At 41.2% G+C, this 72089-nt stretch overlaps 1 protein-coding gene and 1 pseudogene across 3 annotated transcripts in view; both read right to left on the minus strand.

Annotated features, from left to right (window-relative positions):
* Window positions 1-5079: 5079 nt before the first annotated feature.
* Window positions 5080-46986, minus strand: LOC307100361 (keratin, type I cytoskeletal 18-like; annotated as a pseudogene). Its single transcript has 4 exons — window positions 46824-46986; window positions 32806-32896; window positions 23639-24801; window positions 5080-5183 (listed from the first exon to the last, which is right to left on the minus strand). The product of its transcript is annotated as a keratin, type I cytoskeletal 18-like (transcript).
* A 6351-nt stretch (window positions 46987-53337) lies between these two features.
* Window positions 53338-72089, minus strand: part of LPL (lipoprotein lipase) — a gene marked incomplete at its 3' end in the record, with an annotated part of 24217 nt that continues 5465 nt past the window's right edge. The window contains exons 2-10 of one of the 2 annotated variants that reach the window (XM_079772284.1): window positions 71138-71307; window positions 67135-67314; window positions 65477-65588; window positions 64498-64731; window positions 62934-63176; window positions 60786-60906; window positions 59881-60063; window positions 57939-58043; window positions 53338-55258 (exon numbers count right to left, since the gene is read on the minus strand). In XM_079772284.1, the coding sequence (XP_079628410.1) occupies window position 55258; window positions 57939-58043; window positions 59881-60063; window positions 60786-60906; window positions 62934-63176; window positions 64498-64731; window positions 65477-65588; window positions 67135-67314; window positions 71138-71307 (1349 nt within the window). Of the gene's footprint in view, window positions 55259-57934; window positions 58044-59880; window positions 60064-60785; window positions 60907-62933; window positions 63177-64497; window positions 64732-65476; window positions 65589-67134; window positions 67315-71137; window positions 71308-72089 lie in introns of those variants that run through there. The other variant, XM_079772283.1, reaches the window with a different exon arrangement.

A 72089-nucleotide genomic window follows, 5' to 3' on the forward strand; every position in this document is an offset into this window, starting at 1 on the left:
TTAAAAATGAGGAAACTGAGGCCCAGAGGAAACAAAGTGATTTGTCTGAGAGCACAGGATGGAGGGGAGTCTAAGGGGAGTCTCCTGATTTCCAGTCCAGTGTTTGTTTTTACAATATATTATCTTTCCATTTAATTAAACGTAGAAAAATAAAGTCAAAAAATGTTTATGAGTTGCTTATTTCTTCTCAAAAAATGAAATCAAATTATAGTCATTTCAAGGCAAAACAAATAAGATGGGTAAATTCTGATTCTTCTTACATAGTTTTTAAAAATGCATACAGATGTAGACAATGTTGTTGAAATAAAGTTCCTTTAAACTTTATTAATGGAACTGGGAAGTTCCATTACTAATTTGTAGACTCTTAATGCCTATTACAAATTCCTCCTTGGACAAATCATTCTGAGAGCCCATGACCCTGATCAAGTTTTTGCCTTGATGACACCTTTATTTGGTGTGTGTTTTTTATTGATTTCAGAGAGAGGAAGGGAGAGAGAGATATAAACATCAATGATGAGAGAGTCATTGATCAGCTGCCTCCTGCACACCCCCTACTGGGGTTCAGGCCTGCAACCCAGGCATGTGTCCTGACCAGGAATCTGGGAATTGAACCATGACCTCCTGTTTCATGGGTCGGTGCTCAACCACTGAGCCACACCAGCTGAGCTGACACCTCTATTTTAAATAGGCAAGAGTCCTGCTTTCCAAAAATCCTTAAAGATTTAAGTTAGTGAATAAATAAGAATGTTTTAAATTAGTGCATCAGTTCGGTTTTGGAAAATCAATTTGAAGAAGTTATAAGTATCATACTTCAAAATAGTTTAAACAACTTCCTTGAGATGTTAAAGTTCTTTAAAAAGTCTTTATATATTTAAATCATGGACTTCAATTCATGTCACACCTGCCTGTTGAGTCACAAAATCTCAAAAGTTGCCGGGGGGGGGGGGGGGGCGGTGTTTAAATTAATGAGCTTTTATAGTCTTTTCAATATGTGGTCTATATCATCCCTGGTCTTGTTAAAGAAGCAAAATCTAATATGCCAAGTACTACATGTGCTGTTGGCATTTAATAAATATCTAAGAGAATAAGATCATTTGTCACTAAAAGAATAATTTGGATTTTAAAGGATTGCTCTCTTCCCAAAATGAACTCTTAAAAGTCCAAGGTCCTGTAGGAGAGCTCATTCTTAAAACTCTTAACAAAACAAGAAATTCAAATTTTAGTTTATACAGTTGTATGCTTTAAACTCTGGATCATAATATATATCTTCTTAAAAACATAGTCCAAACAGTTAGTATCTCTTGAGCATTGACTCTCTACAAAGCACTGTCTTAGGCTAGGCAGAGAGAGAAGCTTAAAGTCCACTAGAAGAGATAAGACACATAAAGAAATATCTTTAGTGCATAGTAATTGTGATGTGTCCAAGGCCAGGCAGAAACACAAGAATATGGCATTTCAGAAATAAATAACGGGAATGCAGAAGCAAACAAAATCAAATTCCTATCTTTAAGGAGATTGCGTTTTATTGGGAGAGACAAGTTTTATACAAATAAACAATCTACTCCACATCTACATTCATATGTATCTATGTGTCATTCCCGGAAGTCCCTCCTAGGATGATGATGTCAGGTGCAGAATGAGAAGAGAGAGAATGACACTATTTTATTTTACTTTTTAAATATATTTGTATTGATTTCAGAGAGGAAGGGAGAGGGAGAGGGAGAGAGAAACATCAGTGATGAGAGAGAATCATTGATCAGCTGCCTGGCAGCCCCATACTGGGGATGGAGCCTGCAACCTAGGCATGTGCCATTGACTGGACTTGAACCAAACCGCTAGGGCAGAATGACACTATTTTAGATAGGGTGTTCTGAGATGGCCTCTTCTGATACTGTGATATTTGAAACTTGATAGAGGTAAGGAAATGAGCCAAGAGGAATATATCTAGGAGAAGACCATTCAGGCAGGTGGAAAACAAGTTCCAGGAACATTTCAGTGTGGCTAGAACTCCGTGTTCGGGGGGGGGGGGGGGGGGGAACAAGGGGAGTGGGAGACATTGGCAGGGGTCACAAGAGAGTGGTTAAAAGATGTGGCTGGAAAGGTAAAGGGTCAGATCATCACTCCCCAATGCCAAGGATTTTGAAGGTCCTTGAAAGTGAGGCAAGATAGTAAGTAGCTAGGAAAATTCCTGGCAAGTGGAATGGAGAAACTGAGACAAGATAAGCAAACAAGGCCAAACAATTTGACCAATTTACAGATAATCAGGGTTATATGAGGTCTATCCCTTCTCTAACCTCATACAACCCTGCTTATCTATTCTCAAGTGAGCGCTTATGTCATTAGTTAAATTCTCTGCAGAAGGTCGTTATCCCAAGCCTCTGACCAATTTATCAACTCCCTGCAGAGAGCAAGTTGCATTTCCTGTCTTTGCATTCAGCAAAAACAAAAACCGTTAACATCCTGTGGCTATAATCCCTCCACAATTGGATTGAGCAAGTGTTGATTGTCTGAATGACTCAAACCAGCATAGGAAACTAGGGATCTTTGACTTTCATAACTGCCCTTGTAGCTAGGAGGGGGGGCCTGTCTACCACTCATAAATAGCTGTGTCTAATAATACGATTCCAGTTGCAATCTGTGCTGCAGGACCTGTCCCTCTCATTGTGGCTGCTTTGAGTTGGGGAAAGAGCCCATTCCATCAGGAGCCTATGAGTTGGATTCAGTATCACCATTCCTGGAAGTCTCTCTTAGGACGATGGTTCTCAGACTTGGTTGCAATAGGAATCACCTGGGAGAATTCTAACAAATACGGATGCCAGGGTCCCATCCTTAGAGATTTTTATTTCAATTATATGGGATGTGACTGGGCACTTGCAGCTGCCAAATATACCCAGATGATTCTAATATGCAGTAAAGTTTGTTCAGCTGATATCAATTATTGATTTCGGTGGGGCCTTCTGTCTCTTTGCACTTTGTGTGTGTGAAAACAACAACCAGTAAATGAGATAATTCTACAGGGAAGTTCCCAATGCCAAACCCACATGTTGCTTCAGAGCTGGCTGTAGTCACATGTAAATCACAGTCAGGGATTATGAGAAGGAATTTGCCCTAAAGTAACTTTCCCTGCCCACCCCACCCCCCAACTTGGAATTTTACTATTTTAACACTATTCCTCATGCTTAGTCTACAACAAGTTACTGTTTTCAGGAGAGACAGCCAATGCAAGCACAGCAATATTTTCCCTTCACAAACCTTAGAGAGTTCTTCTTAATTATTGTGTGTTTGTTAGGTCTGGGAATAGCTGACTCCTCTGACCATGGTCATTTCTATTTCTCCTCAAACACTTAATTATAGTGGTTTCCGGTGGTGCACTAGGAACTTGGTGCTTTAGCACAACTTCAGACTTTGTTGGGGGGCGGGGGGAAAGGAGGGAGGGGAGGGTCTGACCTGAGTCTACCTGGGGAATCTTGAGATCCAGAAGCAGTGTGTGGGGCTAACATTGGGGCTTCAAGGCTTCAAGATTCCCAGGGATGAAAAACAATCCTATCAATGCTGCTTTCTGTTCATAATTCTACTTAGATACAAATACATACAAATTAACTAAGTGAGGTCTACTTTAGCAATTTTAAATTGTTCTGTACAATTTTAATTATTCAAGAAATCATTCAGCACCCATTTCCAGTCTCTCCCTCCTCTCTTTCTCTCTCTCTCCATCTCCCCCCCCCCCCCCACACACACACACATCTCTCCCCCTGTCTCCTCTCTCTTTCTCCTCTTCCCCTTCCCACCCCCTACTTCCTTCTCCTCTTGTTATTGCTAGGGAGCTCTCCATGTCCCAACCTGTTGCTGATAGAAGTGGGGTTCTTGTGATGTCACAGGAAAAGGAAGTCCCTTATTTGTGTGAAATTATATCCCTAAGTTCCCAAGGTCCCATTTCCCTTCATTCCTCCAAGAAAGAGGTGCATCTGTGTCTTTAGCTCAGAGTACAGCTGTTGCCCAGAGTTTCCATTCCATATTTGTGTTGTCTAATCCAGCATCAGGCTAGCTTAGCTTGTGTTCCCAGATGTAGTCCATCAGTCCATTGTGTGTGGGGTCTGCATGGCCCTGGGCCATGCAGCTTCTAGGAACACAGGCGAATGCAAGGAAACGGAGCAAAGCCAGAGGAACAAGAGAGCCAAGAGAGAGAGAATTCCTTTGTCTGGGACTATGTATTCCCAAATCTTCATAGGCTTGCATCCCCTCTAGCCAATGATCTCTGTTCTTGGTTAGACTGATAGGTATCCTCTCTATGTCACCCTGACTTTACCGCACATGTGCCCATCTCCCCCTTCTTGGACCCCTTTCCCCAGTGACCTGTGTGGGGAATGGGCCAGTGGTTCCCTGGGTAGTGTAAAATTGTAGCTTTTCTGGTGAAGCTGCCCAGATGGCCAGGCTTATAGTGTCTGGCCTTTCCTTTGCTCCTTTTCTATCCTATATAATAAAAGCCTAATATGCTAAGTGTCCGGTCGTCTGGTTGGCCATTCAATCAAAGGGTAATATGCTAATGATATGATAAGGCCACTCAACTGCTCGCTATGATGTGCACTAACCACCAGGGGGCAGACAGTTGACCAGTCGCTGTGATGTGCACTGACCAACAGGGGGAAGACACTCCAACCGGCAGGTTAGCTTGCTGCTGGGGTCCAGCCCATTGGGACTGAGCAAGAAGGGCTGGACACGCCCTGGAGACCTCCCACAGTACCTCCCCAGCTGGCCAACCTCCCGCGTTCCTCCCTGGCCCCGATCATGCACCAGTGGGATCCCTCGGCCTGGCCTGTGCTTTCTCGCAATCTGGGCTGAGGGAATACCACCCCCCAAGTGCATGAATTTTGTGCACCAGGCCTCTAGTTATTAATAATAGCTAATTACAATGGTATCAATCCCCCCCCTTAAGAGAAATACGGGCCTCTTTTATTCTTATAAAGGGTAAATGAATGAAGGTCTCCATCTTCTTGTAACTGCTTCATGCTGTCAGAGGGGCATAGTCCTGCCTATCCCAAGGCTCTGAAGAGGAAGAAAGAGCAAAAGGGAAGGGAGTCTTCATACAGAGAAGAGGGATTTTGCAACGTCCAGGTCAATCTGGTGTCCTTGGGAGGTGGCATAGGCAATGTCCAGAGAATGCAAGCTGGCATCCCTCTTGTATTCTAGAAATGACAAACTTGATAAGAAGGTAAAAAAGGCATAATTCAAAAGTGAGGAGACTTATAGCAACCAAAGGTCTACTGAGAGGTTAAAAACCCATGTGATAAAGGGAAGAACTAACTTTATAGTATTACTAGAGGCCCAGTGCATGGATTCGTGCACCGGTGGGGTCCCTCAACCTGGCCTGTGGGGATTGGGCAAAAACTGGCTCTCTGACATCCCCTGAGGGGTCTCGAATTGTGAGAGGGCGCAGGCCAGGCCAAGGGATCCCACCAGTGCACGATCAGGGCTGGGGAGGGACCGTGGGAGGGCTCCAGGGTGTGTCTGGCCCATCTCACCCAGTCCCGATCAGCCGGACCCCAGCAGCAAGCTAACCTACCGGTGGGAGCGTCTGCCCCCTAGTGCTCAATGTGCATCATAGCAACTGGTCGACGGTCGAACGAACGGTAGGACACTTAGCATATTAGGCTTTTATTATATAGGATAGATTAGGTTAGGGAATGGCTACCCTGGAGGCAAGTGTGTCACACCTGTCTGAAGCCCTCCTGTTCAACATGCTTAACTCAAAAATGAGGTCTATACTGTATGAACATGCAATCAGGCACATAAGGTCATAGGCATATAGTCTATGAAAACAGAAGGAAGAATATAAAGCACAAAGGTTAATGCACACAGCAAATCATAAACCAGCTGAGAAGACTTCCAGGCTTTTGCTGGAATGAAAGCAAGCATTGACAATCTGATGGGTCTGGTGAACTGATAGCCTTACAGACCCTCTGTGTCTACAGTCAGAACATCTCTGGTGATGTCATCTGGAGCAGAAGTCTGTAGGGCATACACAGACATAGTCTTAAAAACAAAACTTTGAAGACAGTTAACTGCACTGGAATCCAATATCCACAATTGGGCATTGTGATTTTCATCGGAACACAATTTTTCTCCCTAAGATTACCCTTATTTTCAAAGAGATTGCATTAAGTTCAGTTTGAATTTGCCTGATTATGTGCATAAACATAACAAGAATAAAATGTAATCAAATAGATCACACAGGTTTTTTCAAATTTGCTTTGCTGGAATTTTCACAAGGAATCTTCAAATTGAGCTATGGTGAGCCTCTCAGGGCAAAGAAGCCAAGCCACAGTTACCATCAGGCATTGCCTGTAATACCTATAGGTATTGGTCAATTTCTAAAGTCTTTGAGGTCCCCAGGATGTCTTAAGGTTCCTTCTTTGCCATCTTTCAGGAAAGCAACCTTGCTCTTTACCTGGGAAGACTGCTATGAATCATGTGACCAAGCAAAGTATTAGAGCATATCTGCAGTGGACTTTGATTGGCTTTGGAAGTCAATCTGAATTCCTTAAGTCTTTCTGGTGACATCCAGAATCCAGGCATGTCTTTCTTAGACATGGCATTCCAGTCAAAGTCTTAATTAATAAGACCACAAGTGAAGACTAGTCTTACTAAATGTATGCAAAGAAACATATTGCCATTGACTTGCTTATTAAGAACTGACAAATTTTGGAGGGATCATGTAGGGAGAAAAAGCTAAAAGTAAGCAATTAGCACTTCCCAAGATTGGCAAACACTCTCCATAACTTTTAGACACATAGGCTCTTTACTGACAAATACACTTATACTTTAAGAGACATACTTCCATGAGACAAGTATACAGCAAAACCCATTGATAATTCAGTCATAAGTGAACTAAGTTGAACTCATTGGCTCAGGTAATTTAGGCTCAGATAAGATCTATTTTTCAGAATATGCATTCCAACAGATGGCTCAGATAACAGTTCTTGGAGACCAGGAATTGGCACTTTAGAAACAGACAGTTCTTTCCCAGAGTTAAATTCCTTGCCAGAGTATGTACTTTATTTTTTAATATGTTTTTATTGATATTAGAGGGGAAGGGAGAAGGATAGAGAGAAACATCAATTGTCTGCCTCCTGCACGCCCCTTACTGGGGATTGAGCCCACAACCCAGGCATGTGCCCTGACCAGGAATCGAACCAGTGACCTTCTTAGTTCATGGGTCGAACTAAGAAAAAAAAAAAATCTGGCTTTTAACTGGCCTCTAACAGCTGGGCTAGCAATCTGTTTCTGTCTCTTACATTCCTAACATCTCAGTCCCTTACTCAACCACTGAGCAACCCCAGCTGGGCCAGAGTATGTACTTTAAAAGAGTCCCTTGAGGCACTGTGAATTGAGACTTGTATTGCCTATTGACTTCAGGGAGAAAAACCTTCATCCTCATAAGAGAGGGAGAAAAACCTTTCATCCTCTTGAGAGGGAGATTTAGTAGCTGAGGGAGGCATGAATGTCTTCTATGCTCCCTAGCTCCGCTGTCACAGACCAAAATCCGGAATGACCTGTGACCCCTTGTCCGTCATGGTGTCCCATGGCCCATTCTGCCTAAGACGGCTGGGGGATTGGCTCCTCAGCCCAAAGTCTCCTCCATCCCCGGAGCCGAAGACTCTTCCCAAAGTGGCCAAAAGCAGCAACACAATTGTCCAGGTGTGGAGCCTTTAACTCCACATGAGAGATTCTGATGGCCTCTGACCTTACTGGAGGTTTCCACCCTTTGCTGTCTTGGGTAAAAAAAAAAATCTGGCTTTTAACTGGCCTCTAACAGCTGGGCTAGCAATCTGTTGCTGTCTCTTACATTCCTAACATCTTAGTCCCTTATGAGGCTTGGCTGAGTGAGGCAGCCTCCGCTAAGACGGGAGGGAGTATTCCCTGTTAATCTGGCTGGACAGAGGTTTAACACCAGACCAGGGGGCAAATTCTGTTAGTAGTCAGTCTCCAAGGTTAGTTAACAAAAGCCTTTCGTTTTTCCCTTTTTTTTCTATTAGCTCTACCTGTGGGCTCAGCCTCACCTCAGCTCTCCCAGCTGTGGCCTGTCCTCTGGGTCTCAGCTTTGTCTAGTGCAGGCCTCCACACCACTATGCCTATTGGAGATCAGAATATGCCACCCCAAAATGTGCCACTTTGGCATAAGGATTATTTTGTGCTGAAAGCAATAGATGCAGGAAAAATTCTCTGCTCTCCCCTAACCCACCTAAAAAGTATGTAACCGCAGGACCAACCCCAAATGGTCCTATCTAGTTTCTAACAAGATATTGAGTTGCCTTTCAGAGTCAACAGACCAAAACTGCAAGTCATGCAGCCAAAGCACACACAGAGGAGAGAACTTTGACTTCCAGCTGCTTGAGGAACCAAAGTTTTACCCAACTCATGGAACTGAAAGACTAGGACATGACCGGGACTTGAACTCCAGAACTCTTTCAGGAGTGACGGGTCCACTGTGCAGGAAGATCCGGTGCTGAAGTCCCTTGTCACCTCTTACCATACACGGCCAAGTTCCAAAGCTTTCCAATCAAAACCAACCCTGCCAGCACTTCCACATGCCAGCCTTTCTCCCTAACCCCTAACCCTCAATCTTTGCCCTAAAAAACCTCGATTAAAAGCCACTGGGGACTCCAGGTTTTTAAGTGATAGTTTTCCATTCTCTTTTCTTAAGAATATTGGTATTGATTTCAGAGATGAAGGGAGAGAGAGAGAGAGAGAGGAAGAGAGAGAGAGAGAGAAGCATCAATTATGAGAGAGAATCATTCTCCTTGCTTGACACCCAGAAAAATAGATGGCTTTCATTTCTCCATTGCAAATCTTGATGTTTGGTGCCTGACTTTGCTGCTCATCAGGTGGGCAGAGCCTCATTCGGTTCGGTAACAGTATATATTTCTCTTTGAGGAACATGCCCAACTTCCCCATGCCAGGGAAAGAAGAGAAACTTGTCATTAAAGATGGAGAATTAATACCAAGCTAAGTTTGCATGAACAGATCTTGCTAAAATAGCCCTTATCTTCCATTAGTTACTCTACATATTTTCTAGTCACTTTCCCACAATGCATCATCCCTTGAAGCCCAAACTCTCTTTACCTTGTCAAAAGGGTATTAGACCGCCCAGTCTAATTGCTTCTTTGGGTTTGACTTCTTTTTGTGAACTCTGGTACACATCAATATTAATTTAAAAAATTGTGTACCATTTGTCCCATTAATCACCTCTTGTTAATTTAATTCACCGGCCCCCTGCTATGAAATCTAAGAGTACAGTGGAAAAGTTTTCCTCACCAACACTATTCTGTATTAGACATCTTATGTTGATACAAGAGCAGCCTACATGGTCATCTCCCAGAATTCCTAACAGGAATTGGGACACAAGTTTCCTTGTCTTTAACTTCTGTCTCAACCAATGTGGACATCGTTCTGAAGGTCTTGTGTCCCAACCACCATCCCAGATCAAAGCCCAGGCCAAAGGGGCTGGGCCACTTTCAATTATCTATCTTTTCTCTTTAAAGGGGATTTCAATTCTGCTTTCTAACCTGCCTCTTTTTCACCTGTTGCTTCATTATAAGCAGTGAAGGGAAGCAGAGTTTGCCACCTCAAAATGTGCCTTTTGGGACATTGATTATTTTAAGCTGGTTATTTTTTAAAATATATTTTTACTGATTTTAGAGAGGAAGGGAGAGGGAGAGACAGATAGAAACATCAATGATGAGAGAGACTCATCAATTGGCTGCCTCCTGCATGCCCCCTACTGGATGGAGATCGAGCCCACAACCCAGGCATGTGCCCTAACTGGGAATCAGACTGTGACCTCCTGGTTCATAGGTTGACTCTCAACCACGGAGCCACACCAGCCAGGCTTAACCTGGTTATTTTAAGAAACGAAAGACTGGAAAACTCTTTGACCTTCCTCCTAACTGCCTACAAGGTATTTCAATAGAGGACTTGCTCCAGGAAGGGAGATATCATCACAGATAACTATCGTTTAATATAAACTACTGATAGAGAGGAACCTTGCAAGGCCCATTGTTCAAAGTCCTCTCCACATCCCATTGTTAAAGGTGGCCCAGCAAACATGTATTTAGCAACATTTGCTTTTCTATCTCCATGTGAATTGCCCTTTGAAGTCCCAAACCACACACCCCTTCTCCTTAGCTCCAGAATTGCATCTAAGCCTCAACTGCCCAATGTGTGTTTGGGTCTCTCATGGCACCACGTTATGTACACTGCTAATAAATTTTGGACATTTTCTCCTGTTAATCTGTCTCATGTTAATGTGATTACTGGCCCAGACAGAACTAAGAAAGAGAGGAGGAAAGTTACTTGTTGTGCCCCCTCACCCCCAGCAGTATTCACCTTCCTCCCTGAGAGCAATTAGCCTTACAATGTAAACTTAATGACAGAAAGGCAGCTCTGCATTAGAAAATACAGGAAATATTTTGAATATTCCTTGTACATGTATGTTCTTTAGCGCTAGGATATGAACGAAGCCATTCAGTGGTGTGGGATTTAATCAAGGAAGATAGTATATCCACACATTTGAAAACAAGAAGCAGAAGTGTCTTTGGGAATTCTAGGACAATGGCAGCAGTGATGAAAACATACATTTCAGATATTGCAAAATACCAACGAAAAATAGAGCAAATAGATAGCAAAACCAAAAGTCCATGGACAATATTTGCAACAAAAGTATGTGAAGAGGTATTCTACCTGAACCCCTCAAAAGCAAGTGAATAGGGGCATACTACCAAAGCTCATACAACATGGCATTGGTACCTGTGTACAAAAAAAAAAAAATCAGAGAAAGCCATGGGGAAACTCAAGAGCCTTGGAATAGGAAGATCCTACAATAACCAACGCTATTCACTGGCAAGTGATGCTGGTGGATGTGAGAAGAACAGCTAAACCAGGCAGAGGCGTTGCCCTCTTCAATAGAAGTAAGGGTAAGAAGTCCATGGTAAGGTCTTCAAGACTGGAGCAGCCCATGAATTTTTGAAACAGATAAGTAAGGCTATCTTCCAAAATAGGAACACAATGAGGGAAAACTGCTGAATTAAATATAATAGGAAATATATAAGAAAAAGAGAACATCCAAGTGAAAGTGGGGAAGAAAAACAGACCCAGAAAATCTTGAAAATAAACAGCCCAATTTTGTGTGATTTTTAAATTGAAAATGTTATTGAGATCATGGGAGATTCACATGCAATTTTAAAATATGATGCAGAGGAATCCTTTGCATACTTTACTTAGTTTCCTCCAATAGTAACATGTTGCAAAAATATAATATCAGAACCAAGATGTTTTAGGCAATACAATCTACCAATCTAATTTAGATCTTCTCAGTTTCACTTCTATGCATTTGTGTGCATATTTAGTTCTTCATAATTTTATCACATGTGTAGGTTAATGTATCCACCACCCCACTCAATGCTACTGAACAGTTTCAAAACCGCAAGGATCTTTCAAGTTGCCTTTTTATAACCACACTAGAGGCCCGGTGCACAAAATTCGTGCACGGAGGGGGGTTGTCCCTCAGCCCAGCCTGTACCCTCTCCAATCTAGGATCCCTCTCACAATCCAGGACTGCTGGCTCCCAACTGCTTGCCTGCCTGCCTTCCTGATTGCCCCTAACCGCTTCTGCCTGCCAGCCTGATCACCCCCTAACCACTCTGCTGCCAGCCTGTTTGCCCCCAACTTCCCTCCTCTGCCAGCCTGGTCACCCCTAACTGCCCTCTCCTGCAGGGTTGATCACCTCCAATTGCCCTCCCTTGCAGGCTTGGTCCCTCTCAACTGCCCTCCCTTGCAGGCCGGGTGCCTCCCAACTGCCCTCTCCTGCTGGCCATCTTGTGGTGGCCATCTTGTGTCCACATGGGGGCAGGATCTTTGACCACATGGGGGCAGCTATATTGTGTGTTGCAGTGATGATCAATCTGCATATTACTCTTTTATTAGATAGGATAGAGGCCTGGTACAGGGGTGGGGGCCAGCTGGTTTGCCCTGAAGGATATCCCGGATCAGGGTGGGGGTTCCCTTGGGGTGTGGGGCGGCCTGAGCGAGGGGCCTGTGGTGGTTTGCAGGCCGGCCACGCCCCCTGGCAACCCAAGCGGAGGCCCTGGTATCTGGAATTTATTTTCCTTCTACAACTGAAACTTTGTAGCCTGGAGCGGAGCCAAGCCTGGGGCTCCCTCCGAGGCAGGCAGCCATTTCTGTTGGGGTTATAATTGAAACTTTGTTGCCTTAAGCGGGTGGGCCCGGCCAGGGTGTGCGGAAAGCTTTGCTTCCCCTGTTGCCGGCGGCAACCCTGGCCTGCTCTCTCAAGCTCCATTCTGCTGCCATTTGTTTGAATTTGTTTACCTTCTATAATTAAAACTTTGTAGCTTGAGTGGAGGCTTAGGCCTGGCAAGGGCAGGCGGAAAGCTTGGCTTCCTCTGTTACCTAGGAAACCTTGCTCTCTGTGGCTGTAGCCATCTTGGTTTGGGTTAATTTGCATACTCGCTCTGATTGGATGATGGGCATGGCTTGTGGGTGTGTCGGAGGTATGGTCAATTTGCATATTTGCCTATTATTAGATAGGATCTGCCTACCTCCCCTCTCTCTACACCTTCCACCCTCCTTGCAACCACAGATCTGCTTTTCATCTCTCTGATGTGACCATGTTAAGATCATTATATAAATGAAATCTTTATATAAATGGAATCATACAGTCACTTTTTATGACTGGATTTTTTTCACTCAGCGTAATTTCTTGTAGATTCAGCTAGGTTATTATGTGTGTTAAAAGAGCCTTTATTTTTATTACCGAGTAGTATTTCATGGTATGGATACTATATTTTGTTTAACCACTTACCTGTTTAAGGATATCTGGGCTGTTTACAGTTATTACAAATAAAGATGCTATAAACATTCATGTGTAGGATTTTGTCTTTAGTTCTCTGAGACAAAATCCCCAGAGTGTAATTCCTGGATTATATTATAGTTGCAGTAGAGGCCAGGTGCACAAAATTCATGCATTCCGGAGGGGGGGGGACCGAGAGGGGGTCCCTCAGCCCGGCCTGTGCCCTCTCACAGTCCGGGAGCCCTCAGGGGATGTCCAACTGATGGTGGGGAGCGGGCCTAAGCCGGCAGTCAGACATCCTTAGCACTGCGCTCGCCAGCCGTGAGCCCAGCTTCTGGCACACTGACCACCAGGGGGCAGCTCCTGTGCTGAGCATCTGCCTCCTCGTGGTCAGTGCACATCATAGCCCGGTCGTTCTGCTGTTTGGTCAATTTGCCTATTGGCCTTTTATTATATAGGATGTTTAGTTAGTTAAGGAACTGCCACACTATTATCCAGATGGGCTGTACCATTTTATATTCCCACCAGCAGTGTATCAGTGATGTCATTTCTCTACATCCTTGCCAGCATTTGGTGTTGTCCCAAATGCTTTTAAACTATGCAAACAACAGAAAAAGAAGCTCTGTGAATTTAGCCTCCTTTCAAGTGGTTTTTCTCTAAAAGAAAACTAATCTCATCTAAACCACAAAAACTAATTTCACATGAAAAATGGCAAAAGAACAACTTCAAAGTTAAATTTTATACAACATTATTGTAAGAATAAAAGATCATGAGAAAATGCATAGCTTTCTTACAAACAGCAAAAGCACCCCAGGCAGTGCCAGTAAAACACATCAAAACTAATCTATTTTTAAACTAATTAAAAGTCATCAAGAAGATGATAAAAGACATGAGGAAACAACAATAAATAGAATCGGAAAACTCAGAAATAATGTGGCTAGAATTCAAAGAAAAAATAGAACAACGAGAAACATCTTTTAAAATGAATAACTAAAAGGAACACAAGTTCTGTTTACTGGAAAAGCTTTATGGTTATACCGCTGCTGTGGTGGCCCCCAATCAACACCTCCCTGCCTTTGTTCCCTCCCACACCGGCTCTGGGCTAGGCACTGTGACCAGTCAATAAAACATGAGCGAATGACATGCAAGCAGAGGCCTAATAAGTACTTGCACAGTGAGACTTGCACCCTTAGGGTACTTCCTGTTAGAACCCAGCTGCCACGCTGGGTGAGCAACCCTATTTTACCATGTGGAGAAGCCGTGCAGGGAGAAAGCCAAGGCCTTTGGCTGAAGCCCAGGATGAGCTACCAGATGACAGCACCAACTTGTCATCCATTCAGCCCTGGTGGAGATGGTCCAGCTGACACCATGTGGAACAGACGTTCATAGTCCACACAAGCCTGGCCCAAATGACAGAAGTGTAAGAAAATGAAAGATTATTGTTGCTTCATGCCATTAGATTGTGGGATCATTTGCAATGCAGCAACCAATGTAACAAATCTAGAAATAGTGACAACTCAGTAACAATTAGCACCCATATTGTTGTCTTGAAATATTATTTCTCACTAAAAGAAACCAAGGCTTCTTGGAGAAATTCCAGGTGTGGGCATGAAATGTCCAGATGCATATGGGGCATCTTTATATACCAGAGAGCAGTGGGCTGGAAAATTGCACTAGACCAGTGTTGACTCAGAAAACATGAGTAAATCTACGGTGTTCGCCAGACCTTTTCATTCTTACATTGTGTCCTCCACAGAACACAGAAGGGAACCAGAAATGACAGAGATTATAGAATTAAAAATAAAGATATTAAAATCATTATTATAACTTTATTTCATATGTTCAAGAAGCTAGAGGAAATATTTAACATGTTAAATGGAGACATAGCATATTTAGAAAAAACTCAAGTTGAACTTAAAGAAATAAAAACTCTACTATATGAGATTTAAAAACACTGGATGAGATGAACTACAATCAGAAATTGCAGAAGAAAAGATGAGTGAATTTGAAGACATTAGAAACTACCCAAAATAACAGAGGAAAAATACTCAGGGGGGAAACTGAACAGCATATTAGGGACTTGTAGGACAACTCCAAGCTGTGTAATTAGAATCCTAAAAAAAGAGAGAGCAAAAGGGAGACAGAAAATAATGACTAATGTTTGACCAAATTTGATGAATATAATAAACTCACAAATCCCAAGCACAAGAAACATGAAGAAGACTCCATCAAGGTCCATCATAATCCAATTCCTCAAAACCAATGCTGAAACATACATTGCATATGGAGGAACAAATATAATGATGACAATAGATTTATTGTTAGAAACAATGTAAAAAAAACAATGAAGCAATATCTTTAGAGTAATGAAAGGAAATATCTGTCAAACTAGAATTACTTACACTATGAAAATATATTTCAAAAACAAAGGTGAAATAAGAACATTTTCTGACTTGTATATGCAAAAAGAATTTATTATCACATCAGCACATCAAGAAATGTTAAAGGAGCCCTGGCCAGTTTGGCCTGCGGACTGAAGGGTCCGGGGTTCAGTTCTGGTCAAGGGCACATGCCCGGGTTGCGGGCTCGATCCCCAGTAGGGGGCATGCAGGAGGCACCCAATCAATGATTCTCCCTCCCTCTCCCTTCCTCTCTGAAATCAATAAAAATAAAAAATTTTAAAAATAAAAAAGAAATGTTAAAGGAAACCCTTCAGGCAAAAGGAAAATGACACTAGATAGAAACCTGGATCTTCACAAACAAATGAAAAACACCAGAAATGATAACTACTTAGGTAAATAGCAATATAAAATATACATACATAATATGTATGATAGAAATATATAATATTTCGACACATTTTATGTTAAGTATCTTTAAATCATTCTAATTTCAAAGAGTACAACCAGCACCCATATCTTGGTTTCTAAATACCTTCCTCCAAAAACAGAAATGAGGGTTCCCAGGAAAATGGCTTATTCTAGAATTGGGCAGAAAGTATATAAAGTGAGCCATGCCATGACCAGGTGGCTCAGTTAGTTAGAGCATCATTCTGTACAGCAAGACGTTGTAGGTTCGATTCCTGGTCAGGGCACATACCTAGGTTGTGGGTTTAATCTCCAGTTGGGATGCATATGGGAGGGAACCGATCAATGTTTCTTTCCTTTTACTTTTTAATTTTATTTTTCATTACAGTTTACATTAAATATTGTTTTATACTAGTTTCAGGTGTACAGCATAGTGGTCAGACAATCGTACACTTCACAAAGTGCATCCCCCTATATTTCCAGCTTATCGCCATTTTTTAAAAACGTACCTTTTGAGTATATCAATACATTTTAAGGAGTAGATGTGATCAAGGAAAGAGATTTCAATAGTCTGTCAGCCAACATTACTTGTGTCACAGTTCAGATAACAATGCACTTGGATAATTTGGTCTTAGGTGGCAATAGCACTTTTCAATTTCCTTCTAACTATCCACTTTGAAAAAGAGAACTTGAAACAAATATATTTGCTATTGATTAAAAAAAACTTTATAGAAATGTCAAGAAAGAAAAAAAAGGCACTTTTTACTATAAGAACTCTTTTCTTTCTTTTTTAGAAAACACTTCTGGGTTTTTGCCAAGCTGTGTTTCCTGTTTGCAAACCCTAAGATCCTTGAATAAATCTTTATCACTTATTTATAGCAAAAAGCCTCCAGAATCTTTTTTAGCTTGTGTGGCATTACTTAAGAAAACGAGCATACTTTTTTTGATCTGAAGAGAAATAGCTGAATAAACCTGAAGCAACTTCATTTGCATTTGCATCAGTTAAGCAACTTGTTTTTTTGTTTGTTTGTTTGTTTTTAACACCTGTAATTCAATATGAGGGGAATTCCCAAGAAGTGTCAGACCTTGCTCTCCCTTAGCGTTGGTGTCTGAGCAAACAAGATGCCCAAGCAAATGTTATGAAACAACACAAAGCAGTTATGCTAAGGGCCAAATGAGTGGTGGAACAATAGCATCTATCTGAGTTTAGGAAAAGCAAGAATTTGGCCTCAGTCAGCCTGAGAAAGGAGATGTGCCTAAGTAAGGTCTTACATGCCGGATGGGATTTGTTTGGCTGGAGAAGCTGAGAAAACAGCATTCACACTGAGGGGAGGTTTGGAATCTGGAATTGACTAGCCGGCCAAATAGAATTTTGTGTTTGGGAATAATGTTTTGGGTATTCAAGTTACTGGAAAAATACTCTTTTTTTTATAGCATTGTTAACAAATTACAGGAAGAGAGAGAGAGGTGCCATTTCAAGATATTTAATCTGTTTATTAGCCATATTTTCACTGAACATATACTCTTTTGTCCAGAAGTAAAGGGAAGTCATGGCATTTATTTGTTCATCTATAAACTCCTTCCAGTACATTCTGGAGACCTAATAATAAGAACACAAACACTTAGGTCAATTTTACCTCAATTCAATGCAGCCTTGCCTTCAAAAAAGAGCAGATACCATATTTGCTAATGTATGTTCCTCCTCTGTGCACTACTTGCAGACTCCAATTTTAAGAGAAAAATAAATGAGTGTTTTTAACCTCTTTCACTTCACTTTCCACTGTGGCAGCTAGCATAGCCTTTGCCAGGCCTCATCGCTGTTTTCCAAAAGTGAAGACAGTTAACAGGGGCTCAGTGCTGTCAATTCAGAAGAAAATCAAGCTCAGAATTAAGCGTGCAGGGGCCACTTTGCCCCTAAGAAAAGTCAGATATGGAGTAAGCAAATAACTTTTGAGTAATTATTTGTTTTCCATGATCTTGAGACTAATAAAGTGCTCTGTACTCATTATGGATAAGGTGTCGATTTCTGAGAAGAAAGACAAAATCCAAAGTTGATTTTTTTTTTTTTTCAGTTCTTTCCATTTTCCTCCTCTACCTCCCTCCACTCTCCACAAGTTTCCAAGACTGTAGATTTAGGGGAAAATCCCTTACTGTTGGACATTTGCAAAACTGTTTAGTGGCTTCCATTGATCTTTGGATAAAGTCTAAATGGTACCCAAGTTCTTGCATGGCTTTGCCCCTGCTGTGTGCACCACTCTCTTCTGAGCTTCTTGGGTTCCCGGACCAATGGCTTTCTCTTTGTTCTTCATTCTCCCAACTCCTTTTTGTTTTAGACCTTTGAACATGCTGTGCCCACTACCTAGATGCTCTCTTGCCTTTTCTTAGTCTACTTTCGCCTGAATTACTTCTATTTATCTTTCAAGACTCAATTTAAATCAGCTTTCCTCAGGGAAGTTTTCCCTAATCCCCACATAAGGCTGGCACCCTTGTAATCCCTGCCATCCTTGGCACTATTGCCATTACATCAACCCCAGCACCTAGCATAGAGCTTGGCTCATAGTAGGCACTGAAATACCTGTTAACTAATGACTGGATAAACAATTGAATGAATAAAGCTTGATGTGCATGACAGACAGAAATACAAATAGCTATTTCTTTTTATAATTTATTTTTAAATTATAGTCAGTGTATAATATCATATTAATTTCAGGTGTATAACATAGTGATTAGACATTTATATAATTTATGAAGTGATCATCCAATCAGTCTAGTATCCATCTGATGCCATACAGTTATTACAATATTATTGACTATATTCCCTATGCTGTACTCTACATCCTCATGACAAATAGCTATTTCTTTTAACTAAAGGCTGAGAGGATGCAATAAAAGTTGCTTTCCTAGCCACACTTTTAATTCCTTACCACTTAATAGTGTCTTTCAGATTTAAAAAGAAGTTTTAGTGGTCGGTGTTCAGAAATGGCATGTAGTGCTGCTAAGTCAAATAAGAAACTAAGTCCTGGATTTGGGGATTCTAGACCTTTCTAAGGTGAGTTACCTCATGAATTAACTAGCCTCATATTTCACAAGACTTTCTTGATAAAGTCTTGATAAGCAGATTTTTGTTTGGTAAGTAGTCTATTTGCTCAAGTGAACAGACCCTTATCTTCAATAAATTTATCGGTAGGCATTTCCCAAAACAATTGGAATTATTTTTTGTTTTCTAGTTTTATCTCTCTCTGGAAGTTCTTCAGGAGCAAAGAACTATGTCATGCTGACATAGGTGGTCTACAGACTTATCTAAGTCATGTGGACACAGATGGTTTCAGTTCTCACCCACTAAGTCAAGTCCTTCTAAGATGTTTCCTGCCTGAGTCACTGGTAACACCCACCACCCTGCTACTCCCCCAGGGGAAAGGACTTGGTGTAATTTTTACTTCCCTGTTCTCTAAGGCGGTCTCTCACCCTCAACTCTCTTACTTTGCGATTGCTTCCCAAATGCTCTTTCAGCATCTCTTCTGTCTCCACACTTTCTTTCATGTAGTCTTATTTCTGAAATAAATAAATAAGTCACTTCTCCCCTAAATTAGTTTCACAATGATCACATACAGAGTGAGGCAAAAGTAGGTTTACAGTTGTGAGTACGCAAAACACAGCTTATTCTTGTATTATTATTTATTGTACTATTTTCCATCCAAACAACTATAAACCTACGTTTGCCCCACCCTGTATATTAAACTATTATATATACACCCTTAATATATACATTTTTTATTTGTCAACTATTCCTCAATTAACTTTTTGGAAAAAAAGTTTTCCAATGCTAAAAAATAAAACCTGAACTTAATAGCGCTGACTCCAAGACCCTCCCTGAGCTGGTCCCAACCTCTTAATTTACTTCACACTACATATATTTTATTATTTATTTAAACTAAAAAAATTAAAAAAACAAAACAGTTTACCCATATCTCTCCATTACTTAATATAGACATTCACAGCTAAAAATTTTCATCTAACCACTGCTTAGCTGCATCTCATAAGTTTTGGCCTGTTGTTTCTTCATTTTCATTCATCTCACAGTATTTTCTAAAATTCCTTTTGATGTCTTCATTGATCCTTTGGTTATTTATGAATATGTTGTTTAATCTCCACATATTTGTGAGTGTCCCAATTTTTTCCTGCTATTGATTTTCTTTAAATATATTTTTATTAATTTCAGAGAAGAAGGGAGAAGGAGAGAGAGATAGGAACATCAAGGATGAGAGAAAAATCATGATTATTAATTTCATTCCACTGTAGTTGGAAAACATGCTTTGCATCATTTATAATCTTGTAATCTTATTGAAGTGTCTTATGACCTAGCATATTTTCTATCCTGAACAATGTTCCATGTGCACTTGAGAAGAATGTGTATCCTGTTGTTGTTGATTGCAATATCCTCTAGATATCTGTTAGGTCTAGTCTACTTTTTAATCTTCTGTCTCATTTTTGTATTCATTATTGAAAGTGGGTATAGACATCTCCAACTATTGTTGTTTAATTGTTTAGTTTTCATGTCGGACAGTTTTCCTTCGTGTATTTTGGTGTTCTGTAATTAGTAGTATATATGTTTATAATTGTAATATTTTTCTGATAGATTGGCAATTTTATTATTAGAAAATGTACCTCTCTGACTTTAGCAACATTTTGTGTTTTAAAGTCTATTTTGCCTGATGTAGCCACATCAAATTTCTTATGATTATTGTTTGCATAATATATATTTTTTCTTTATTTTACTTTCAATCTATTTGTAGTTTTAATTGCCCATTTAAAAACTTTAATTTAGCCGAAACCGGTTTGGCTCAGTGGATAGAGCGTCGGTCTGCGGACTGAAGGGTCCCAGGTTCGATTCCGGTCAGGGGCATGTACCTTGGTTGCGGGCACATCCCCAGTGGGAGGTGTGCAGGAGGCAGCTGATCGATGTCTCTCTATCATCGATGTTTCTAACTCTCTATCCCTCTCCCTTCCTCTCTGTAAAAAATCAATAAAATATATTTAAAAACAAACAAAAAAAAAACTTTAATTTACATTTGAGTTTTAAAATATTTTACATGTTGGGTTGTTTATTTTATTAATATTAAGTTGTGATGGTTCTTCATACATTTTGAGTACAAGTTCTTAATCAGATATTTGTTTTGCAAATATTTTTCCTAGTCTGGCTTGTCTTTTTATTGTCTTTTTTTTTTTCTTTTCCATAACAGAGCATTATTTCTATTTTAAGCTCCCACTTGGCTGCAGTAACAATAATCTTATCGATGGAGGCTCAGCCCCTCCCTCAGTGCTGTGTCCAGATTCGGGAATTTCTGAAGTGCCAGCATGAAGAGAAGTGGGACTAGATCTTTGCATCACTGGTCCCCACGAGCATTCTAGGATGCTCTTTGTCCACTCTGGTGTTGGTTTTCAGTCTGGCCCCTCCAATCATGGTGACTGCCTGGCTTGAGGGTCGGGGACATCCGTGCCTTCCTTGCCCTGTGATGTGGCAGAAATCTCTGTGAGATGGCCCTGCTGCCTGCCACAGAACATTTTTGCTGATGAAGAGCTTGAGGTTTCAGGTTAGGTGTCTGGTCCAGAAAAACCACAGGGAGGAAGAACACAGCAAGGACCTGGCACATAATAAATGCTTAACAAACATTTAGCAGTTGTCACCAATGTTCCGTCGATTATTTTCTTATGTGAGCAGGTTAGTTTGGGAGTATTTTCTCAGCAAACAAATACTTGAGTGCCTACCGCATTCAAAGCACTTGGAATTAATGTCCTGATCTTACACCGTATTAAAGGATGATTAGGAAACATTTTTTAACAGAGCTTCTTTTAAACAGATTAAAAGAAAAAAAACCTACACAGTTTCACTACTAATTTTTTACAATTGAGTAGTATTCCATTGTCAGTTTCACACATGACAAGAGCCATTTTGGGGGTAACATCTTGTCTTTTTATTTTCTTTCTCACTGAGAATTTAATAAAATTATATATGACTCAGGTGTATGACTCTATAATACATCCTCTGTATATTGTATCCTGTGTCCACCACCCAAGTCAAGTCTCTTTCCATCACCATTTATCCTCCCTTAATCGTCCCCTGCCTCTCCCCACCCCCTTTCCCTCTGGTAATCACCATACTGTTATCTGTGTATGAGTTTTGTTTTTGTTTTTTGCTTAATCCCTTCACATTTTTCACCCAGCCCCTAAATCCCCTCCACTTTGACAGCTGGCAGTCTGTTCTCTGTATCTATGACTGTTTCTATTTTGTTTGTTAGTTTATTTTGTGTGTTAGATTCCACATATAAGTGAAATCATATGGTATTTATCTTTCTCTGACTGGCTTATTTCACTTAGCATAATACTCTGCAAGTCCACCCATGCTGTCACAAAAGGTAAGATTTTCTTCTTTTTTACAATTGAGTAGTATTCCATTGTGTATATGTACCACAGATTTTTTATCCATGCATCCACTGATAGGCACTTGGGCTACTTCCAAATCTTGGCTATCTACATATACACTAAGTGGCCAGATTATTATGATCTCTGAACGCATAATAATCTGGCCACTGAGTGTATATCCTATATAATAAAAGGCTAATATGCAAATTGTCCCCTTGATCAGGAGTTCGACCAGCCTGCAGGCCGGCCAACCACCCATGTCCCCTCCCCCTGGCCAGGCTGGCTGGACCCCATCCATGCACAAATTTATGCACCGGGCCTCTAATACACACACACACACACACACACACACACATAAATACATACACTGAGTGGCCAGCTTATTATGCGTTCAGAGATCATAATAATCTGGCCACTCAGTGTATAAAAGCCTAAGCAACCGAACAACGGAATGATGGGTCAACCAGTTGCTATGACACACACTGACCACCAGGGAGCGGACACTCAATGCAAGAGCTGCCCCCTGGTGGTCAGTGCGCTCCCACAGCCAACCTCCTGTGGCCGACCAACCTCCCACAGCCCCTCCCCCTGGCCCAGCCTGCCAACCTCCTGCAGCCCCTCCCCCAGGCCAGCCAACCTCCTATGGCCCACCCCCATGGCCCTGATCGGGGTGGGCCAGCCGGCCAACCTCACGTGGTCCCTCCCCACGGCCAGCTGGGTGGTCAGTGCACTCCCACAGCCAACCTCCCGGGGCCAGGTAACCTCCCACGGCCCCTCCCCTGGCCAGCCTGTTCCAATCAGTCCTGGGTGACAGCCCCGATTGGCCCCAATCTCTGACTAGGCTGAGGGACCCAACCTGTGCACGAATTCATGCATCAGGCCTCTAGTTATAAATAACACAGCCAGGGACTTAGGGGTACATATATTCTTTCAAATTAGTGTTTCTGGCTTCTTTGAATATATTCCCAGAAGTGGAATCGTTGGGTAATAAGGCAGTTCCATTTTTAATTTTTTGAGGTAACTCCATACTGCTTCCCACAGTGGCTGCACCAGTCTGTATTCCCACTAACAGGGCACAAGGTGCCGTTTTCTCCACATCCTGGCCAAAACTTGTTTGTTGATAGCCATTCTGACAGGTGTAAGGTGATATCTCATTGTGGTTTTAATTTGCATTTGTCTGATGATTAGTGACACTGAGAATCTTTTTATATGTCTATTGGTCATCTGTATGTCCTCTTTAGAGAAGTGTCTATTCATGTCCTTAGCCCATTTTTTTAATTGGATTGTTTGTGGTTTTTATTTGGTGTTGAGGTGTATAAGTTCTTTATAAATTTTGGATATTAACCTTTTATCAGATGACACACACTGAACATTGGCAAATATGTTCTCCCATTCAGTGAGTTGTCCTTTCATTTTGTTGATGTTTTCCTTTGCTGTGCAAAACCTTTTTAATTTGATGTAGTCTCATTTGTTTCTTTTTCCTTTGTTTCCCTTGCCCAAAGAGATAGATAAGAAAAAATATTGCTATGAAAAATATCTGAGATTTTACTGCCTATGTTTTCTCGGGCATCACCAAGGTTGAAGTCCTTGCCTTCCTCCAGCAGGAGGCAGTAGGTGGTGATCTCAGCCTCCAGCTTGACCTTGACGTTCAGTAGGGCCTCATACCTTTGGGCCTGGCGCTGCCCCTCTGCCCAGGTCTAGGCCACCACTGGTGCCAGGTGCAGCAGGATCCCGTTGAGCTGTTCCATCTGCATGGCAAGGAGCTTCTCCACCTTCCTCAGGCTGTTCTCCAAACTGACCTTCAGATTCCTCCTCAAGTCCAAGTCAATCTCCATGAACTGGACCCTGCATCTCAGCTCTGTGGGTGCCATCTCAACAGCTTTTATCTCTGCATTCTGTGAGGTAACCACTGAGGTGCTGTCCTCAATATGCTGAAACCACTACTTGTCCAGCTCCTCTTGGTTCTTCTTAGCCAGTTCATACTAGGCCACGATGTCTAACATGATCTTGCTGAGGTCCTGAGATTTGGGGGCATTCATTTTCACAGTCCACCCAGAGTTGGCAATCTGGGTTTGTAGACCATTTACTTTCTCCTCATGGTTCTTCTTCCTGAGAGCCTCAATCTCTGTCTCAGATGCAGTTGAGTGACATTGAGGTCATCAATAACTTTCAGAGCCTATTGAAGTCACTCTCCAAACACTGGCACATGGCCAACTCTATCTCATACTTGACTCTGAAGTCTTTAGCAGCAAGATAGGCATTGGCAATCTGCAGAGCGATACGGGCATTGTCTACAGAATTTGCAAAGATTTGAGCCCTCAGGGTCTCAATGGTCTTGAAATATTGCCCCCAGACTTTGACGGGTGGTCTCTTCTTCAGGTGTCCCAAGATTCTGTTCTCCAGTCTCTGATTATCAGCTTCAAGGCTCCTGACTTTCTCCAGGTAGGAGGCCAGGCAGACATTCAGGCATTGCATAGTCTCCTTCTTGCTCCGGATGCTCATTATGCCTACCAGATACTTTGACATCTCCATAGCCAGACCCCCAATTGCCCTGCACACTGGTAGAGTAACACACAGAGATCCAGGAGCCTGAGACCCCAGCATCTGCATAGACACTAGCTGTGCTGCTGGCAGGCTGGCCAGGTGGCTGGGCAATTGCACGGAGCCCAGATTCCATAGATTGTGAAGAAGGTGGAGCAGATGCTGAAGCTCCTATTGTTGAAGGAGAGAAACTGAAAGTGAGGTTCAAGCCGCAGATGAAGAGTAATATTTGAGTTACCTTGTCACCAGTGTTTCAATCGTCAGTTTCATTTATTTTCTTTTGTTTTTACTTTTTAAAAAAAATGGCTGGCAGAACCACTTCACCACTTTTCTGACTAACTAAAGGGCTTTAATGTCAATCAACTGTCAGATGATGAACCTGATAAATCCAGTAAAAGTACATGGTAGGAGGGACAAAAAGGAGAGAATTAGAGGAAGGGAGGAAGGAGAGAAGTTAGTTTACAGAAGTCAAGACTATTCTAAATTGAGACTCTCCTTGCCACTTGACCTTTGGATTTCACAATATTGGTATTTTTGTTGGACTACAGTCACTTAGTCTCTGATATCAAATATGGCCTCCATAACTCACTCGCAGGTGTAAGAAGCATAATGGAGTAAAGAATGTGGGCTTTGGCAAAAGACTCACCTGGATTTGATTCTAGTGCCTGTCATTTCCTTCTTGTAATCTTAGGCAATTACTTAGTCTCTCAATTTCAGTTTCCTCATTCAAAATATCAGGCTTCAGACAGAGAGTGACCCTGGAAGGCCATTGTTAGTCATGAGCATCTCCCTCAAAGGGACTGAAATTGGCTTACCAGAGATTCATTTATGAGTTTTAAAGTGTGGACTTTGCTAGGATGTCTTCAGACTTCCACTTCCAAATAAGGTGAAGTAATAGATAATAGAGACTGAAGCAAAGGACAAAACCAGACAAATATATGAAACAAATGGTTTTCAAGTCAACAGACAGTAGATAACAAAGACAATCATCCCTGAGAGAAAGGAAACAAATGATGTGAGCCCTGCAGTGATCCAGGTTAATGTCTGGGGAGAGTGTTAAGGCTGCAGTGCAGGAGAGGGGGCTCAGTCTGAGTTTGGAAAACAAAGCTGAGTATCTAGGGAGCAGCTAGAACTTGAAGGAAGAGTACTTACTAGATATGAAGGAGAGACAGGAAGGGAGCTCTAGAGTCTGCTGAGGGGTCCCCTGAGTCTTCAGTTTCCTCCGGATCAGTGTGTGTGTGTGTGTGTGTGTGTGTGTGTGTGTGTGTGGCGGGGGGGGGGGGGGGGGGGGCAATGAACTACCAAATGTTCACAAAAGAACCCTCTAAAAGGAATAGAGAAAATAGTACCTACATAGCTCACACAGAAATAAAATATTGTCTGTCTCAAACTCACAGACTAGAAAACTGCATAATTAATAGCTTGTCAAGTAAAAACACAAAAGAGTTTTGCCTCCATAGTAGACAATATTAGCTCTGAAATAAACACTTCACAGCTTAAAATCAAGACCCAAAAGGCTCAAACTGTTTCCAAGAAACTGCATGCCAGACAAAGCTAAGGGATATTTATAAGAACAAGCATTTTGAGCACCCAACAAGGTAAAATTCACAACGTGTCCAATTAAAAATTATCAGGAATGTAAAAACCAGAAAAATGTGACCCATAAGTAAAAAAAAAACAACCCAATCAGTCACAACCAACCTAGAAATGTCACAAATGATAGAGTGAGTACACTAGGACATTAAAACAGTTATAGTCCATCTATTCTAAGAGCTAGAGACAGGACTATGTTCCATAGAAACATGGAAGTTATCTCAAAAAATAAACACCTAGGGATGAAAACTGTAATGTTTGAGATAAAAAATAAACTGAATTGAATTAATTGCATTGCAGAGCCGGCATTGCAGAAGAAGAGATTAATAGACCGGAAGACATACTATACAACATTAAAAAGAAGTAGAAAGTGTCCAAATTAAACACAGCCTCAGTGAGCTGTGGGATAATTTGAAGTGTCCTGTGAGATGTGTAATTAGAGACTTTAAATGAGATGAAGGCTTTAGAGGAACAGAAAATATGTATAATAAAAAACTGGTGGAAATATTTTCAAATCATATGAAAACTGTAACTTCATAAAACCCAGCAAAAAGAAAACTACACCAAGGCACATCGTGATCAAGTTGCTCAAAGCAAGTGAGAAAGAAATGTTTAAAGCAGCTAGAGAAAGGAGATATATGCATGCAGAGGAAGGAAGATAAGGATGGCGGAATATTTCTTGCTGAAAAAATGCATGAGATACTAATGAGCAGCATCTTTGAAATACTCAAAGGATATAACTGTGTCATAGAATTCATATCCAGTAAAAATATCTTTCAAAGGTATTTTTATAAAAACTTTTTAAGACATACAAAAGGTGATAGAACTCATCACCAGCATTTGCAGACTACAAGAAAGGATAAAGAAATGTTAAATGTCCCTAAGGTAGAAAGAAAATAGTACCAGATAGAAACATGGACCTACACAACACACTGAAGACCACTGGAAATGGTAAATAGTTAAGTTTTTTCCTTATCACTTAAATGTGTCTAAACAATCACCTGTTTGATGCAAAAGTAACAATATAGGAGAAAATGGATGGCAACATGAAGCAGAAGTTGGCAGGAGAGAAATGAAAGTATTCTATGGTAAGACCCTACGCTACAAGTGAAGCTGTATCACATAACAGCATTAGAATGAAGACTGTGATAAGTTAACGGTTCACAGCATAATTGGTAAAAAAAAAATAATAAATAAATAAATAAATAAAAGAACTAAAGAGTTTGAGCTAATAAACAAGAAAAGAGAGAACAATGACTTAATAAAAAGAAAAAATCTAAAAGAAGACAGAAAAAGAGAAAAAGGGAACCAATAAGAGATGGGACAAATAAAAAACAACTAGCAAAGTGATATACTTAAATCTATCCATATCGGTAACAACATTAACTGTAAATATGATAAACACCCCCAAATAAAAAGCAGGGAAAAAAAAAACCCTCCCTCTTCGCCCCAGGTCAGCAGGAAGTAGCCAGGACGATTTCGGTGCCCCCTATCACCAAAAGGCCGGGATGTTAGGTCAGAGGAATTCCAGAAGCCGATGCATGCAACCGATGGTGACCCAGATAACAGACTAGTGCACCAGACAGATGGCGACACAAATGCTGGTCCCTTCCTGGAACCCGTGACGGACCAGTGCTCCAGGCAAATGGTGGAGCAGATATTGGCTCCATTCCTGGAACCCCTGCCCGCGGCAGAAATTCCACCCGCCCTCAGCTCATGGTCCTCCACCCTCACTGAACACCTGTATAAAAAAAGTGCCTCAGCTCCCTCCCAGCACGACTTCTCCGGCCCTACCCTCAGGACCGGCGAACCTCGCCCGGGAGTGCAAGATTAAACTTCCCTTTGACTGGCAAAAACAAAAAAAACAAAACAAAAACCAGTTAAAACATCCACCTCCCATATGATTCAGCCTATTTACTCCTAGGTATTTACCAAAGGGAAATGAGATCGCATGTCCACATAGACTTGTATATGCAGGTTCAGAGCAGATCTACTTGTAATAGCTGTGCAATGAAAATGGCCTGCATAGTTCAATGTGTAAATGTCAAATTGTGGATTTATTTGTATCGTTATACTCAACACATGGATGAATCATAGCCTAATTATGCTGTGTGTGTGAAAGAAGCCAGACAAAATAAGAGTATACACTGTATTATTTCGTTTGTACAGCCTTCTAGTAATTTCAACTTAATCTATAAGGGCAAAGAAATGAATTAGTGATTGCCTTAAGGCTGAATGGAGGGGGACAGGCGAGAGGGTTTACAAAGGGATATGAGTGAACATTCAGGGGTTGTAGATACATGTTCATTATCTTGATTGTGATGATGGTTTCACTATCACACTTATCAAATTGTGCACTTCAGAAATTGTGCACTTTATGTATGTCAATGAGCTTTCAAAAACAAAACAAAAGAGAAAAGAAGCTATATAATTTTTATTCATGGATATATTAAAGATCAATTTATTTGTTATAGAGATCCCCATACTCCTGGGGCCAATGGGGTCTAACTGAAGAGGAGTTTCACAGAACTCCATTTGCTCCAGCAAGAATACCTTGAAAATACCCTCCCTAATACTTGCAGCTTTAATGTAATAACCTGTCTTAGACCCCATCATGCCTCAATTCCATCATGCGCAATAACTGTTTTCATTGTCTCAAGATTCCTAGGTTATCATCTCCTGACTCTCATCCCCTTATGACTCTACACATTCCCTAATCTTACTGTCCCTTACCCATCCCCTACCCCACACACCCTTCCAGTTTCTTCTGAAATTCTTGATTTGCTACTAGCAAAGCCCATTGTATACTCAGCCTCTTGTCTGAACATAGTCTTTTCCTTCTTTCTCTGAGACTGGAGATACCTCTTTCCCGTAGCTTTCTCTAATGGTAGATATTCTCTTTCCATTTTCATCACTCGGCCTGAGGGTGGGGTAGATATCCTTCTTGCTTCTCCTTGCCAACTTTGAGACCATTGTTTCTTTCTCTTCTCTCAACCCCAAAGTTTGCTAAAGCTCATGTCAACAAGGTCATTATTGTCTGACTCTCCTTGTTTATACATACATATTTTCTGCTGACAATTTCACTTTAGTCAACTACTCATTTTTTTAAAAATATATTTTATTGATTTTTTTTTTTTTTTTTTTTACAGAGAGGAAGGGAGAGGGATAGAAAGTTAGAAACATTGACCAGCTGCTTCCTGCATGCCCCCTACTGGGGATGTGCCCGCAACCAAGGTACATGCCCTTGACCGGAATCCAACCTGGGACCATTCAGTCTGCAGGCCGATGCTCTATCCACTGAGCCAAACCAGTTAGGGCATCAACAACTCATTTAAATGGTCCCTTATAGCTGTCCAGAAATCCTTCTACATTTCCATTCTTTTGTTCTCCCAGTTGATTATTTCATCTCAACCTCCAATAACTCCTCACCTCTCCTCACTCTCAGCAGATGGTTTTTCCTCTTATTTTACTGAGAATGTAGAGGCAGCCAGCCAAAGAGAACTTCTATGTGCTCCAGTCCTAAATCTACCAATTTCCCAGCTACAATCTCCATATGCTTTCCTCCTCGTAGATGTTTTCCGTTACCATCTAAGCCAAAATTCCTACACATATCAATTGTGCAGGAGGAATTCCTTCTCTCCTACTTTGACATTGCTATAAAGTTGTTCCTGTTCTCTCCTGCCCCTCAGTTTTTACTTCCCTTCTGAGTCACTTTGCCAGCCTACACGCATACTATAATAGTTCCTACTTAAAAACAAAACTCCCCACATTCATCACCAATGATCATTCTATTTCTGTGTTCTTCCTTACAGCAAAATTGCCTGACTCATCTTGACTCATTGTTCCTACTTCCTCTGCCCATTCTCAAAGTCCAATCAATCTGTCACTTTCACTCCCCCAATCTTACTTTTATTTGGGTAATTGATAGCTACCATGATGCCAAACCCAATGGTCAATTCTCCTTTCTCTTCTTACTTTACTTTCCAGCATAATTCGACCCAGCTCTTTCCTTGAAACACCTTTTAACTGATCTCCAGAACTCCAGTATTTGCTATCCTTCTCTCTGATTGCCTACTCCTTTTCAATGTCATTTGCTGGTTCCTGCTCATCTTCTTGAACTTTAAAAGCTTGACTGGATGCCCAGCTGGTAGGGCTCTGTGGTTGAGCGTTGACCTATGAACCAGGAGGTCATGGTTTGATTCCCTTTCAGGGCACATGCTAGGGTTGCAGGCTGGATCTCGGTGAGTTGCAGGAGGGAGCTGATCAATGATTTTCTCTCATCATTGATGTTTCTATCTCTCTCTTCCTCTCCTTTCCTCTCTGAAATCAATAAAAATATATTATTTTTTTAAAAGTTTGACTGCTCCAGTGCTCACTCCCCGGCCATCTCTTCAAGGTGATCCTATTTAGTTCCATGGCTTTAAGCACCAGGTATCTGATGATGAACCAAAATTTACAACTTCAGCTTGTACATCTCTTCTAAATTCCAGATTTGTATACACCCAATTGCCTATTAAATATATTCACTTGGATATTTTTATTTGTAAGAAGAAGTCCTAGGGACCTAATGTATAGCATGGTGACTACAGTTAATACAGTATAGTATACTTGGAAGTTGCTGGGAGTAGATCTTAAGCATTCTCAACACACACACACACACACACACACACACACACACAGAGTTAACCATGTTTACTATATGAGGTGATGGATGTATAAACATTTTGATCTTGGTAATCATTCTGCAATGTATATCAAATCATCACATTGCACACTTTAAATATATACAATTATTTTTGTAAGTTGTTTCTCAGTAAAGTTAATTAATAAATAAATATCTCCACTTGGCTTTAACCCTTTGCACTCGCTTGCTTTTTTCTCGATTCCTTTATTCTACTCGGGATTTAATTTTTTAAATACCCCAGATTTTACAAAGCACGGCAGTAGAATAAAAAACTGGAGTTTCTTTTCATACAAACTTATTTATTTGAATTTTTTTATATTTCAAATTATTGATACATTCAAAGAGTAATTTTAATCTCGACATCCGAGTGCAAAAGGTTAATAGACATTTCCAATATAACATATTAAAAGCATAGCTATTAATAATAAAAACTGTGAATTCCCCAGATTTCTCCACCCAGTTCATGGCAACTTTTTCTGGTTGCTCAGGAAAAAAAACTTGGAATCTATCCTTGAATCCTTTTTTTTTTTCACAAGACTTAGTCAATCAGTTGAGAAATCCTATCATCTCTGCTTAAAAATATATCAAGTGTCTGACTACTTTTTACCCTTAAAAAATATGTCTTATTGATTTTATGAGAGAGAGAAACACTGATTTGAGAAACACCAATCGGCCACACCCTGACCAGGATGGAACCCACAACCAGGGCATATGCCCTGGTGCCCTGACTGGGAATCAAACCAGTGACCCCTCAATTCCCAGGACAAAGCCCAACCAACTGAGCCACACTAGCCAATGCTACTTTTTACCCTTTTTAATGCTACTACCATCAGCTCTTTCCTGGATTATTGCAATCATCTTTCCCTGGTCTCCTTGTTTGCCCTAGTAACCCATTAGTCTATGAAGAATATAACAGCCAGGTGAACTTTCTAGAATAGAATATAACATTCCCTTCTACTCAAAACTTAATTTTCCTGGCTAACAACAGAACTGTAAATTATCATTTGCATATGTGAACATGTGTTTGCAGGTATGTGTATGCATGTGCATGTGTGTGCATACATTGTTGTTCACTGTTTTACATTTAGCCCATCTCTAGTTAATTATTTTAAATGGTGCAATCTATGGCTAGATTATGTTGTTGTTGTTGCTAAGGCGGTGGTGGTAGTGACTATTCGCTTTTTTTACATAGTTAAATTGTTCCAGCATTATTTGTTGAAAAGACTGTCCTTTCTCCATTGAATAATGTTGGCAACTCTTATTCTCACAAATCAGTTACTCATAATGATTGATTTTGTCAGTCAGTTTTGGCTCTAAAGAGACTTAATTCAGGAAGCCTGCATGAAAGCTCCAGTGTGGGGACCTCCCTGTGGGGAAGCATGGGACTTGGTTGGAAGGTCTGTAAGGAGGAATCTCTGAAATGTCGGAGGCCTCTGGGGGACCTTGCTGAAGGCGGCAGCCCCTGCCTTGACTTTTCCAAATAAGTCTAACCACCCCCCCCTCCCCGGGTGTTTTACTAGAACCTTTATGTTTAGACTTCAAAATGTCCTTGTTTGAAAGACACTTCAGATACAGGTGTTTTCTCAAGGATGCTTACCCTGCTGACTGTATCTAGAGGTTAATTTTAGTTCAAGCTGTTGTGACAATAAAAGCCTGCGGAAGCAGGCGAACAGGGCTAGTTGCTCCTAAAGCAAACTAGCCCCTTAGCTTCTCTTTCACAGAAACGTGTGTCAGAGTAATCATTCATCCGTTGCTCAGGGTCTGCTGGTCAGTCCCAGCACCTCCCTATTTCATCATGGCTCAAGTTCTTCACCTTCTCGTCCCACCCAGGCTTCCAGACCTAAAAAGGAACTTTGCCTAAGAAGTGAGATTAAGGGATGTACCCAGACCTAAGTTACTTCTCTGACTTCTCCCATTCCTCTGACAGAGCTCCATCATTTCTGTCTTTTTCAGGCTTGGAAATCTCTTCATTGCTGAGCTGAGACAATTCTTTAGCCAAAGGTGAATGACAAAGATTTCACAATCTAAATGGAACTCATCGTTATGACACAACTGGAGGAATTTCTAAAGGGGATAAGATCAATAATAAAATTTGCAAAATTTGGCCACATTAGCCAAGAATGGTGAAATTTTCTTTACAATTTTTGCATTCCAAGAAGAGACGAGTGTGGCAACAGAACTCCTGTCATGAATGAGACACTGAGAGTTTGCACATGATCTGCCTCTGAGATCCTGAGGCTATAGTTCCAGGCCCTCATATGCATCTTCCTTTTTAATTCTTGTGGTAATCCTATGAAGTTGTCAACATTGTCCCATTGTTGATGAGGAAAGGTTATGTGCAAAGTCCAGGCTCACACCACCACAACATGGCTGCCAGGAGATGCAATCCCAAAGACCATCTCCTGAGTTAGCCTGAGCTAAATGAAATTTGGGAATTCTTTAAACCCTTTAATGGTGATCTAATGGTCCAAATTGCAAGCCAAGAAAAATGGCTATGTAGAGGGACAATAGCTTACTGGACTCCCCATACTTCTTCAGTTCAACCAAGTTATTCTTCATTCATCTATCATGGAAGCTCTGCCCCAGACAGCATGGTCTTTTATTCTTTCCCCAAACAAAGTTTCTCAGTCTGACCTCAATATTTTCCCCACGTGGCCCTCCTGCCTATAAAAACCACCCTATCTTCTCTGTGCCTTTAATGACTATATTCACTCTTCTGAACTTCCTCTCTCAATCTTGTCTTCTATCACCACGTGACCGCTAGGATTTGTCAGCACAAGTGTAGCTCAGATGTTGCTTTAATAAAAATAGTAGCTACTATTTTCTCTGTAGCAACCAAGTGCTAGCACTGTACTAAGCACTTTGTTTACATTTGTTTTGTTCCCAAGATAGCCCCTCAAAAAATGTATTTTTATCTTCCTTTTATTGATGAATAAATTAAGATGCAGAGAAATTAAGTTACTTAGAAAATAAAGACTCATAGCTGGAGAGTTGGCCTTCAAACCCAGATCTGACTTCAAAGTCTGATGTTTTTTGTCTCTAAGTTTTAAGCCCGTTTGAACATATCAGAGCACTTGGGGATGGTCCACTAGAAATCTATTGGCAGGAAAAACATTTCCTAAGGGAAAAGCAAACTAGCGTTCACCAGAGAAAATCATGGACAAGGGGCCCGGATAGAGAAGATAGTCAACTTTGAGTTCTGCCAGGAGTCTGTTTTCCTATTGTCTTGCAGCCCAGCCACTGGGGAGGTGTGCCTGCGACTTCAGGAGAAGAGATTAATCTGTGGATGGCTAGATTTGGAGCTTTGACCCAATATTTTCCCAGCAAGGTTTTGTTTCGTTTTTATTTTCATTTTTTATTAATCCTCACCCGAGGATATTTTTTCAATGATTTTTAGAGAGAATGAAAGGGGTGGGGAGAGACAGAGAAAGAAACATTGCTGTGAGAGAGACTATCTATTGGTTGCCTCCCACACATGCCCCGACCAGGACCAAGGATCAAGCCTGCAACCGAGGTACGTGCCCTTGACTAGAATCAAACCCAGGACCCTTCAATCGAAGGGCCCATGCTCTATCCACTTAGCAAAACCAGCTAGGGCCCCAAAAAGTTTTGTTTTATTTTGGGTTATATTTGTGTGTGTGTGTGTGTGTGTGTGTGTGCGCGCGCGCACGATTTGTTTATTTATTTATTTATTTATTTATTTATTTATTTATTTATTTTACATCTTTATTGTTGAACTATCCAGCAGGGTTTTAATACATCGGAGTCTCTGGTGGTTTTTATAAGCTGTACTGGCTTCTGGGAGACTCAGTCAGTCAGGAAACCTTAACATCTCTGGCACTTAATGCTTTGGCGGTGGGTTGTAACAAATGATATTATTACCAGTTGGAGGGACAGAAGATGAAAAGTGTAGGGTTACTCAAAATTGACAAATGTCACTTGGCATCTACTACATGCAGGCATTTTGTAAGGTGCTAGGTCATGGTGCCATTGGCAAGTTTGAGCAGGCAGATGGGAGTAGATAGGAAAGCTATGCATCACATGGATCCTCACATGCTTCTTGTGCTCAGAAGTGAATGCCTTCTTATTACTCGTCTGCCCAGTGTGGGCATCTTTTAGTAATTCATGCAAAGGCATTGTACATGCTAACACTGACTTTACTCACTGCCCTGTCCCTCACCAAAATTAATTACAGATTAAAAGATGTTAGAGGTACCTGAATATGAAGTTGTGGGCTAGAAAAATACTGCTGTGTTATATTGTGCTTTGGCTCTACATTGCCTCCACCATTTTATTTTCCTGGAAATTGATTTACATCATTGTTTGTTTTCCCTCCTCAGATGAACAGTAGAAACCTCTATAGGTTTGCACATGATGAGTATAACCGAAATTGATCAGTACACTCATTCTTCCTAGGAACAGTACAGTTCGGATGCTCTAAAAATACATTCTTTGATTCATTAAAATAAATTTCTTAAGAATGTAACAAACATGAACATAATTATCTCTAGAAGAAATTTTCCTATATGTCCTAAGAAGAAGCAAACAAAAAGGAACTGAGGGACTGAGCCAAAAAAAAGCTAAGGAAAGAGGAGGTGAGTTGAGTTGGAGTTTTTAAAAAAGCAATAGAAAACAGAAGTTAGAAAGAAGGAAGGAAGATATTTATGTCATAATACTATATCATTAATATTAATTTTAAAAGAAAAATAACTTTCTTTTACCACTATATGTGCCAACATCATGTGAGATAGTGTCATATACTGAGGGCAATGACAGTACAAGTTAAATAAAGAGTTGGCTGAGTTCATGACTGTGAACTTAGCACTTTGATATGCAAGTAAGAGCTAGAAAATTAGGCTCTCAGAAGTCCCCAAGTTGGAGAATCTGGATTATAAAATAAGGCTCTAGGAATTCTCTACTACCACATGTGAGAGGGCTAAGATGCCAAAGGTAAGTATATTCTCAGAGATATGGAGCATTCTATCTGAAACTAGGCCATGGATCATTTCAAGATGAGCATGAATCCAAGGGTACATTTTAACTCCATATGCACCATATACACCAAATGGTGTCACTCTGTTCCTTGACCTTTACTGCTCTTCTGATCCTAAAGACATAATGTAAGGAGTGAAGATAGTACCTTTTATCCACACCAGTGAAAGAAGAAACACTCAAGTTATACTGACTACTTACTGAGAAAGAAATTCGCAGGAATCAGCACACTATTATAATAAGGTTCACCACTTTTCACAAGATGATTTGTGAAAGGAATTGATAAAATCATAGCGCCAGCAGAGGCTCTTTCAGTGATTGAGCCTAATAGGCAGCAGGCCGGTGGAGACAGGCAGAGGTGGATCTCAAAGTTCCTTGGGACTTGGGCTGACTGCCCTTGGGCCTGGTGCTGTTAAAACCCAGCCTCGCCGGCTGATGTGGCTCAGTGGTTGAGCATTGACCTATGAACCAGGAGGTCACTGGTTCAATTCCCAGTCAGGGCACAAGCTCAGGTTGCAGACTCAATCTCCAGTGGGGAGCACTCAGGAAGCAGCCAATCAATGTTTCTCTCTCACTGGTATTTCTATCTCTCTATCCCTCTCCCTTCCTCTCTCTAAAGTGGATAAAAACATATAAAAATATTTTTTTAAAAACAGCCTTGGTGCACAGCTTGATCCTTCCTGCACACACCCAGGCCCAGCAGAGGCAGCCACAAACTGCACATCGATTTGTAGCTTCAAACAGGTTGCTTAGGGCTAGTCACAGGCAGCGTCTGACATTGGCCTTCAGCAGAGTTTCTCCCGAAAGGCCCAAATATCATGACGACATCAGAGCAGGATTCATTTATCCTCACAAGTGGTATATCCAAAGGGAGATCTCGGCAGGTGCCAGACTCTGCTGAGTCAAATTCTGCTCTGTGTGGTCAGCACCTGCACAGCAGTGCCTTCACTGTGGTTAGGGTTGATCCTCACAGTTAACCAGCCTGAGTGTTGACTCCAGGCACTAATGGGCCAATAGCAATTAGACTCAGTTACAACAGAAAGGCCTACATAAGCCATACAAAGGACATTCCTGGAACTCCCAGCTCAGGTGATCAGGGAAACTGCACCACTAGTCCCACTGGACACCTACTACATAAGGCCACCTACCAAGACTGGGAGTCATAGCAGACCCACCTAATACAGCAAAACCTTGATATAATGGGCTAATTTGGGCTAGGGGGTGTCCATTAAAGCTGAAAGTCTATTACATAATAAAGTAGGTTTTCCAAATGTGTATGGTAAAAAATTGGCAAATTAGTTAGTTTACCTGTTTTTACTTACGTAGACACATTTGTGTAATTAAAATTAAGTATGTATGAAAAGTTTAATTCCACAGAAAAGTTTTCTATATGTATTACGGTAATTTTAAATTTATGTTGAATAGTCTAGTAAATGCGTGCATTTCACCAGTCAGCATTTCACAAATAAGCAAATGCACACAGGTAGGGCGTGGCTTAGCATACATCGGAACATCTGCCAGCACATAATAAAACTGCTGCAGAAAGTCAAAAGCTCGACAACAGAACCAATTACTACCTGTGATGCAGTGTGACCACGTGCTAATCATTCACTGAACATTGTTTACAAGCAGTGACTCTTGGATTTAAATATGTATACTAACCCTGGCCAGTTTGCTTCAGTGGTCAAAGCCTCTGCTCACAAACCAAAGGGTCATGGGTTTGATTCCCAGTCAAGGGCACATACCTCAATTGCAGATTCAATCCTGGGATAGACCAGGAAGCAACCAATCAATGTGTCTCTTTCACATCAATGTTTCTCTCTCTCCTCTCTCTCTCTTTCCATCTTCCCTCTCTTCCACTCTCTAAAAATCAAAGGAAAAAATATCCTCACTCTTCAGGTGAGGATTAAAAATATAAATAAGGAAATATGTAGACTAGTCCTGGTTGGTGTTGCTCAGTGGTTACAGACTAGTCCTGGTTGGTGTTGCTCTGTGACCCATGTACTGAAGGGTCACAGGTTAAATTCCCAGTCAAGGGCATATACTTGGGTTGCAGGTTTGATACCCAGCCTCAATTGGGGCATGTGTGGTAGGCAACCAATTGATGTGTCTCTCTCGCATCAATGTTTCTCTCTCTCTCTCTAAAACATCAATCAAAAAAATATCTTCAGCCAAAAACCGGTTTGGCTCAGTGGATAGAGCATCGGCCTGCGGACTCAAGGGTCCCAGGTTCGATTCCGGTCAAGGGCAGGTACCTTGGTTGCAGGCACATCCCCTGTGGGGGTTGTGCAGGAGGCGGCTGATCGATGTTGCTCTCTCATCGATGTTTCTAGCTCTCTATCCTTCTCCCTTCGATGTTTCTAGCTCTCTATCCCTCTCCCTTCCTCTCTGTAAAAAAATCAATAAAATATATTTTTTTTAAATATATATCTTCAGGTGAAGATTAACAAAAATAAATAAATAGACTATAATTATAGATATGTAATATTTACTTATGTCAGCAAAATTACTACAGTTTTTTTTCCAACATATGGCCTATTAGCTAAAATTTGTTTAAAATAACAGTGAATTAATAACAAAAAAATAATCTATTAATTTAATTATAAGCAATCTTGGTTAAAAGTGTTTTTAAATTAATAGGATTTTAATTTTCACATAAGACATACAGACCAGAAATCTTGTTTATTAAATCTACAGTCTGTTAAATCAATGTCCACAAAATCAACTGTACACAGAAATGAACACAAAGAGGCTGCCAAAATAGGGAGATAAAAAACATGCCCCAAATGAAAGAACAGGATGAATCTCCAATAAAAGAGCTAAATGAAATAAGGACAAGCAATTTACCAGATATAGGTTCCAAAAGAATGGTTATAAGGATGTTCATGGAACTTAGTAAGAACTACAAAGAACTTAGTGAGAACTATAGCAGCATGAAAATGACTTAGATACCATAAAAAAGAACCAGTCAGAAATGAAGAATACAATATCTAAAATGAAGAATACACTAGAAGAAATAATAAGTTGGATGAAGCAGAGTGCCAAATCAGTGATTTGAAAGACAAGTTAGCATATCACACCCAATCCAAGCAGCAAAAAGAAAAAAAGTATTTTTAAAAATTAGGATAGTTTAAGAAAACTTTGGACAACATGAAGCATACCAACATCCATATCATAGGGCTACCAGAAGAAGAAGAAACAAGCAGGGGACTGAAACCTATTTGAAGAAATAATGACTGAAAATTTCCCTAACCTGGTGAACAAAAATGACACACAATTTCAGGAAGTGCAGAGAGTCCCAAATAAGATGAACTCAAAGAGGCCCACACCAAGACACATCATAATTAAAATGGCAAAGGTTAAAGACAAAGAGAGAATCCTAAAAGCAGCAAGAGAAAAGACAGATAGTTGCCTCCAAGGGAGCTCCCATAAGACTATCAGCTGATTTCTCAACAGAAACATTTCAGGCCAGCAGTGATTGGCATGAAACATTTAAAGTGATGAAAAGCAAGGACTATAACCAAGACTACATTACCCAGCAAGGCTATCATTTAAAATTGAAGGAGAAATCAAGAGCTTCCCAGACAATAAAAAGCTAAAGGAATTGTTCATTACCACCAAACCAATATTATAAGAAATGTTAAAGGGTCTTCTTTATGATGATGAAGGAGGAGGAGAAAGAGGAAGAGGAGGAGGAGGAGAAAAAGGAACATAGATAAAAGAATCAAATGGCAATAAATATATGCCTATCAATAATCACTTTAAATGTAAATGGTTAAATGCTCCAATCAAAAGACATAGGATAGATGAGTAGATAAGAAAATGAGACCCATATATATGCTGTTTACAAGAGACCCACTTCAGAAGGAAAGATACACACAGAGTAAAAGTAAAGGAATAGAAAAAGATATTTCATGCAAAATAAAAAATTTTAAAAAGCTGACAAAATAGACTTTAAAACAAAGGCTATACTGAAGGACAAAGAAGGACACTACATAATGATAAAGGGAGCAATCCAACAAGAGCATGTAATCATTGTAAACATTTATGCATACAACATAGTACCAACTAAATATGTAAATCAAATTCTGCCCTGGCTGGTGTGGCTCAGTTGGTTGAGCATTGTCCCATGCACCAAAAGGTTGCCAATTTGATTCCCAGTCAGGGCACATGCCCAGGTTGCAGGCTTGATCCCCAGTAGGGGGCATGCAGGAGGCTGCTAATTGATATATCTCTCTCACATCTGTTTCTCTCTCTCTCCCTCTCCCTTCCTCTCTCTCTAAAATCAATAAAATCATTTTTTAAAATATGTAAAACAAATCTTAATGGATATAAAGGGAGAGATAGTAGGGGATTTTAACACCTCATTGACATCAATGAATAGATCTTCCAGACAGAAAATCAAGGAGACAGCAGCCTGAAATGACACACTAGATCAGATATACTTAATTGATATCTTCAGAGCATTTCACTCCAAAGAAACAGAATATAATTCTTTACAAGTGAGCACAGAGCATTTTCTAGGATACATCATATGCTGGACACAAAACAAGTCTCAATAAATTTAAGAAGATTGAAATCATATCAAGCATTTTCTCTGACCATGATGGTATGAAACTAGAAATCAACCACAAGAGGGGAAAAAACACACCTGAAAAACACCCAAAGACATGGAGGTTAAATAGCATGTTACCAAACAATGAATGGATTAACAATGAGATCAAGAAAGAAAAGAGAGTGTCCATTTACATTTTCACTAATAGTATCTAAGTGTTCTAGTTGCTCAATGTTATTACTCTCTCAATGTCTGCTTTTTATTTGGGGGTGTTTATCATATTTACAGTTAATGTTGTTACTGATATGGATAGATTTAAGTATATTACTTTGCTAATTGTTTTTTATTTGTCCCATCTCTTATTGGTTCCCTTTTTCTCTTTTTCTGTCTTCTTTTAGTTTTTTTATTTTTAATAAGTCACTAGAGGTCCATTGCACAAAATTCATGCATGGGTAGGGTCTCTAGGCCTGTCCAGCAATCATGGCTGATCTGTGAGGCAAATGGTGGGGTGATCAGGGGCCCCCGCTCACACCTGCCTTGGCTGGCCTGGCACCACCTGCTCGCTGGCCCCACCCCCCGCTGCCGCCAGTCAGGGCCTGCGCGCTGGGGGCAACTCCTACATTGAGCGTCTACCCCCTGATAATCAGTGTGCATCTTAGCGACCAGTCGTTCTGCCGTTCAGTAAATTTGAATATTAGAGTTTTATATAGATAGACTACTGGCCCGGTGCACGAAATTTGTGCACAGGGAGGAGGGGGTGTCCCTCAGCCTGGCCTGCACCCTCTCCAAACTGGGACCCCTTGGGAGATGTACGACTGCCAGTTTACAAGTGGGATCAGGCCTAAACCGGCAGTCGGACATCCCTCTCGCAATCCGGGACCACTGGCTCCTAACCGCTCACCTCCCTGCCAGCCTGCTCGCCCCCAACTGCCCCCCACTGCCAGCCTGCTCACCCCCCAACTGCCCCCCCCTTGCTGGCCTGCTCGCCCCCAACTGTCCCCCCACCGCCAGCCTACTCGCCCCCAACTGCCCTCCCCTCCTGGCCTGATCGCCCTTAACCGCCTCTGCCTCGGCCTTGCCACCATGGCTTTGTCCAGAAGGATGTCCGGAAGGTCTCCTGGTCTAATTAGCATATTACCCTTTTATTAGTATAGATTATTCTCCCTTTTCTTGTTTATTAGCTCAAACTGTTTTGTCATTTTATTTTCTTTACCAATTATGGTGTGAAACTTTAACTTATCACAGTCTTCATTCTTATGCTGTTATGTAATACAACTTCACTTGTAGCATACAGCCATAGAACCTTTCATTTCTCCCCTCCCAGCCTCTGCTTCATGTTGCCATCCATTCTCTTCTATATATGTAATAAATCCCATGAGTCTTTGTTGTTATTTTTGCTTTAAACAGATGATTGTTTAAACACATTTAAGTAATAAGAAAAAAACTTAAATATTTACCCAAATAGTTACCATTTCCAGTGGTCTTCATTATGTTGTGTAGGTCCATATTTCCATCTGGCACTATTTTCTTTCTTCCTTGCGAACATTTAACATTTCTTGCAGTCTGCATCTGCTGGTGCTAAGTTCTTTCACCTTTGGTATGTCAGAAAAAGTTTTTTTTTTTAATGTTTTGGTGGGGTTATTTTTAATATATTTTTATTGATTTCTGAGAGGAAGGGAGAGGGAAAGAGAGAGATAAAAACATCAATGATGAGAGAGAATCATTGATTGACTGCCTCCTGCACACCCCACACTGGGGATTGAGCCACAACTCAGTCATGTGCCCTGACCGAGAATTGAATGGTGACTTCCTGATTCATAAGTTGACACACAACCACTGAGCCATGCTGGCCGGGCTATTTTTTTGTTTTGGAAATATATTTTTACTATATATGAATTCTATGAGACAGTTTTTGTGTCTGTGTATTTAAAAGATGCTGCTCATTAGTATTTCATGCATTTTTTTCAGCAAGAAATATTTCGCCAGTGGTACACCTACACAATGGAATACTATGCTGCAGTAAAAAAGAAAGAATTTTTACTTACCATTTGCAACAGCATGGATGGAATTGGAGAGCATTATGCTAAGCGAAATAAGCCAGTCAGAGAAAGATAAATATCACATGATCTCACACATTTATGGAATATAATGAACAACATAAAGCAATGAACAAAAACAGATCCAGAGACAGAGAAGCATCTATCAGACTGTCAAACCTCAGAGGGAAGGTAGGGGAGGGGAGGAGTAAGGGGATGAGATCAACCAAAGATCTTGTATGCATGCATATAAGCCTAACCAATGGACACAGACACCAGGGGGGTGAGGGCATGAGTCGGGGGAGGGGGAGGGGCAAAAGGGGGATAAGGACACATATGTAATACCTTAATCAATAAAGAAAAAAATTATTTAAAAATAAAATAAATAAATAATAGAAGCAAAAAAGAAAAAGAAATATTCCGCCATCCTTATCTTACTTCCTCTGCATGCATATATCTTCTTTCTCTAGCTAGTTTAAAATTTCTTTCTCACTTGCTTTGAGCAACTTGATCACGATGTGCCTTGCTGTAGTTTTCTTTTTGCCTGGGTTTTATTGAGTTTCTTAGATCTATGGAGTTATAGTTTTCATCAGATTTGAAAATATTTCCACCCTTTTTTCATTGCACATTGTTTCTGTTCCTCAAAAGACTTCCTCTCATTCAAAGTCACTAATTGCACATCTCAGACACTTCAAATTATCCACAGCTCACTGATTCTGTGTTTAATTTGGACACTTTTTACTTTCTTTTAAATTTTGTATAGTATGTCTTCTGGTCTATTAATCTCTTCTTCTGCAATGCCTGCTCTGCAATACAATTAATTTGATTCAGTTTATTTTTTATCTCAAACATTACAGTTTTCATCCCTAGACGTTTGATTATTTTTTAAGGTAACTTCCATGTTTCTATGGAACATAATCCTATCTCTAGCTCTTAGAATAGATGGAATATAACTGTTTTAATGTCCTAGTGTACTCACTCTATCATTGTGACATTTCTAGGCTGGTTATGACTGATTGGGTTGTTTTTTTATTTTTTAGTTATGGGACACATTTTTCTGCTTTTTACATTCCTGATAATTTTTAATTGGACACATTGTGAATTTTTCCTTGTTGAGTGCTCAAAATTCTTATCTTTATAAATATTCTTTAGCTTTGTTCTGGCATGCAGTTTCTTGGAAACAGTTTGAGCCTTTTAGGTCTTGCTTTTAAGCTGTGTTGGCAGTGAAGTGTTTAATTTAGAGCTAATACTGTCTACTATGGAGGCAAACCCCTTTTGTGTTTTCTACTTGATAAGCTATTAAATATGAAGTTTTCTAGTCTGTGAGTTGGAGATAGACAGTATTTTATTTGTGTGAGCTATGTAGTTACTCTTTCCTCTATTTCTTTTAAATGGTTCTTTTGTGACCGTTTGGTAGTTCATTCTCTCTCTTTCCCTCCCTCCCTCCCTCTCTCTCTCTCACACACAAAGAAACACACACACACACACACACACACACACACACACACACACTGATCCGTAGGAAACTGAAGACTCAAGGGACCCCTCAGCAGACTCTAGAGCTCCCTTCCTGTCTCTCCCTCATATCTAGTAAGTACTCTTCCTGGCAAGTTCTAGCTGCTCCCTAGATACTCAGCCTTGTTTTCCAAACTAACACTGGGTCCCTTCTCCTGCACTGCAGCCTTAACACTCTCCCCAGACATTAACCTGGATCATTGCAGGGCTCACATCATTTGTTCCCTTCTCTCAGGGATCACTGTCCTTTGTTGTCTATTGTCCATTGACTTAAACACCATTGTTTCATATATTTGTCTGGTTTGGTGCTTTGCTTTCATCTGTATTATTTATTACTTCATCTTATTTGGAAGTGGAAATCTGAATACAATCGCTTTGTAGGAAAATCAATGGTTTAAAATTTGTTAACGAATCTCTGGTAAACCAATTTCAGTCCCCTTGAGGAAGATGTTCATGACTCACAATGGCCTTTCAGGGTCACTCTCTCTCTGGAGCCTGATATTTTGAATGAGGAAACTGAAATAGAGAGACTAAGTAAGTGCCTAAGATTACAAGAAGGAAATGACAGGCACTAGAATCAAATCTAGGTGAGTCTTTTGCCAAAGCCCACATTCTTTTTTTTTAAATAAATCTTTATTGTTCAGATTATTACAGGTGTTCCTCTTTTTTGTCCCCCCCATAGTTCCCCTCCACCTGGTTCCCCACCCCACCCCATGCCCTTACCCCCTGCCACTGTCTTTATCCATAGGTGTAAGACCTTTGTCCAATCTCTTCCCACATCCTTCAGATCCCCTGAGAATTGTCAGTCCACTCCCTTTCTATATCCCTGATTCCATTATATTCACCAGTCCCTTCTGTTCTTCAGACATTTTATTCACTTGATTTTTAGATTCACTAGTTGGTAGGTATGTATTTGATGTCTTTTTGTTGTTCATACTTTTTATCTTTACCTTTTTCTTCTTCTTCCTCTTCTTAAAGAATACCCTTCAGCATTTCATGTAATCCTGGTTTGGTGGTGATGAACTCCTTTAGCTTTTTCTTGTCTGTGAAGTTCTTTATCTGACCTTCAATTCTGAATGATAGCTTTGCTGGGTAGAGTAGTCTTGGTTGTAGGTTCTTGCTGTTCATCACTTTGAATATTTCTTGCCACTCCCTTCTGGCCTGCATAGTTTCTGTTGAGAAATCAGCTGACAATCATATGGTTACTCCCTTGTAGGTAACTAACTGTTTTTCTCTTGCTGCTTTCAAGATTCTCTCTTTGTCTTTTGCCATTGGCATTTTGATTATGATGTGTCTTGGTGTGGTCCTCTTTGGAGTCCTCTTGTTTGGGATTCTGTGCGCTTCCTGAACTTGTAAGTCTATTTCTTTCACCAGATGGGGAAAGTTTTCTGTCATTATTTCTTCTAATAGGTTATCAATATTTTGCTCTCTCTCTTCTTCTGGCACCCCAAAAATTCGGATGTTGGTATGCTTAAAGTTGTCCCAGAGGCTCTTTACATTATCTTCATATTTTTGGATCCTTTTTTCTTTTTGGTTGGGTGTTTTTTGTTTCCTCATATTTTTTGTTTTCTCTGGTTGGGTGTTTTCTGTTTCCTCATATTTCAGATCTTCGGTTTGATTCTTGGGGTACATTGATCTACAGTTGGGTTTCTGTATATTCTTTATTTCAGACAGTGTATGCTTAATTTCTGACTGGTCCTTTTCCATTTTTTTGACATTCTCATTGAGGTCCTTGAAGTTCTCATCAAGTTTCTCCACAGTTTTTAGAAGATTCTTGAGTAACCTTATAAATGTGGTTTTGAATTCTATATCATCCCGTAGTTTACTTTCCTCCATTTCTTTCATTGGTGACATGTTTCTGTGCCTCCGCATTTTGGCTGCGTCCCTGTGTTGATGGAGTAGCTTTGTGTGGTAGGTGACCTATAGGGCCAGTAGCTCAGCCTCCCCAATCACCTGAGATGGACGGTCTTGGTGCACCCCTTTATGAGCTGAGTGCAAAGTCTTGGTTTAGTTAAGCCTTGATTGCTGTTGGTACACTGGGAGAAATTGTCCTCCAGGCCAATTGGCTATGGGGATCCGCTGTGTTTATAACTGCTGCGCTGGAGACACGCTTCTGGTGCAGGACTTGTTTCAGTGGGGCTTTGGTGCTCTCTGAGTCCACCTCCTGAATGTGTCACTTATGGATGTGAGGAGTTGAAATCTGTGTCTCACACTGACCACTAGGTACACTGGTTTCTGGATCTCCAATGGGGTGCAGGTCAGCTACTGTCTGAGTCCACCCTGCCGGGGCTACAGGAGAATTCCAGTCCTCTCCTCCCTGCTTGGGATTTGGAGATTTTGGAGCTGTCTGAACTGGTTTCTAGGTTAAGCGGCGATCCATTCATATGCAAAAGCTGCTGCAAAGCCCACATTCTTTACTCCATTATGCTTCTTACACCTGCGAGTGAGTTATGGAGGCCAAATTTGATATCAGAGACTAAGTGACTGTAGTCCAATAAAAATACCAATATTGTGAAATCCAAAGGTCAAGTGGCAAGGAGAATCTCAATTTAGAATAGACTTGACTTCTGCAAACTAACTTCTCTCCTTCCTCCCTACCTCCAATTCTCTCCTTTTTACCCCTCCTACCATGTACTTTTACTGGATTTATCAGGTTCATCATCTGACAGTTGATTGAGATTAAAATCCTCTAATCAGTCAGAAAGTTGGTAAAGTGGTACTGCTAGTCAAAGCCCCATTTCAAAAAATATATAAAAATGAAAGAAAATAAATGAAACTGACCACTGAAACACTGGTGACAAGGTAGCTCAAACATTACTTTTCATCTGCTGCTTGGACCTCGCTTTCAGCTTCTTGCATTCCTCCCTGAACAGCATGAGCTTCAGCACCCACTCCAACTTCTCCACAAACTTTGGAATGCAGGGCTCTGTGCAATAAATAGCCCAGCCACCCGGCCATCCAGCCAGCAGCACAGCCAGCATCTATGCAGGTGCTGAGGTTTTGGGCTCCTGGTTTTCTGTGTCTTACTCTACCAGTGGGCAGGGCAACTGGGGGTCCCAGGGCCTGGCTATGGAGATGGCACGGTTCTGGTGGGCAATAAGGAGCATCCAGAGTAAGAAGGAGACTGTGCAATGCCTGAATGACTGCCTGGCCTCCTACCTGGAGAGAGTCAGGAGCCTTGAGGCTGATAATCAGAGACTGGAGAGCAAAATCCAGGAACACCTAGAGAAGAGACCCCAGGTCAAAGACGGGGGCATTATTATTTCAAAACCATCAAGGCCCTGAGGGCTCAGATCTTTGCAAGTTCTGTGGACAATGCCCATATTGCTCTACAGATTGCCAATGCCCGTCTTGCTGCTGAAGACTTCAGAGTCAAGTATGAGACAGATCCGGCCATGCACCAGTGTTTGGAGAGCGACGTCAATAGGCTCTGAAAGGTCATTGATGACCCCAATGTCACTTGACTGCAGCTGGAGACAGGGATTGAGACTCTCCATAAGGAGCTGCTCTTCTTGAAGAAGAAATTGTCTACAAAACCAGCTTGCCAACTCTGGGTTGACTGTGAAAATAAATGCACCCAAATCTCAGGACCTCAGCAAGATCATGGTGGACATTGTGGCTCAGAAGAGACTCTGTTTCTAGAGCATTAATAACTAACTGTCTCTAAATGTCTTAAGAGATCATTACATATTTTACAAAATCTTACTTATTTTAGTTTAAGGTACTAGGAAAACAAAATATATGGCTCATAACACTTTACATGAAAAAAGTGTGGGTTGGGAAATCAAACCAATAAGAAGCTAATCTGAGTCCCAGGAGGGAAATCCCTGGTCTAGAAATTGGTGCAGGAGTCAGCAACCTCTCCCAGGCGTGGCAACAGGAAACATGCTGTGATTTGTTCAGTGACATGGTGGCCAAAGCTATGGAGAGTCATGCACAAGCATGTGCATGGACACAGGGAAAACCCACCCAGCCAATGCACCAATTTTTAAGTTAATCTCTTCTCACTCCTTCCCGTTACATCCCAAGTCTCCAGGTTTGTAGATAGCTGAGAGCCTGAGGCCTGCTCAGCGTTCCTCTAGGTTGTCCCCTATCTCTGGAGCATGAGACAATATTTACCACATGTATCATAGTGTCTGGAACATGAGAAGATATTCAATAAACATGGTTAGCACCTGTGTGGCAAATGTTGACTCGTTATTTTGTCCCTTCACCTTGACCTGCTTGGAAAGATCTCAACAAGGACTTGGCATGTCTCTTCAGAAAGCTCCCAGTCCCTGAATTGAAGGGTATAATAACAGAAGGGAGACCACATACTGACTTGCAGTCATGCTACTGGATAAAAACTGGCCAGAGAGGATAGCTAACTCAAACACAAAGAATTTCTAAGCCACAGGAATCTCCTAAGATTTCGTGTGTGAAACCAGTTTTCTAGATGGCAATTCTGTGGGAAAGAAGGGAAGAATGTAGTTGGTAAGTTCATTAGCTATTCTTAACCCCAAATCTCATTGGGGCTATGACTCTATAAATAATCCTATTATGTGGAAGTAGTGTGTCATTTTGTAAAAACAAAAATGAAACACAACAGAAATAGAAATCAAAGAGCTGATTTGCATTTTCTTTTGCCCTGCCAAAGAAAGGCAAGAGAGAGGGAAAGAGGGTTCTTTCAAAATGTAACCTTCCCTGATTCTTTTGAAACATGGTTTGCTAAACGTTCAAATTTATGAATAACTATTGGAGGGTCACCTATCAAGTAAAGTAAACTATGAAAATTCGTTTTCTATTGCTCCATAACAAAACATCCCCAAATTTACCAGCTTCAAACAATAAACATTATTTCACAATTTTTGTGGGTCAAGGATTTGGGAGTGTTTTGCTGGGTCTCTCATGAGGTTGCATTCAAGCTCTTGGTGGGGGCTGCTGTCTCTGATGCCCGCTTGTGGAGCCACTTCTGAGCTGACCTTGTGGTTGCTTCCCCAGAGCAAGTGATGAGAGAGAGGGAGAGAGAGAGAGAGAGAGAGGGAGGGAGAGAGAACAAGAGGGCAACCACACTGCAAGTGACAGACCTGTTATCACCTTATTTGGGGAGTGACACACCGTCGCTTCTGCTGAGTGGCATTGGTCACAGTGATCAGTGTGGGAGGAAACTGCCCAAGCATGCAAATACCAGGAAGTGAAAATTTTGGGGACCAACCTGACGGCTGGTTGCTACACTATTCCAATTGTTCTATACACATTTGATCTGCAGCCTCGTGATTCCTCTGTCTAGGACACTGTGATGACAAATAAAAATTTGAGGTGTGATGAACTAGTTGGTATCCATGGTACAAAGTGCCCTCAGTGGGTATGCTCACCACCACACACATACTTTTATCCTATTAGAAGTCCAAGGCATGCATCTTCTAATCATTAGAATCTAATGATAAATGTATTGTGCTAGGTTTGTATATGAAGCAAACTTATAATTAAGCATGTAGTTTAGAATGTATTTAGGAAATAGAATGATGTGAACAAATGTGGATACACTGAGTATTATTTAGTAAGAACCAGTTCCAGGTCCGTGTGTGTTACTAACTAGAACTACAATGTCAGGCAAATCACCTCTTTGAGCTTATTATCTATATATATAAAAAGCCAGCGACCAGAACGCTGTAACAACCAGAATGACCAGTCGCTATGACACCCACTGTGGCCAGCGAACCAGCCCGATGGGGGCAGTGGGGCCAGCCGGTCAACCTCCTGCAGCCCCTCTGCCCAGCTGGCCCCATCCCTGATCAGACCATCCCACCCCAATCGGCCCGCAGCCCCTGCCCCCGACCAGCCCTCCCCCTGATCACTCCCCCTACCCCAATCAGGGGCAGGGCCCACCGGCCAATCACCCACGGCTTCTCCCCTCAGGCGGGCCAACCAACCAACCTCCTGCAGCCCCTCCCCTTACCCAGCCCCACCCCAGATCAGCCACCCCACCCCAATCAGGGTCAGGGCCAGCCAGCCAACCACCTGCGGCCCCTCCCCCCAGCCGGCCCCACTCACGATGGGCTCCCACCACGCCGATCAGCCCACAGCCCCTTCCGCCAGCCAGCTCCGCCCCCAATTGGCCCCCCCATTCCAATCAGGGTCGGGGCCCACCAGCCAATCACCCATGGCCTCTCCCCTCAGCCAGCCAGTCCCTGATCAGGCCCCATTTGGGGCGGGCCTGCTGGCCAACCTCTTGCCGTCTTCTCCTCCCAACAGGCCTGGCCCCAATCCACCCCAGCCAGACCCCACCCATGCAAAAATTCGTGCACTGGGCCTCTAGTATCAACTATAAAATGAGTGTGTTGTATTAGGTGGTTTCTAATAATACTGCTACTTCTAAAAAATGGTTATTTAATGATATGCTAATTATGGAAAATTCCCAATAAGATGCATTTCAGAGTATAATTTTCTAGACAATAGCATTTCTAAAGTAAGAGAAATGCATCACAAATGGGCCTGTAATCTAACTGAATCAGATCAAGATTATTGACTGCCTTCGCTTATGACAAACTGCCATATGCTGGGCACCTGGGATATTCAGGGCTGGCATTAGAGGATGGTGTGTAAGCACTACAGAGGTTCCTCCTATAGGGGCCAGAGAGGTGTGTCCCCCAAGTACAGTTTTCATAGGTCACATATGCAGCATGTGGTCATGTCTATCCCCACAGGTCTAGGCGTACACATTTTTTCATTTACATGCCATAAAATTGACTTATGTTAAATGTACAATTCAATGACTTTTAGCAAGTTACAGAGTTATGCGATCATAACCACAATCTAATTTTCATCATTCCCAAAAGGCCTTATATCCATTTGTAATCAATTGCTTTTCCAACTCCAATCCCCAGACAACCACTAAGTCTACTTCTCTATAAATTGCCTTTTCTGGAATTTTCATACAAATGGAATCATACAGTATGTAGTCTTTTGCATCTAGTCCCTTCCTATAGCAAGAGGTGTTCAAGGTGCATCCATGTTGTAGTATGTATCATCAGCTTGTTATTTTAATTTCAGAATAATATTCATTCATATGGGCATTTTGTTTATCTCTTCACCAATATATGGACATTTGGCCTACTTTGGGGCTGTTAGAAACATTTCTGTCAAATCTTTGTGGACATATGTTTTCATTTATCTCCCATATATACCCAAGTAATGGAATTTCTGGGTCACATGGGTTAAATTCTATAATTAAGTTTTTAAAAAAATGCCAAACTATTCTCCAGAGTGGCTACACCATTTCACATTGCCATTTCTTATTATATCAACAGGTGTTGATGGGCAGTGAGGAAAGTGTAAACTGGGGAGTCTCTTCTTGTCAGGGTGACCCCAGCTCCAGAAGACCTTATGCCTAACTGACAATGAAGTTTTGGGTCAGTGACCACTGAAACAATTGTTTCCTGGACTAAATTCTTCCTGATTGTACTAAGAAGTAATCCCTATTGCCTACCTGGTTTGGCTCAGTAGATAGAGCGTCGGCCCACAGACTGAAAGGTCCCTGGTTTGATTCCAGTCAAGGGCACGTACCTTGATTTCAGGTTCCCTAACCCAGGTAGGGGTGTGTGCAGGAGGCAACCAATTGATGTATCTCTCTCACATCAATGTTTCCCTCTGTCTCTCCCTCTCCCTTACACTCTCTCTAAAAATCAATAGAAAAATATCCTCGGATGAGGATTAACAAAACAAAACAAAAAAAGAAGAAGCAATCCCTACTCAGTTGTGTGGGTGCTATTGTATGTTCTTTTTCACTATCAAGACAGCCCAACGCAAAGTTCTAAAAAATGTACCTCCCATCCCAAGTAGTTCATTTTATTGCATAAATGTCAATTTCTTTGTAGCTAGTTATTTAGACCTCAGAAAGAGACAATGTATTCCAGAAAATGGCCAAAGATATCTTTATATTAATCTAATATTTTGCTTGTAAAAAAGTATCCTGCAGGTGAAGAAAGTTCTCTGTATTTTACTTAGGAAAAAGTCTGCATCATTTTCCTCTGTAGTTAGTTTAAAGGATCTTTAAGACATGGATGGACCTAAAGAGTAATATGCTAAGTAAGTCAAACTGAGAAAGACAAATACCATATGATTTCATTTATATGTGGAACTAAAAAAGAAGATAAATCAACAAACAAAACAGAAACAAACTCACAGATACAGAGAACATTTTGATGGTTCCCAGATGGGAGGAGGTCAGGGGGTGGGTGAAAAAAGTGAGGGGATTAAAAAGTACAAATTGACAGTTATAAAAAGAGTCACAGGGATGTAAAGTCCAGCACAGGAAATCTATAATAATAAAAGCGTAATATGCTAATTAGACCGGACAGCCAAACGACCTTCCGGACATCCTTCCAGACAACCTTCTGGATGAAGCCAATAGTCAATAATAATGTAATAATAAAGAGGTAATATGCAAATTGACCCTCACTTTGTCATGCAATCACAAGATGGTTGTGCCCACAGTGGAGGAGGGGTTCCCATAATGAGCCATATCGAGCAATCAGCAGGGACCTGAGACTGTGCTCCCCACCCAGCAGGGCTTGATGGGGGTCCTGAAGCTGTGCCCCCTGCCCAGCACCAGTCCAGGGGACCTGAGGCTGTGCCCCCCGCCTGGCAGGGATTGACGGGGGTGGGGCCCGCTGGGTCTGGATCTCGTCCAGTAGCGGTGGGACCAGCCAGGTCTGGGTCTCGCGCAATTTTGAGGTGCACACGGGTGGGCAGGGACTTGACTCTGGGTCCCTCAGAGTGCCCCAGACTCTGACAGGAGGAAGATTTTCATATACATTTTACTAATTTTCTTTCATCTCTGACACTTCTATAATAGAGAAAGGGCAAATAGCAATATTAAAATATTTCCTCTAATTAATTCCCTTTTAATGTGCATGAATTTCGAGCACTGGGCCATTAGTATTATAATAACTATGTATGGTGTCAGATGGGTACTAGAATTATCAAGGTGATCACTTCATAAGTTATATAAATGTCTAATCACTATGTTATACACCTGAAACTAATATAATATTGTATGTCAACTGTGATTGAAAAATAAAAAAAATTATTTTTTAAAAAAATTCTTAGCTTGTGGGCCATGGAAAAATAGGTCACAGTGGATTTGTTTGACAAATAAATAAATAAAGGGTCTCTAAGTATGGCCCTGTACAAATGTCAATATAAAAAATGTACATAATGTGCACTCTTATTTTAGAAGCCATATTTTTTACTAAGTATAGTGGTTACTCAGTAAAAATTTACTGAATGAATCTGCCCTAAGAATAAATTTCTACTTTAGGGGACTAAAATTATACAAAATAAGGACTTAGTGTTGTAATAAAATGTCAATTTTATTAAAATTTCACATGGTTAAGTAAAGTTGTTTTTCTTAAAGCCCATTTTATTGTATTTCTTCATCAGAGTCGGTTGGCTCAGTGAGACTGTCACCGATAAAGACATGTACAAAGTTAGCACCGCACACCTATAAATGCAGATAGCCATGACGACCTTTCCCATATGTACAACCCTTTTACACATACACACATATATTTACAGCTAATAAATAACACGTAAAGCCAGAGCATTGTTAATATATAATATATAGTGAAGTCCACAGAAGCCAGAGTTCCCAGGGCCATGCACCGATTTGATTCAGATGTTCTTAAGTTTATGCACTCAAATCCAGAAAATTAATGAATTACAATAAAGGGGGATGCCAACCCGAATCACACAACATTTATTTTTAGAGAGAATTCACGCCAAACTGGCTGATATCAATCACAACATTCGTCCTACTCTGTACAACCATATTTTCAGATGAAGGGCAGAGTTATGGAACTCCGGAACCATTTCTAAGCCAACAAACCCCAATACATCTTTTGATCATTCACCTTCCGAGCCGCACTGCATAAGTAACGTACACGGTGCTTCATATGTGAGTATGCATGTGTTCAAGTGCCCGCACGTGTTCACAGTTTAGATTCCCAGCAATAGCCTCTGAGATATTTGACTTCATTTTATATTAATAGATAGAAAAGCATTCTGAACGCAGGAGATCTATTTTATAAATAATTGCTCACTCACTCCTGACTAGTTGTTAAAAACAATTCTCATGACATTTCATGTGGCCGTGGCCATTGAGGATTCTTTTCATCACGCACGATGGTTTTAAGCACTGTTTATGAATATGTCCCGGTGACTTTTCCATCTCTCTAGTTAGTAAGCGTGGTCCTGGTCTAAAATGTGTAGACGTTTGAGTGATGCAGAATTTGACTTGGATCACATTTTCTTCTCAAAGCCAGGGAAGAAAGAGTCCTACTCAAAGTATGGCTGAAGCAGGGCCGAGATAAGCCTAAAGCCAAATAGAAACCATTGGATATTAAACAACTTCACATCGGTGAATATAGTTTGGAAATCTGATGCTAAAATTATGGGATCATTTTCCTTCTCCGTAATGAAAATTGTGTGTCAGCTAAGTGCGACAGGCTCATTTTAACACCTACTCAGGGAACACTGTTAAAATATAACTTTGAGACAAAGCAAGAAAAGGAGGGGAGAGATTAAGCAATAAACTGTAAAGCCTTTTAAGACTTAATTGTTCTAAATTTTATATCTCCTTTAATTTGTAACAGTTATGATGCAACCAACCACAGGAAGTGTTAAAGGTTCAGTCAACTTCATTCTCCACTCCTCCCTCCAGTCACTGGTTCCTGGTTAACTCCTGGGCTGCAACCAATGGCAAGAGGGCAGCCATTCCAAAAAAAGGCAGGTGTTTGACGGGTAAGGAAATAAGTCGCACTCAGGCCATAAAAAATTATTTTCTACTCAGGCTTGGAGTAAACTCTGAGAATGTATGGATCCCGAAAATGCAGAATTCCAACTAAAATATGAGGTTCTAATCAATTGTAGGCTATGGCGAATATCACTACATAAAGACGTTTATTATTTTACCACAAGCCCAAAAAATTCTTATTCCTTTCTCAAAGGACAAAATGCAGTGCTTTTGCTATCTGCTGGGGGTTTTTTGTTTTGTTTTTTAATGTGTCAAGGTGTGCTATTTGGCCACTGTACTCCTCAAATTAAATTAGCCACTTTTTATTATTTGAGACTGTCTCTTAAGATAACTAACAAGGATAGCTGGGATTAATACTCAGGAAATTTCACTTTTAACCACCCAAAGCTCTGGGCATCTCTTGTAAAAGTTACTTCATTCTTCACAGAATACATGTGCTGTTCTTCCTTCTGCAGATTCTGAGAAAAAGAAAAGAGAGAGAGAGAGAAGGGTGATTTATTACCTGTTTAGTGTTTTACAACCCTCTCCCCTCCCCCACCACCTTCAGGATGAAAAAGATTTCAACTGAAAGGTCAAAACGAAAGCGAGAATAAACCAGGGAAGACGTGGAAAATGGGTCAGAGCAAGGTTGCATTTCCTAGAGCGGAAAGGCACCGTATCATCTACTCAGCCATGTTCCAATAAAGACTCTCATTCTCAGAACACTGAACCCAGTGGTTTCGAAATTTAGGAAGATGTCTTACTTCTAAACTTGCCAAACGAAATGCCTGGTTTGGGTGGGTGGTTTTTTGTGTTTTGTTTTGTTTTTTTTCTTGTGATATGAGACTTCTAAAGAGTTATATCAGAAAAAGAAGCTTTGTTGATTGATTAACTTAGTCACAGAAGGAAACTGCAAAAGGTTGCTAGTCTGGTTCATAATGACCTCCTAGATAAGTTCAGATGCATTAAAAAAATGCTGCCTAAGTATGTGTTGTCTCAGTAATTCTATAATCGGATGAGGACTGTATCATTAGACTTTCTCAGGTAAATTCTTATAACTTATAAATAATATGACTAGAAATACCTTATAAACAGATGGAGCGATTTCCTAATTTGGGGTTTATTTGTTTTTACATTGACATATAGATTTAAAGTTGTGAGTATTTTGGGGAGAACGTGTGTGTGTACATGTATGTTTGTGTATGTTTGTATGTGACATAAATTCATGTATAAAACTTCACATGGGAGTCCCTTTCTAAGAGTTAGAGCAAATGTGAAATTGCCTCAAATTTGTGATGAGGAAAAACAGAGCAATGAACCTGTTATTAGAACAGTCTCTATGCCACTAACTATTTATCTTGAGTGTCTTACTTTAATGTTTGTAATCCAGATGGCTTCACCTTGCCACTGGATTCCATTTTTGTAAAATAATCTAAAATACATACGTACTGTATATGCATAGAGAAAGTCTGAAAATATAACAGGCATATCTCAGAGACATTGCGGGTTTGGTTCCAGGCCACTGCAATAAAGTGAGCGTCACATTAAAGTGAGTCACGTGAATATTTTGGTTTCCCAGTGCATAGAAAATTTAACAAGCATGTCAAACTCACGGCTGGCAGGCCACAGGGCCCACCGGCCACGAGTTTGACATGCTTGCTCAGTCTATTAAGTGTGCAATAGCATTATGTCTAAAATCAATGCACATACCTTATTTAAAAATGCTTTATTGCTAAAAATGCTAACCATCATCTGAGCCTGTTGATAAATAGAATCGGTAGACTTGCTTGGTGCAGGGTTGCCACAAACCTTCAATTTATTAAAAACGCATTATTTGGGAAGCACAATAAAGCGAGATCTGCCTGTATATTAAAATGTTAATTGGGGGTTGTCCCTGGGTGATAGAGTCACAGTGATGTTCATTTTGCCTCTTTTTCCTAATCTGCCCATAATCTATAATTATCCATGGATACATTACATTAAAAATAGAAATTAAAAATAATACAGATATTCCATGTAGGTCTTTAATATGTTTTTTCTGATTAGGCAATTCTTATTCTGTACTTTTGTCTACAAATGTAACTGGGGGAAGACAAACCCAAAAGCAATTGCTTTTTCTCTTTCCAGATAACATTGTGGCCAGTCTTTCCCATTGCTTCTTGTGTCACTGGCTTGTAGGGCACGATCTAAGCTTTCTCCTCTTTCTCCCTGCCTGCCTCTCGCATTAGCACTTGGCGCCTGACAGGGGAATGCGTGGAGGAATGGAGGTGGCACAGTGCAGGAATGCAGGAAGGGATGGGGAAGGTCACATGCTTAGTCTCCACTTAGTACTGACGCTCTGGAAAGATTCAGCTGACAGCTGCCACGTGGATTAGCCTTCAAGGTCAGGTAGGAAAGAGCCAGGGAGCTGTTCTGAGGTGGAAAGGAGACCAGCCTCTTACACTCTAACCCCATTAACTCCCCATCTTTAGAGTTTTGAGATGGATGCTTGGTGGCTGCCCCTTTGGCTCTCTGTCCCTGAGTCGGCTGGCACTGAGAGCATCGTTGAAGGACTATGTGGCTGCAGCTGATGTTTCGCTCTCCTGGGAGGAGCTGCATCCACAGCCACATGACTACTCACTTGTGCTGTATGCTCTGCACACGGGGTTATAAAGGTAGCAGGGACGCAGCACAGGGAAAACACTGAACCCAGTGGTTTCAAAAAAAAAAGTGAAGATTTTGTGGCTGTTGAAGAAGTAAAATAAAATCTAAAAAGTGTGCCAAGAATGAAGGTCAGAGCTGGCAGAAAGAACAGAGACAGAAAAGCCCAGTCAGTGTGGCTCAGTGGTTGAGCATCGACCTATGAACCAGGAGGTCACTGTTCGACTTCTAGGACATATACCAGGTTGCAGGCTCAATCCCCAGTGTGGAGCGTGCAGGAGGCAGCCAGCCGATCAATGTTTCTCTCTCATCATTGATGTTTCTATTTCTCGCTCCCTACCTCTCTGAAATTAATTTAAAAAAAAAAATTTTAAGAGGCAGATAAAAAACAAATGGACCAGTCTGATGTGTGTACGGCAGGGCTAAAGAAGACCTCTGGAAGGTTCTGATCACAAGAATCAGTGAAGGCCTGCGTTCCACGTGAGGGATGCCCAGAGAGCTTTAGCCCATGATGCTCACCAGTCAGACTTTTTATTCAGAGACTTGTCGTGGCATTTCACAAATACCACAGATGTCTTTCCTTTCTGCAGACGAGACACTTTCTCCCTGGAACAGAAGATCACCCTGTGGGGGGAAAAGGGACGTGAACATGCCATCTGGAACAATGAAAAAGACCGTTCAGAAACCAGGGCTGTTTAAATCCCACGTGACTGGTCTGATTAATTTTTTTATATTTCCAATAATTAACTGTTTACACACGGGCCATTCTGGTCAGCAAGACATCTAATCAGAGGGTTATTTGAGGACCTAACCAACTGTTCAGCAATGAAGTCAGTTCATCAATGCAGCTGGCATACAACACCCTGGAGCATCCTTAAAATCACCAGGCTTTCACCAAGGGATGGTACAAGATCAGTTTCACCGCCTCTGAGTGTCTGCCTTAGGGAATTCGCAAACCAGCTTCCAACTGGCCCTGCTACAGAACGGAATGCTCTGCTCCTCCAGCCACGCCCTCTTATTATTATTATTATTATTACTAGAGGCCCGGTGTACGAAATTCGTACGGCGGGGGATTCCCTTGGCCCAGCCTGCACCCTGTCCAGTTGGGGACCCCTCGGGGGATGTCCACCTGCCAGCCATTCCTTTGGCAGCCCAGAGCCCTCAGGGGATGTCCGACTAACGGCCATTAGTCGGACATCCTTAGCACTGATGCAGCGGTGGGAGAGGCTCCTACCACCACCGCTGCACTGGCCAGCCATGAGCCAGCTTCTGGCTGAGCGGCGCTCCCCCTGTGGAAGCGCACTGACCACTAGGGGGCAGCCTCTGCATTGAGCATCTGCCCCCTGGTGGTCAGTGCATGTCATAGGGACCGGGCGTTCCGCCTTTAGGGTCAATTTGCATATTACCCTTTTATCCTTTTATTATATAGGATATAGGATTATTATTATTGGTTATAAAAGAAAATGACCAAAGAGAAATACTTATCAATCCTAAGTTTTAAAGTCATATTTTCACTAACAATATTATATTAGCACTGCGGTTGCAGCACCCCTGTACATTTCGTATAAAAGTTTTCAATCCTACGGGGCTCTCTATGCAATTCATTGTATAGGTAAGTGTAGGGTGGGACTGGGGAGTCAGGGTGAGATTATCTTGGCATCTCATCCTTCTTGCAGAGGTTGGTTCTAATCTTTGAATGTGAAAGTAACATCTCCGAGGTTCTTTCCACACCGGCTCTGTGCTTGCAAGAAGCAGTGAGAAATGAGAAACTGAGATTCCCCACTTCTCACCTCAGCGCTCACACGTAACTGTGACCGATGCGGGGCTTATGTTGTCTTTTCATGAAATTCAGAAATACTGTTACTTCCCTGGTATGATAATTAAGGAACACTCCCCCCAAAATTATAGGTGTCATTATCTAGCTGACATAGTTTTGTGTTTTTTTTTCCAATTACAGTTGACATGCAATATTGTATTGGTTTCAGGTATATAGCATAATGAATAGACATTTATACAATTTATGAAATGATTCCCCCTAATAAGTCTAGTGCCCATCTGGCACCATATATAGTTATTACAATATTATCTACTATATTCCCTATGCTGTACTTTACATCCCCATGACCATTTTGTAACTGCCAACTGGTACTTCTCCATCCTTTCCCCTTTTTTACCTAGCCCCCCCCCAGCCCCCTCCCATCTATCAACCATCAGTTTGTTCTCTGTATCCATGAGTCTGTTTCTGTTTTGTTGTTTATTTTGTTTTTTAGATTCCACATATAAGTGAAATCATATGGCGTTCATTTTCCCCTAACTGACTTATTTCACTTACTAGCTGATATCGTCTTAAAGACAAAGCTCACTAAATTTCATCTGAGTGTTGAAGGCTCCAGAAACACTATCTCTAGGTAATGGCATTACAGTGAGTCTAAAGGGAGTGGAGAAAAATAAAGGCAGTTACTTCTTTTGAGTCTCTCCTGCTTTCACTCTGATCTTCTCAATGGCAAAGCCCGGGCTGCTCCACCAGTCGGACCAGCTGAAGTATGAGTCGCTATTCCATTTGAGTTTCAACATCAGCAGTTCTCCGATGTCCACCTCCGTGTAAATGAGGAAGGAGTACGTCTTATTGGTGGAAATTTCAGGCCTGAATACAAAAATCAACATGTTTGGTTAGTTCTGGGAATCAAGTGTGTGTGTGTTTTTTTCCCCTTTTCTTCCTCCCAAGATACAAATAGCTTTATTGTTGGAGGAGAGGGAGGGTATTTTAAAAATGCAAAAAATGTCCAACAAAATATTCAAGATGAATGTCAATGGCATTTAGTGTATTTCAAAAGATATCTCCATCCCTTTCATCAGTTGCAACTTTTATCCTAGTAATATGAACCATTTTACACAATTTTAAAAGAAAAAAATCCATTAGCCAATTATTCAGAGACATTATTTTCATTTTTATATATTCCCTTCCAATTTGTATTGATATGTGAACATGTGTTGGTTTTGTAACAATCACAGTGTACATAAAATTCTCTATTCTTTCTTTGTTCACTACATATTTTGCCTTCTACTTTTGCCATGTTTTACCTAGTTTTATATAATTATAGTTTTTAGAGGCTAGGTTGATTTTGTTGATTTGTTAAATCACAATTCACTTCACCATGGCCTCAATGTTGGAAACTTACTTTGTTTCTAATCTATGCCATTATATGCACCACTGTATATAATGGCATATAGATTTTTTTTAAATTCTCTTTAATATTTCTTTTTCTAGGTGTCTTACTCCTCTTCTGCTCCTCAGACTAATGGCTCTGGCAGGTAGCAGGGCCGTGGCAAACCCACGTGCTGGAGGCCATGCATGCGGCTACTCACAGGGTGAAGGGGATGTTCTCACTCTCGGCCACGGTGCCGTACAGAGAGATTTCGAAGGCCTGGTTGGTCTGTGTGTCACTCTCAGTCCCAGAGAAATGTATCTTTACTTGGTAATGGAAGACTGCAGGGAGAAAATAGAAACAAGTGCTGATCAGTCTTTATGGAAACATCACAGCCCCCAAAAGCAGGCAATTCAGAGCCACAGACGGGGTTTCACTAGTGATCAAGTAGGAAGTGCTCACACACGACTATCAGTGTGGCTTAAAAAGATTTCTTCATGTCTATACAGTGTTCGCGACTAGAAAAGTCAAACCTTGACTTCCGCTCTCTTTCAGAAAAGTGGGGTTGCAGTGGAGAGGAAAAATCCAGGTATATCTGAATTGCCAAGCAGTCCTAGAAAGTAGTCATCGTTGATGGGGTACTTGAGAGATTAAATCAAGATGCCAAATTACCCATGAAGCTTTCTCCATGCACTCCACCTCTTTCTTGGCTAACATGTCCCTAAGTTTCTATACCAGGCATATTTGGCATTTTTACTGAGTCACTGTATGTGACTATGTTTCTTCATGCTTCGTGGGTATGACTGACCTCCCTACCCTGAGTTTAAGCTCTTCCAGGTCAGAGGATCATGTTCATGCTCTGTTTCCCCATCGTCTAGCACAGTAGTAGGTATATAGCAGTCTCGCAATAAGACTTGTTTTGTTGGATCACCAGTGAGGCCATAAAGACTATCAGCTCCTAAAGCATCCTGCGTTAGAGACAGCCTTTGAACTTGAACATCTCCTCCCTGCTCTACCCATCTCTACCAAAAACCCTGGGAAGATGGAATGGAGGAGACAATAAGGGCTAGGAGAGGCAGCAGACTAAGCTACTACAGGGTGAAGAGAAACAGAATCTGATGTTAAATGGAGCCCTTGCAGGCATCACCACAGACTGAAGCAGGAAAAGTCGGGGCTGCCAGAGTGCCCCAGAGACACTGGTGGAGCACTGAGTGGCACCACGCAGAATGCCTGGTCTCCTCTACACCTCACACACGCTTCCTCATTCTGAAGAGTCAGGGAAACGAAAGGTTTGCTCATGACTTAAAAGGCTTCCTTAAATCACAGAAGCTCCAAACCTCCAGGCCACCAAATGCACCTCTGCAGATTTTTACAAACCACCTCACAAACAGATGCCTCTGTCACATCTATTTTCTTTAATATCATTCCTTCCCTTGGACTTCCATTGGCTGCACATAAGCTAGAATTTCTGATGTTAGTCCTTCTGACCAGGTACCTGATTATCCCCTCTCCTGTCTCTCCTCAGTTCCTGTAGGTCTTGCTCTAAATTCATAATGAAATGCAAATACCTTAGGAGGTTTAATATATTCTCCCCTCCCAGGAATTACATTTTAAAATACAGGTGGTTCTTGCCTTCACTTAAAGCAAACTTTAGGAGCTGGCCAACTTTTTCTGTAAAGGGCCAGGGGGTAAATATTTTAGGCTTTGTAGGCCATCCAGTCTCTGTCCCAACTACTCAACTATGGTGGCAGGAAAGCAGCCTTAGTCAACACAGAAACAAATGCATGTGACTTCGTTCTAATAAAACTTTATGTACACCCTCACCCTTCACGCAACGCACATTCATGGGGAACCTGGTGCTAAACCATTCGTAGACGACCTGCTTCTGGGTCAGGGTTCTGTACATAGCAGAGCAGCTCCCTCACGGTGACCTATTGGAAGTCAGTCCTCGACACAAGGTTTTGTAAGAAAAGAAAACAAACAACAAAAAAGGAAATTTTATGTACAAAAGCAAGTGGTGAGTTTGCTGACTCTGGATGGATGGTTTCAAATTAGCTCTGAATCTTGAACTAATGGGCTGGCCCATGCTAACGGTCATGGTTACAGAGGAGGGTGGCCAGCGGGGCTACTGCACAGGGCAGGCAGGCTGTGCGCTGGACCTTCCTGGCAACAGGAATTCAGAGCTTCAGTAAAGTGGATCCATGCAACTCCCTCTCTGCCAACGAACACAATTTGGGCTCAGTGTTTAGTAACATCATTTTATCATCTCTGTTGCAATGAACAGCATCAGTATGTGTGATGCAATGAGCATGACCAAAAAAAAATGGGATCAAATGGATTTTGCTGTTTACAGCAGTCTCGAGCTTACCTTTGTAAGGCATTTGAGAACGAGTCTTCAGGTACATTTTGCTGCTTCTCTTGGCTCTGACCTTATTGATCTCATAGCCCACGTTGTTGCAACGGTTCTTTCTGCAACTCAGGCAGAGCCCTTTCTCAAAGGCTTCCTTTGAATTGCACCGGTAGGCCTTACTGGGGTTTTCCTCGTTCAGCAGAGAGTCAATGAACAGATGAATGGAGCGCTCATGAGAGCACTTTACCAGCTGGTCCACATCTGGCGAAAAAGGGAAGCAAAGAAAATTTCAACTCTGTGGAAGTCCTCAATGAGTGCCTCGTCTAGAATGTTTAGGTGCAGTCTTAAGTATAAAATGACCTTAAGTATAAATTGAACCTTTGGGTTCAATTCTGGCCAGGGCACATAGCTAGGATGCAGGTTCAATCACCAGTCAGGGTGTGTACAGAAGGCAACAGATCAGTGTTTCTCTCACACCTCTCTCTCTCTCTCTCTCTCTCTCTCTCTTACTCTCTTTAGAAACATATCCTCAGGTGAAGATTTTTTTTAAAGCATAAAATGGCCTCAGGATCTAGTCCTATGACTTTTTGATTGTATATCTTATTTAAGAGGCTATTATTGGTGGCAGCTTCTCACCTACCTCCAATAATGTCAAAGTTTCAAATTTATAGGGAACTTTAGGCTTTACTGCTCTCTTATATTTGCATGTCTAGGACACTATAAGAGATATCCAAAGTAGAAGTTTATCTCAGCCAGTTTATCATATCCATCTCATATTTATTTAAAGCATATAATAATCCCAAGTGCTTCTAGAAACATACTTCTAGAAATCTCATCATAAGGGCATAATTATTAAATAAATAGTATTTTGTCATAGATGCCATGTAACATTCAAGGGTTTTGTTACTACTAAGGATTTTTACATTAAATGAATTATAGAAATAATCACTGATATCATAAGAGTATATCTCTTACCATAAACTTTCATAATTATTGAAAATAGTAACATTATGCTGTAAGTTTTATAATGTGCACAAAAGTCTTGAACATATTCTCTACAGGTATATCCCATTGTCCACAAAGTATACAAAGTTCCCTTAAGACAAATAATATATTTAACACAAGCTAGCATAATTATTAATGTAAGTATTAAGCCAATATTATATTTTCTTCTTAGAATTTTGGAATATCTGTTGTTAGAGAATGGTGATTTGTTTCTGATTTGTGTATCTCTTTAAAACATGACAAAAGAAATGTGGACTAATTAACATGTCCCTTTACTTTCCATAAAATTCAAAATAACTCTACTGGTTCTACAACTGCATTCAAAGTATGACAACATGTGGCAGACAACACGCTATGCTGCTATTATCAAAGGCAATGGAGCTTCCTTGTCTAAACCTCACCTTGCTTGTCTTTTGTCCCTCCAAATGCGTTATTCTGTGTAGTCTACACTTCATCAGGAACGTAACTCAGCTAAAAGTGTATATTAAAATGACATACTTTGGAGAATGGTAGAACACCGGCTTGATAAGAGTTAAGAACACAACTTATGTGAAATTAACTTCTAAATCAGATTTACCTCCGAGGCCTCTCTCTGCAATCACACGGATAGCTTCCCCAATGTTACAGCCTGGTTGAAAAGTGCCTCCATTCGGGTAAATGTCAACATGCCCTACTGGTTTCTGGATTCCAATACTTCGGCCAGGTGACCCTCTGGTGAATGTGTGTAAGACGTCTACAAAATCCGCATCATCGGGAGAAAGGCGACTTGGAGCTTCTGCGTATTCAAAGTTAGGTCCGGCTGGATCTAGGCCTTGATGGGGGAGGGGAAGAAAAAGGCCTCAAGATTTTTAAATTCCTATTGTTTTTAGTCTCCATCAGTATCACCCTAGCATTCCATTGCTCGCTATTTAAATATAATTGGCAGCCCCACAGATTCTTTTTTGTTGTTGTTTAAAGTATTACATATGTCTCCTTTTTCCCCAATCGACCCCTCCCCGCCACTCCCACCTCCCAGGAAAAGCCCCCATCGCCCCAGTGTCCGTGTCCATTGGTTATGCTAATATGCATGTATACAAGTCCTGTGGTTGATCCTCATAGATTCTTATTAGGATCTTTAAATTACTGAGAGTCAGAAAAGTAAACTTAGCTCCTTCAAAAATAAAATTTATAGGGAATTTTAAGCTTTACTGCTCTCTTATATTTGTGAGTATGAATTAGTAATTTTCACTCAGGATAACTTGATTTCCTTCATTTTCCCAGTACTTACATGAGGGGTGGCATATGGGCAACACACTCCCAAAGCCCGGGGCAAAGGGAGGAGGGACACCGTGGGCTCTCTGTGCTTAACTCAGCTCTATTTCCCTTCTGCCAGTGGATGGTCTGCCCGTGAGAGCAAGGCCTATGTTCTATCTCACCAGAAAAAAAGAGCGCTCCTATGAGATAATCCAGTGGCTGGGATACCCAGAAGAACACTTTTGACAAACATTCCCATTCTCTTTCAGAACGACAGGCATCTCAACGCTTTTGTTGTAAGATGAAAGGCACCGCTTTCTTACCGGTAATTCTGTTGACCTTCTTATTGGTCAGACTTCCTGCAATGCCAGCAGCGTGGGCCCCCAGGCTGTATCCCAAGAGATGGACATTATCCACAGGGTAGTTAAATTCCTCCTTTGGAAAAGAGAAAAAAAAAGGGTTCTTACAGTTCTTTACAAAAGATCAAAGCTAAAAGAAAAATGAATATAAATATTGTTTTCAAAATATAGGCAATACTGAAAACTAATTCTACTTATTTTAATTTTGTGTTACAGATGAGAAAGACATACCCTCTGGTGTTGAGTTTTTCTCTTTCCTTAACAACATAGTTGAATTAGAAAGCTTTTCAATACATCTGAAATTGAAATGTATGGAGATTTCCATATATCTGAAAATATGTGTATGCATGTATATGCATGTTTAGAGTTATATATAGATATGTATATCTGTATGATACACATATGAATACATATAGATACACACACAAATATACAAATTTAGCTTTAACCCATTATTCCCTACTCTAAATATCCTGCATCTCTTTATTCTTTAAGATCCGCCAAGCAATGACTAAAAATCAGAAAATATTACAGGGGAAGAGACCACAGACATATATATGGCCCAGCCTCCTCATTCAACAGATGAGAAGTCTGAGGTCCAGGGAGGTGATCTGATTTGCCCAAGTTCACCCTCCTGGTTAGCAAAAGAGTCAATGTCAACTTTTCAGTGGTCAGTCCAATAAACACAGTTTACTGTTTACCTCTAAGCATCTGAGTTAAGTAATTTGGCCCTGTTCTTTCCATCACAAGAAACTTTTCAAAGCTACTTTTTAGAGAATGGCCTCACGGAGTTGTGTGGGTAAAACTGGAAGCTAAGTTAAACTCCTGGCCCTGATCACCTCACATCCTACAGACTGTCCCTGCCACATTCTTCCTAGATCACTTCCCTCACTCCCTTAACCCTCAACAAAAGCCCGGAGCCCTAATCCATACTAAGGAATAAGTACCATTAATATTTTCATCAAGTAGATCAGCATCCCAACAGGCCAAAGCCAGAATAAAATGTCCTGTGCCAGCCAACTGATAGGGAGGGAAGGGCCCGAACATGACATCTTCCCTAGGCCCAGGAGTAACAAGCTTTTCTTTATTCTGCCCACTTAGTTCTTGGTCTCAGCAAATCTATTCACTATGAAAATATCAAGGGACAGAGCAGGGCAGGACTATGTCTTGGCTTTATGGTTTTATCATTCTTATCATAATGCTGCTTTGGGATTAAAAATAATAATAATGCCGATGCCCGCCCTAACTGGTTTGGCTCAGTGGATAGAGCGTTGGCCTGCGGACTGAAAGGTCCCAGGTTCAATTCCGGTCAAGGGCATGTACCTTGGTTGCGGGCACATCCCCAGTAGGAGGTGTGCAGGAGGCAACTGATTGATGTTTCTCTCTCATCGATGTTTCTCATCGACGTTTCTAACTCTCTATCTCTCTCCCTTCCTCTCTGTAAAAATCAATAAAATATATTTTAAAAATAATAATAATAATGCCAATGCCCATCTAGTGTTGAGATTTGAATTGCCCCAGAAAATACCTATAACTGAGTGAAAAGGAACAAAGACCAGCCATTTGTCCAGCTCTAGCCAAGAGATCTGTTTTGGGCGCACGGCTTCTTCCCCCAGTCTTACCACCATCCAGTCGATAAACGTGGCCACATCCTTCCCCACCAGCTTGGTGTAGCCCGCAGACACCGGGTAGTGCTGCTGGGCCCGCGACAGCCAGTCCACCACGATGACGTTGGAGTCCGGCTCCCTCTTGTACAGGGCAGCCACAAGTTTGGGCACCCAGCTTTCGTACATTCCCGTCACCTGAAGAGGATGATACAAGCTTTCTAAGAATACCCACCTACAACCTGTCACAGAGGTCAGCCAATTACACCCACATTAAGTGGGGGAAAACAAACCCACAAGGAAGCCCATAGGTTCAGACAGAAGAATCAAACCACACAAATGCTCAGGGACGGCAGACTGCGGCATAGCACGCCTTCAATTTTAAAAGCGCGTTTTATGGCCCTAGCTGATTTGGCTCAGTGGATAAAGCCTCAGCCTGTGGAGTGAAAGGTCCCGGGTTCAATTCTAGTCAAGGGCACGTGCCCAGGTTGCAGGCTTGATCCCCAGTGTGGGGCCTGCAGGAGGCAGCTGAGCAAAGATTCTTTCTCATCATTGATGTTTCTATCTCTCTCTCCCTTTCCCTTCCTCTCTGAAATCAATAAAAATATACTTTTTAAAAAAGAAAAGAAAAGCACGTTTTATGAATTCAGTAAAATATCAGTAATTTAAAGTATTAAAAGAAAAGATCAATCTGAACAAGTTTAAATTCTACAGCAGAATTACAAACTGTATTTGAAAAATCAGTTTTAATACTAGCAATTAGGCTAATAAATGTTTCTGAACAAAATTATTTTGGGGGCTAAAGGACCACTTTTTTCTTATAAAGAGTCACATACACATTTGATTTGCTAATGAAAAAAATAGTTTTAAACATGCTAATGTCTCCTAATAGAAGGCAAGTTTGCTTAGCAATCTCTTTCTTAATACATAAGAAAATGATCAACATCAGCTCAGACTTTTTCACAAGTCTCTCAAATTCTCCATTATTAACATAGAAATTAATGAGGTTTAGCGGTCACATTTCCCTAATTATTAGATTGGTCCTGTTTGGAGGTAAGCAGACCGCCAACTGTAATTCTTTACTTCTTGTTAATAAAGGCCCCAAAATTCAAAGTCAAAAGAATTATGGGGTCCTCAAATTAACTCTATTTATGTAAATTTTTAATTTATGTTTTCAGAAAGGAGATGTTGGACACCTGTGGAAGGATGCACATTTTGAAACACTTAAAAACTGCAGATTAGAAAATTGCACACCACCCTGCCATAAACTTGTACACAGCAACAACCTGATTTAAATCCCCAAATCTACCCACCCTTAAAAGATCTGAGAGCAGATCATATCTTTAAGGTTAGCCACCATGTACTCAACAAAGGAGATTCTGAAATCTATGGGTAAGGCAGCTTTTCGGGGCAGACCTGTATAACCTTTAATCTTCTAAGAGTAATTCTAATAGAAAAACATTTGCAAACCAAGGGACTTCATTTGGAATTTTGATTTATAGGGTGGGTTCTTTCATATTTACACTTTCATTTTGTCTCGTCTATTTTCTAGACTAAGGTCTCTAAACATGGTCGCTTGCCTCACTCCTGACACTAACAAACTGCACCATTTTTACCCCATTGCTGTGCTCTGTGGTACTAAAAAGCAGGCCTGAGAATGAGACCTTGGCTCCAACCCCAGCTCTTCCACTAACTAACTACTGCTATGAACAATGTGGGCACCGTCTACTCGGCCACCTACAGAACAAAGGCGTCGGACTCAGGTGATCTCAAGGTTACCCTCCACCTCATCAATCTCTCCTCGGGACCATTCTGATTCCCAATCTACTTGCAGGGATAAAATCCCAACTCTAGAGCTATGTTAAGCATGAAGAGAGAACAAAGAAGAGAAAGTACAAAAGTGATGTTAGCCCATTAGAAACTCCATTACATCTCCTTTGACCATGTCCCAGAGACTATGCTCCAAGTCCTGGTGCAGCCTGGATGTTCGAGGGAACCAGCCAGAACACCCACTTTGCCCAAAACTCTGAGAAATTGGTCCTGCCCCCTTTCTCCTCTTTTGGAGATTAGGGGCCACCCTGTGCAGCTGTCTTATAAGAGAGGAGGATGTCGTTTCTTCAGAAAACAATGTTAATCACTCCTCCTTTCAGCCAGGGGTAAGGACCTCCTACATCCCAATGAGAACCCTGTGCCTAAAGCACGGGTCTGTGAAACCCAAGCAGGTGGCAAAACTCCAGCACAGCTGTGTCTAAACCGCCTTCTGAGATGTGCCCTGTGCACACAGCACGCTAAGCATTTCTTTGGGTTTCTCATGACAAAGCTGCAGAACCTCCTCGCTGCCCTCAGTCCTCAGCCTTTGGTCGCTGAGCAGTCTACTTCAGACAAGGCAGGAAAACCTTGTTTGAACTAGGGCCCTATTATAAGTTTTTCTCTACTATCGATGTTTCCAAATGAGGCAGCCTGTCAAAGAGTAAGTAACCCAACTTACTCCTACTGTGACTGGTACTTGTCTTAACTGCCTATTAAAAATATATATATTTCTTATGTATTAAGAAAGAGATTGCTAAGCAAACTTGCCTTCTATTAGGAGACATTAGCATGTTTAAAACTATTTTTTTTTCATTAGCAGATCAATGAAATCCAAGTGAGAACCCACCTTCTGCAGTCTGGAAAGGTTTTTCTTGGTTCTTCTTCTGAGGTTCCTTAAACCAGTACCAATTTTTTAAACTTTTTATTATCAGACACACAACTGAACTGAAGCCCTCCTTGCCACCTGCATCAGGGAGTCCACCTGCACCAGCCAGGGAGTTCGCTGAGATAAGCCGAGGTCATAACCAGCATGGCTGGATTGTGCAGACCAGCCAGCTCTATGCAGTGAAACCCAGTCCCCCAGCCAGCGGCCAAGCCCCTGGGCCCATGGTCTCAAAATGTCAGGACTGTGATGAGAAGAATATAAATGGGCTTCGTGAACAGTAGGACCAGTGATAGAAATTGGTACCATCTACTGATGCTGGGTTAGCTGTGTCATCTTAGCTTGAGAAAAATACATGTTTTTTAAAAAGTCCTAACTTTTAGCAATTGTCCTTTACTGTCAATAACAGTTGGGACTAGAAGTATGTCCATCATTATAATTTAGTACCTATTACCATATTTGCAAGCTCTGACATAATGGAAAGATGCTATCTCTTTAACCATCCACTTTATTTAAGTCCTTTTTAATAAACAATGAACTCTGCTCACTAGGGATTTAAAATATTAAAAACCAACTGAAGTACTTAAGAACTGCACCACATAGAGTGACTATCTGGCCTATTTAGAGAGAACTAGTTTATTCATGTTTTTAAAAGTAAATTTAACGGCAGTTTTTACTTTTTCTAGTCATCTTGCATGACAGTTTCCTGGCTAGCCTTCTTTCATCTCTAGAAAAGCTCCCTAAAGTTTATAATTGGAGAATGTTGGAAGTGGAAGGATGCCTAGTCCAACCTCTTTGTTTTACAGATTTATAAGCTGAGGCCCAGAGACAAGAAGTGGCTTGATCCACATCACAGAGCTGGAGAACGGCAAAACCAGGACTGGAACGAATACCCCCTCACTCCAGTCCAGCCCTCTCCTTGCTCTCACAGGCTGTCTTCCTTACGAAAGAACCTTTGGTGATGTGCTGGACAAATCAGGATCACGCCAGGTTTCCACCGGTTCCCAAAAATGATAACCTACATTCTGCTCTGTAGTTGAGCAAAGCCTCATTTTCCACCTAACAGGAAGGCTGGTCCCAGGGCACCAACTAGGTACCAAGGTAAAATGCAGCACTGTCTGGGGGAAGTACCCAGGAACCTGTGACTTTAGAGTCCATAATCCCCAGCCTGAGCCAGAACTGCCTTTATTCAAGTTTAAAGCAAAGGCATGGGGAAGCGAGTAGAAGTATGGGGTGTGGAGACCCATCACTGGGTTCCCAACAACTAGGGCAGGATGGGCAGGACACAAGGCCACCCCAGGCCCCTCCTTCCTACAGAGCCCCTCTTACCGTCCAGCCGTGGATCACCACAAAGGTTTTGCTGCTGTGGTTGAAGTGGCAGTTAGCCACAGATTCGGTCACTCCAGGAATGATGTGGCACGTGTCCTCAGCTGTGTCCTCAGGGGTCCTTAGAGCAAATTTACTTTCAATGTCTGTAAAATCTTTTCCTCCTATATTATCTGAAAAGGAAAAATTGGATATGCAGTTCGTTGGAGGACTGTGTTTTTTTACTCGATGAAATGGTCGCTATGTTTAAGGTTCACAAGCAGCCAGTACCAAAACCATTTGTGTTTCTAAAGTTTTTAAAAAATGAATGTGGGTTGCAAGAGAATGACTGATTCTCCAGTGGTGATCAAAGTTGACAGAGATGGTCTTCAAATAACTGAATTAAACAATATTGATCTCTCCTATATCTTCCATCCTCTCCTTCAGTCAGGGTGTGTGTGTGTGTGTGTGTGTGTGTGTGTCTGCTATTTGAAATTCCTTAGTTAATTCAATCTTCTCTCAAAATATAAATTGGCCAAGGTCATGCTGCTGATAATAGTGGGAGAGAGAAGGGGGACCAGAACCCAGGTCTCCGGGTTCCAGTTCAAAGTTCATTCTCTTAGAGAACATTAGCTCGTGGCTCTCTCATTGTCTAGTTCCATGTATTTCATATATCTCTGATCCCACAATAGTATACAATAAGGCTACTTTGCGGGAAGATTGTTTCCTTTTCACCAGCATAATCTTTTAAATATTAGCAAAAAGAAAAGTTGGCGACCTGAGGAAGCCTTGACATGGAATGGGTTCCAACCCCGTGGCAGGACACATCAGTTCAAGATTTTTTTAAAGTAATTTAGTGGGTTGTTCATAAATACCTGAGCCATTGTTAACCCTTTCCCCAAATATTTATTTTCCCACTTATGTCTTTAGTCTTCCATAAGGTCAAAGCTTAAAAAACTACTGTAAATGTGGTTTT

The sequence above is a fragment of the Cnephaeus nilssonii genome (assembly GCF_951640355.1).
Source record: "Cnephaeus nilssonii genome assembly, chromosome: 5".
NCBI lineage: Eukaryota > Metazoa > Chordata > Mammalia > Chiroptera > Vespertilionidae > Cnephaeus > Cnephaeus nilssonii.